The 71,861-nt window shown below is 40.3% G+C and overlaps 9 protein-coding genes across 9 annotated transcripts; 5 read left to right on the forward strand and 4 right to left on the reverse strand.

Moving 5' to 3' along the window:
- Positions 1 to 1,124: 1,124 nt before the first annotated feature.
- LOC141299583 (olfactory receptor 5K16-like) lies at positions 1,125 to 2,123 on the forward strand. The gene has a single exon (XM_073829951.1). The coding sequence runs from the start codon at positions 1,125 to 1,127 to the stop codon at positions 2,121 to 2,123; it is 999 nt and encodes a 332-aa protein (XP_073686052.1).
- A 14,925-nt stretch (positions 2,124 to 17,048) lies between these two features.
- LOC141299499 (olfactory receptor 1073-like) lies at positions 17,049 to 18,047 on the forward strand. Its single transcript, XM_073829854.1, has one exon. The coding sequence runs from the start codon at positions 17,049 to 17,051 to the stop codon at positions 18,045 to 18,047; it is 999 nt and encodes a 332-aa protein (XP_073685955.1).
- A 2,830-nt stretch (positions 18,048 to 20,877) lies between these two features.
- On the forward strand, positions 20,878 to 21,852 carry LOC141298933 (olfactory receptor 51E2-like). Its single transcript, XM_073829230.1, has one exon. The coding sequence runs from the start codon at positions 20,878 to 20,880 to the stop codon at positions 21,850 to 21,852; it is 975 nt and encodes a 324-aa protein (XP_073685331.1).
- A 2,631-nt stretch (positions 21,853 to 24,483) lies between these two features.
- On the forward strand, positions 24,484 to 25,368 carry LOC141298935 (olfactory receptor 52E8-like). The gene has a single exon (XM_073829231.1). The coding sequence runs from the start codon at positions 24,484 to 24,486 to the stop codon at positions 25,366 to 25,368; it is 885 nt and encodes a 294-aa protein (XP_073685332.1).
- Positions 25,369 to 25,637: 269 nt separating this feature from the next.
- LOC141299397 (olfactory receptor 1C1-like) lies at positions 25,638 to 26,621 on the forward strand. The gene has a single exon (XM_073829757.1). It carries the CDS (start codon positions 25,638 to 25,640, stop codon positions 26,619 to 26,621), a length of 984 nt encoding a protein of 327 aa, XP_073685858.1.
- An 8,432-nt stretch (positions 26,622 to 35,053) lies between these two features.
- Positions 35,054 to 36,056, reverse strand: coa4 (cytochrome c oxidase assembly factor 4 homolog). Its single transcript, XM_073829758.1, has 2 exons — positions 35,975 to 36,056; positions 35,054 to 35,792 (listed from the first exon to the last, which is right to left on the reverse strand). The coding sequence occupies exon 2, from the start codon at positions 35,789 to 35,791 to the stop codon at positions 35,537 to 35,539; it is 255 nt and encodes an 84-aa protein (XP_073685859.1). The 5' UTR covers position 35,792; positions 35,975 to 36,056; the 3' UTR covers positions 35,054 to 35,536.
- A 12,063-nt stretch (positions 36,057 to 48,119) lies between these two features.
- LOC141299880 (olfactory receptor 10A4-like) lies at positions 48,120 to 49,082 on the reverse strand. Its single transcript, XM_073830242.1, has one exon. It carries the CDS (start codon positions 49,080 to 49,082, stop codon positions 48,120 to 48,122), a length of 963 nt encoding a protein of 320 aa, XP_073686343.1.
- A 5,251-nt stretch (positions 49,083 to 54,333) lies between these two features.
- LOC141298936 (olfactory receptor 10A4-like) lies at positions 54,334 to 55,299 on the reverse strand. Its single transcript, XM_073829232.1, has one exon. It carries the CDS (start codon positions 55,297 to 55,299, stop codon positions 54,334 to 54,336), a length of 966 nt encoding a protein of 321 aa, XP_073685333.1.
- Positions 55,300 to 63,653: 8,354 nt separating this feature from the next.
- Positions 63,654 to 64,619, reverse strand: LOC141298746 (olfactory receptor 10A4-like). The gene has a single exon (XM_073829052.1). It carries the CDS (start codon positions 64,617 to 64,619, stop codon positions 63,654 to 63,656), a length of 966 nt encoding a protein of 321 aa, XP_073685153.1.
- Between the last annotated feature and the right edge of the window lie 7,242 nt (positions 64,620 to 71,861).

Here is a 71,861-nt window from a genome sequence, read left to right on the forward strand (position 1 = left end):
TTTCAATGCCCTCGCTCAGGGAAGGAGGTTCTCACCCAAGGTTCTCGCCTCATCCATCGTCCCTTTGGTGCAGTGAAGTTGGGGGTGTTTTAATTCCATAGAACATCTGTGGAGGAAGATGAAGGTTCGAGTTGCCAAAAGGTCAGCCTTGAAACCTTAATGACTTTGGACTTTGGAGAGGATTTGCAAAGAGGAGTGGGACAATGTTCCTCCTGAGATGTGTGGAAACCTGGTGGCCAACAACAAGAAACGTCTGACCTTTGTGATTGCCAATAAGGTTTTGCCACCAAGTACAAAGTCATGTTTTGCGAAGGGCTCAGATACTTGCAAATAATCACACCAACTGTTGTCACCCTCTCAACAAGCGGCTTGGTGATGCCTTTTAGCCTTGTGTAGGTCTACAATTCCTGACATCCTTGGACAGATCTTTGGTCTTGGCCATGGTGGAGAGTATGGAATCTGATTGATTGTTGGCTTCTTTAAGAGAGTGCTCCTAATCTCAGTTCGTGACCTGAATAAAAGATACCCGGGAGCCAGAAATCTTGCTGATTGATAGGGGATACATACATATTTCACTCATTAAAATGCCAGTAAATTTATAACTTTTTTAAATGTTATTTTCAGATTTTTTTTGTTGTTATTCTGTCTCTCACTCTTCCAAAAAAAAAAAAAAAAACCTTCCATCAGAATTATAGACTGACCATTTCTTTGTCAGTGGGCAAACGTACAAAATCAGCAAGGGATCAAATAATTTTTCCCCCCTCATTGTAGTTACTTCTGTTGTAGTTACTTTTTCTTCAAATCTTTAGGGAGAAGGGGTGATCTATGAACTTAAGCCCCATGTGCAAGAGAATGATCTACTATATATTTGTCTGATAGCTAGCTAAAATAATGAGAAGGTAGCAACTTTGGAGAAGGTAGAGTATAAACCATTTGTTTCCTCTGTGCTGTTTTTCTGTGTAGTGACTACTTTATGTTCAGTATGTTTATATGTAAGAATTTTCTTTAATGCAATGTGATTGGAAATGAAATGATTACTTAAACATTCTTTGTTGAACAGATTTCAATAACAGCCTTTTTTAAATCATAGGTGGCACAAAAATTCAGACAACAGGACAGGCATCATGAGCTCCATGCAGTCAAACTCCTCTGCAAATGTGACCTTTGTTCGTCCTGCTACATTTTTCCTTAATGGCTTTTCCAATGTCCCACATGTGAAATACTACTATGTGTTTTTGTCTTTAGTGTATGTTGTGACTGTTTTAGGGAATTCATTTATCATGTTTATCATATATTTGGCCCACAGACTTCACACAGCCAAATACATTGGTGTTTTTCATCTGGCACTTTCTGACCTGTGTGGAAGTTCGGTTTTGATTCCAAATATAATTGACACATTTTTGTTTGGGCACCATGACATTTCATATGAAGTGTGCTTTGTAAGTATGTTTTTTATATATCATTTCATGAATCTGCAATCTTTGACTCTACTTGTCTTGGCTTATGACAGACTGGTTGCTATTTGTTTTCCTTTACAGTATCATGCCATTGTAACCAAACCAGCCATGTTTCTGATCATAGGGGTGATGTGGATTGTGTCTGCGACATATTTTTCTGTACATGTGGGTTTGCTGAAAAGACTCTCTATTTGTAGTTCTAATGTGGTTAATAGTTATTTTTGTGATTATGGTCCTGTTGCTAGACTAGCTTGTAATGATAACTCACTAAATTTACTGATGGGAAAAATTTGCTTTGCTTTCCTGATTTGCTTGCCTCCAGTACTGATCATCATCTCATATTTCTGTATTGCTCTGGCTCTGCTTAAAATTGTCCATGGTGTTGATCGGATCAAAGCCATAAAAACCTGCACCTCACATTTCATGTTGGTGGCAGTTTTTTATCTCCCACTTTTAAGCAATAATTTTGCAGCTGCTACAACACCGATCCATCCAAATGCCCGGATAATTAACAATTCTTTGACTCAGATAATGCCACCTATGCTGAATCCCATCATATACACTCTGAAGACAGAGGAGGTGATGCAATCCATCAAAGAACTGTACAAACGCAACAAGGTAAATACAACAAGAGAAAGACATATGAAATTCTGTGTAAGAAACTAATAATGATTCAATCTTGTATAAAGTTGCCAGTGCAAAAATCTTTTATTTTACCTTTTTCTTTGCATGTAAAAAGGTTTCAAAACACTCCTATAACTTTGTCTGTTATATGTTCAATGTTGTTTTTTAGTATACTTATAATGATTTATTCCCACCGTTCTGTCATATGACACATCAGCAGGTGTCCCTTTTTTTCTTAAGAGAGATTCCAGACCATGCAATGCAGGCATGTGCTGCAGTGAACTTATTCCTTAAATTACATTAAAAAACAAAATTGTTTAACTTTGAATCACTAATGATGTATATTCTGTTCAATCCATGTTTAAAACCCAAAACAAAACAAAAGCTTGACAAAATATTGTTTAACAATATTACTATTGATTTTTTTTATCTTGTTTATACAATTGTCTTTAGACGGAAAAAAGGTGGATCCTTATTTTATTGTCTAATGTTCCTCTTCTCTGGTTCTTAGATGCTGGCTTTGAAATATCTTAAAGTATTTAAAATATCCCTATAAATAATACCATGATAACTATATTTTTGTATAAACACCACAGGTAGCATTACTTAAAACATCATTGTAAAGAAATAAAGCGTGAGAAGGATTATTTAAGTTCTTACATGATTGGAAGAAGATCTCTCATGCAATATTTATGATTTTAAAAATGGAACGCTTAAAATAACTATTTGTCAGTGACCACAGATACCTTGCTAATCAGTTTTGTTATACAGGGATATAACAAATGTAAAAATTAAGTAAATGTTTACTGCTTCTATTAGAGGAGAGAAATACTTGCTGTGTGAAATATGCTGAAAATATACAATGTACTGAAAACGTCTCAGTTTACGTATGTAACCCTAGTTCCCTGAAGGGAACGAGATGCTGCGTCGAAACGCTATGGGAACGCCCTCAGCGTGAGCACGCTCTAAATCATGTGTGCAGTCAGCCCAATGGAATCACGAGACGGCACCGGCGTGATGACGTCACCGACCAGGAAGCTCAAAAGCACGTGCGGAGAGAACAGCGTCAGCTTCTGGAAGTAGCAAGTGCTGCAGGGATGCCGGAAGTATGGCCCTCGAGACGCAGCGTCTCGTTCGCTTAAGGGAACTAGGGTTACATACGTAACCTGAGACGTTCCCTTCCATGTAACTCGAGCTGTGTCGAAACGCTATGGGAACGAGAATGCCCACGCCGCCATACTGAAGAAATGTCCCTGCCCAAAATTAGGGCGAGAGAACGAAGGGGCCGGGAGTGGCTCTGAGATCTAGGCCGTAGAACCTAGCAAAGGTTAGGGGCGTGGACCAACCCGCAGTGTTACATATCTCCTCCAGGGAGAGTCCCGAGAAGAAAGCTTTCGAGGCAGATACTCCACGGGTAGAGTGAGCCTTGACTCCCAAAGGTGAGGGGATATCAGAGTACTCATAGGTAACCGAGATGGCATCCACAATCCACCGGCTTATGGAAGGCTTAGCAGCAGGGCGGCTTCTCCTCGGGGGGCCGTAACAGACCAGAAGTTGGTCAGCCTTCCTCCACAGGGCAGTTCTGTGGACGTATGTGTCCAGTACTCGCACTGAACACATACAATTAAGCTTCTGATGGCCGGGCTCCCGAAAGGGAGGAGGATGAAAAGCCTGCAGTACAACAGGCCGGGGTGCGACCTTGGGGAACTTAGGAAGGTATCCCGCCTTGGGATACAGAAACACTTTGGCCATTCCAGGCGCAAAGTCGATAAAGGAAGGAGCCACTGAGAGGGCCTGAAGGTCCCCAACCCTCTATAGAGACATAATGGCCAAGAGAAAAGCAGTCTTAATAGTGAGAAGGTGATCAGAGATCTCTTCTAAGGGTTCAAAGGGAGGCTTACACAAAGCCTCTAGCACCACAGCCAAGTTCCACGTGGGGACACGAGAGCGTACTGGAGGCCTCAACCTCAGCGCACCGCGGAGGAAACCTATATATCGATTTACCGATATTTTTACCGATATTTAAGCATTTTACCGTAATCCGTTATCGGTTTTGTAATATCGGGTTCACCGATAAACGCCGCCATCTTGTGGGCGTTTTGAGAATTACACACATGATCGCCATTGCAGCACGGCGTCTGAGGGGAAACAACAACTGTGTGCACAGGTAAAGTATACTTACTTGCTTTGCTATATTTAGTAAACTTTATTTAACATAACAGCTATTAATGCACAAATTAGATGTGTTACATAAATGACTGATATGTAGCTTATGCAGCTTGGCTCTAAGAAATAAAGACGAACTCACAGAGTCACACAAGATAATCCGTCAAATCCTGTCACAATAAAGACGTAATTTTGCCTGAATTAAATAATATACAGCCATGAATTACATCTAAGCCCTAACCCGGCCCTGGCCCGAGACTCACAGGCTGTAGCCCTGCCCTTGTCGGACAGCTTATCAAAATGTTTGGACAGAGTCCGACCCGAAGCCCGTCTTTTTTCCGCCAAACAGCTTATACTGTTACAGCCATTAAAGGGGCTATATGCAACTTTTCCCCAAAAATAAACGTAACAATAGCCTTTTTATTTGACCATTTATGACTCGAACATCTCCTGATGAGCATACTGACACCTTGTCAGCTCACAGTGAGTGCACCTATGAGCCTGTATCCTATTTTCTGTCGGGTCGGATTTTTTGCGCGCTGTTTGCGGATGTGATGTCAAGCGCGTTCATGTTAAACGTTCATGTAAACCCTTCATCAGCGTGTAGGCCAATGGCGAAATGGGTTTATTTATTTAATGTATTAATTTCTTGTGTAGTTTGTCAGCTACACATTTGACGTTTTGATAAGAGAACACTTGACATTTTGTGACACGTTATCTTCATTTTATGTTACAATTTATAAAACACTCACACTATTCTAAACAAACACTATTACTATATAACTCCGACGCACTACTGTGCATTTTGTTGTGTCATATATATTGCAAACAAACTTAGTTTCTCAAACAATATATGTATTTGACTGTTCTTACCTCTGTTAACATAATGTTGACTTCTTTGCAGCGGATGACTTGTGAAGTGTGCGCGCGCTGCGAGAGCGAGCAGAAAGGAAGAGCAGTTCCGTTTTTTTGGCCACAGGTGTCAGTCGCGAGTTTAAATTTCAGAAAATTGCATATAGCCCCTTTAAAATAGACCAGATTTGTACTTGATAGAAAGTTTGTTTTTTCGTTTCGTTTTTTTATCAGAATAATTTAGAGAAATGTTTGGAGTGTTATTTTGTTTGTTTTTTAAATATAAGTTTTAGTCCACAGTGAGTTTACTCAATTTAACCTATATATCAAATCAACACTTGACTAGTCTACAATACAATCCACAGATATAAAACAAACATCAATATATCACAATGTTAGATTTATAGTTTATTATCACCATCTCAGAACAAAGGCATTTCGAACAAAAATAGAGAGCAGGGCAGCTCTGCTGCGCAAAAACGGAACATGCAAAGACGCAGTGGTAAAGTAAACGAATAATGAACAAATATATAAAGAATAAATAATAATATAGAAAACTTCAAAAACACAACTTTACCATGTGGCTGGAAATCTCTATGCGGCACAGAGTATGTGAGCGGAGTGGAGCGGCAACAATTTCCCTTCTGTGCATTTAATAATCGCTCCGCTCCCGCTCCACTCCTCGCTCACTGATATCAGAAACACCGCTCCGTGTCAAAAAAATTCAGTATGTTTGAAATGTAATAGTCCTGTTCATAAAATATAATAAAATAAAATAACAGGAGAGTTTCAAACACTAGTGTGCAATCTTTGTTCCTACCACATGCCAAGCTAATAATTGTCAGCATTAAAAGAGTATAATTGCTGCTTTTTGCAGTGCAACGTTTGTAATGAAAATAACAATAGGCCTACGTTTTCGTCAGTTATTTTACCTACGGATCGCTGCATTTCTTACAGATTCTGCTCATTCAAAATTGGATACCATTACATTTGTTTTAATGCATTATTGACAGAGCGATTGCGTGTGAATAAGTGTTGTACCTGTTTAAATAATGCTTTCACCTGGAAATATTCAGTATCTATAAGGAACAAACTAATTCCTTGTGAACTATAATTTACCGCTCATCCATTGCCGTCATCATAGGCTTTACATTCTTTCTGATTTGAGTGATCCATCTCTATGAAGCTAGCTAAACATGTTTAACATATGAATTCCTGCTTAATATGCAGTTATATTACGGAGCGTTGGCATGAATTGTACTCTTGGAGCGAGTGAAAACCACGCCGCTCCGACTTTTAAAAAATCCGCTCCTCCCTCCATTCAAAATCACACTGCTCCACTCCGCGCTCCCCTCACATACTCTACTATGCGCGAGTTAGGCATCACTGGCGCTTCCGGACCGCACACATTAGATCTCATTAAACTTTTTTTAAAGATTTTTCTAAAGCAGGCCCGAAGCCCGATATGAGTGCAAGCTATGACGTGAAAATTGGCCCGAAGCCCGGCCCTAGGGGCACAAAAAAGTCGGACTCTGACGGGCTCGGGCTCAAATGCGCACAGGGCTCTAGCCATGAATAAGCACATGTTGTAAATAAAAGCGCTGAATTTAATTCTCTTTCTGTTGTCTATGCTCATTATTAGTCTCGTGAAGTTGGAGTCATGAATGCTAAGATAAACCGCCATGTCCTGTTCCAATAAAGACGTAACTTGCCTGAATTAAATACAGCCACTAATGAGCGTCTATATGCTCATCATTCGTCTTGTGAAGTTGCTTTCATTTTGCCGTTCACTCACCGGGTTGATGATGCCCATGAAATGCTCCAGCACAGCCACCGCATATAACTTTTAACAAGATTCACTAAAACACCCCAAATTATATTAACATTTACTATATAACCATCATTCCGCTAATAAACATCTTCTAAATAAATATAACTAAGAAATTTAATGCGCTTTGTCAGCACGCATTTCATAATCTAATCATAATCTTTTTTTCAAAAACGTAATTGTGATATATCAGAAATGCAATAAAAACGATGTTTTATTTGTTATATTTCAATATTTCATAATATTACTCAGTAAATTAACAATCCAGCAAATTATTATTCACTCTTTAGCCTATAAACAACTTTATAAACCTAATAAAACTGTAGTTTAAAATGAGGTTACTTTTCTGCAAAGTTGATATGACTCCTGTGCTTGAAGACAGACATTCTATATTTATTTTCCTTATTGGTAGTGTGTTAGTGTTGCTGCTCATGCTTTTCATAAAATAATTTTATTGTTGTAATATGAATATTAAATTTAACTTGAAAGACTGCTAACATTCATAAGTATGGACTTACTTCACTCACTTGAAGATTTTATTTTTGAACAAAAACACTTTAGTAACAGTGCACTTCTTGTATTTTTTGCACTTTCAGACCCCTCTATTTATTGGTGTATAAATAAGAGTTTTGAATTGTATGCAAGGAGGGAGTGATTGTTATAAATAAAATGGTTTGTTCAGTTCAGTGGTGTTGTAATCACTGTGTCAAAAACAGAAGTATAATAGTAAATAAATATCGGTTATGGATATCGGTTATCGGGCACATAAACATGCAAATAATTTGTATCGGTAATAAAAAAATCAATATCGGTCGATCACTACTGAGGAGCCACCAAGAGGGGCGTGGTAAGCAGAAATGGCCGCCACGTAAACCTTCAAGGTGGAGTGGGTCAACCCAGCGGAGTGACGGGCCTGTAAGAACTCCATTACTGTACCAACTGGGCCAAACTGGTGGTCTCTGCACCATGAAGTGAAGAGTCTCCACTTTAGGGCATACAGTTTCCTCGTGGAGGGAGCTCTGGACTGGAGGATGGTCTCAACAACCTCGGTTGAGTGACCGGAAGCTACGAGTTGTGCCCCCTTAGGGGCCACACCCATAGTTTCCACAGCTCCGGGCAGGGGTGAACAATGTCGCCTCCTGCCTGTGAGAGGAGATCCGTCCTGACAGGAATCTCCCAGGAGGAGCCGTCTAGGAGAGAAATCAGGTCCGAGAACCATACTCGACCCGGCCAGTACGGGGCGACTAAAAGAATGAGGAAAAAGGATGACTCAGAGAGAACCAGAGGGGACATTGCACATTATCTTGAGTTGCGAAGAGGTCCACCTGAGTCTGGCCAAAGATTCTCCAGATCTGCTTCACCACCGCAGGGTGAAGCATCCATTCCCCGGGCCTCGGCCCCTGCCTCAACAGGATGTCTGCTCCCAAGTTGAGATGCCCAGGGATGTGAACTGCTCTCAGCGAGAGGAGTTTCGCTTGGGACCACACAAGTATCTGGTGCGCCTGCTTGTACAAGGGGCGCGAACAAGGTTTCCTCCACATGTCTAAGGCACAAAAGCATCGCCGCGTGACCTTGATCATGTGAAGCGGGTTTCCCCTCGTAGAGAACCCCTTGGTTTTTAGCCACCACTGAAGGGGTCTCATGTACAGCAGGCCAAAAGGAATTACGTTGGACACAGCTGCCATCAGACCCAGCAGTTTCTGGAACCGCTCTACAGTGAGTGACCGGCCTTCTCTTACTCTCGCGACCTCTGTGAGGATCGACTCGACACGAGCAGGAGACAAACGTGCCCGCATCGTGGAGGAATCCCACACCACACCGAGATAAGTGGTCCTCTGTAATGGAGAAAGCACACTTTTCTTGGCGTTTAGTCTTAATCCCAGAACTTTCATGTGTGACAGAACAACATCTCGATGTTGAACCACCATCTGATCGGACTGGGCTACAATCAGCCAAGGAAGACAGGAAGACCCTGTCCTTCTCTTTGATGCTGGACTGGGTGAACCACAGGTGCCTCTCCGCAGCCACCATTGCTGCCATAGACCTGCCGATGGAGTGGGTGGTCTCCTTGGTGGCGTGGAGACACAAATCAGCGGTTCTGTGAAGATCGGCGATGTCATCAGGCCGAGCCCCCTCGCCTTCGTCCAGCTCTCTGAGCAGGTCGGCTTGGTAAGCCTGCAACACACCCATAGTGTGGAGGCACGCACCAGCATGACCTGCTCCCGCATACCCCTTGCCCAACAGAGCCGACGAGGTCTTAAGCAGTCTGGAGGGCAAGGTCGGAGCCTTCAAAGACGATGCCACGTCAGGGGACAGATAGCTCGCAAGCGTCTGTTCCACCCAGCGCATCGCCTTATACGCATGCTCTGACAGCCTCGCCACGTAAGCGTAATGAGCGGCAGACGGGCTGTAGAGATGTGCAGAGTATGGTTTTCCCCATGACCTCGACACCTCGGTATGGAGGTCAGGGAAAACGGAAGACTCCGGCGTGGAGGTGGTGGCCGAGACCGCAGAAAGCGCTCATCCAACTTGCTTCTATGTGGTTCAGCATGTCTCTCGGCCAGCCAGTCCAGATTTAAAGTGGCAATGGCACGAGTAACCACCTCCAGCAGCTCCTCATACTGGGGAGAATGAGGGGGTGAATCCTCATCGACGCCCTCCACATCCACCTCCTCGGAGGAGGATAGAAGGAGCGCCGCGCCCGATTGCAATCACCGCTCCGCCTCGACGGAAGAGGAACCAGACCCGCGAGGAATGCTGGTGAAGGCTCCCTCCTCGAAGAGAGCCTTCCAGGAGCGGAGCAAACACAAAGGCATGCGCTCACAATGCGGGCAACCAGCCCCCTCAAGGGCTGAAGCCGCATGCTCCGCTCCCATACAGACAACACACAAGCTGTGTGTGTCCTCATTCGTGATAAAACGAGAGCAAGGAGGCACACACCGCTTGTAGTCTTGCTGTTTACCCTTCTTAGACATACTCATTGGACAGACAAACAATCACTCTCAAAAAGAAAGTTGTGCAAACAGGCACGAAAAACGGAGAGTGACATGCACACAGAGCGCTTGCTGAAGACAGAAAGCTGACGCTGTTCTCTCCGCACGTGCTTTTGAGCTTCCTGGTCGGTGACGTCATCACGCCGGTGACATCTCGTGATTCGATTGGGCTGATTGCACACATAATTCAGAGCGTGCTCAGGCTGAGGGTGTTCCCATAGCGTTTCGACGCAGCTCGAGTTACCTGGAAGGGAACAAGCCTAATGTCTGGTAATCTCAGATATTTATATAAAAACAGATGGCTTGAATGGAAGATAAATATTTATACATATTTATGGCATAATGTCTGATTACTGTACAACTAATTAGTATACTGTATGTACAGTCAAACCAAAAATTATTAAGACACCAGATATAATTTTTTATATATATTTTTAGTGGGTGCAGGACACTAGAGTTCAAATATGGGACCAATATTTTCATTTGACACTTTGACCTGACCATGTTTTGTTATATACCTTTCTCTTAAAGTTAACTGACATTGTCAAGATGAATTTGTTCTGAGTCAGAACTTCTGACACAGTTTAACTCTGAGTTCTTGTCATATTTGTGACCCTGGATAACAAAACCAGTCTTAAGTAGCATGGGTATATTTGTAGTAATAGCCAAAAATACATTGTATGGGTCAAAATTTTTTTATTTTATGCCAAAAATTATTAGGATATTAAGTATCATGTATCATTAAGTATCATCAAGTATCATTAAGATCATGTTCCATTAAAATATTTTGTAAATTTCATACTGTAAATATTTGAAAACGTCTCAGGTTACGTATGTAACCCTAGTTCCCTGAGAATAGGGAACGAGACACTGCGTCCTCTAGAGGGCGCTTTTGGGGAACGCTGCAGCGTGCCTCGAGTCTGAAGAATGCATAGAAAAACTACATGAAATGGCCGGCGCCAGCGTATGACGTCACCGCGGCGCGTCAGTCGCTGCCGTTGCGTCACTACCGGGCGACCATAACATAAAGAGGCGCCCGTGCAACACAATACATCTTCAAAGTCTGAAGCTTTATCGTCCGAAGCATGGCGAAGAAGCCTAGAGGACGCAGTGTCTCGTTCCCTATTCTCAGGGAACTAGGGTTACATACGTAACCTGAGACGTTCCCTTCCGAAGGGAACTCTCACTGCGTCCTCTAGAGGGCGCTTTTGGGGAACGGTATACCAACACTGCCATGCTGAGGGGAGTGCATGCTAAGCCAGCGAGCACTAAGCAACAATTCTGAGAGGAATTGCCCCTACTAGGACGTGGTGACGGCTGTCAAAACGTTACCCCTCCCGGCCAGAGGCCTGACCTGTTACCCACTTACCAGACTGGGTAGAACCCAGGGCACAGCTCAGGCTTGGAATTATAGTAATTCCTTCTGAGGGAAACGGCTAAGCTTCGATGGAAACTTAGACTTGTCAGAACCAGAAACTACCGCAACATAGGGCCTAGTTCCCTCAGGAACTGGCTCCCATATGAGGGCAGAAACCTGTCCTGGGTCCGTTCAAAGGGCCACTAGTAGTGGCGCGCCCTAATAGTGGATGGTCAGCAGACATCAGCTAAGATATCAAAGGAGTCGAACCCAGGGAACCGGGGTTGTGAGCCGACTCCAATAGATGGGAACAAGGCAAAACGTGTGACCCATACCAAAAAGGGATTTAAAAGAGGAACCCAAACTTGGTGGGAACCTACCAACACGTGGATTTTATAGAAGTGCCCCAGGTGTGTGTGCACTTACCACACTTGTGGTTTTAACTGGAAGACGCCCAGGCATAGCGTGGGATGCTTACCGACATGATCGGATTTAAGGAGAGTGTTTTCCCAGAGGGTTTCACTATCAGCTCCATGCCGTCTGAAGAGACGGAAAGGGGATAACCCTGAAGGTGAGGGGATTGCCACACTAACCCTCCCCTGGACAGAAGCTCGCAAGCTATCTGTCAACAGAGAAGAACATGGAGCTGAGACCATCCTGCAATAGTGGACGACAGTGGAGGACAAAAATCCTGACCCTGATCCACAGGGAGAATCGCTTCTCCAGAAGGGGGCACTGCTGTCTTTTTAGGGAACCCTTAATGAAAAGGGGAAGCGTGCACAGCCCGGTCCACGCGACCTGTATGAAGGTCTGGCAATCTCACGAAGGTGGGTTGGCGCTCATAGAAGACCCTTCCCAGAAGGGGAGCTGCACAACCGAACAGGAGCGAATGCTCTCACTGTTACCCTTCATAGAGGGGAGCATACATCCAGAATAAAGGCTGGAGAGTAGAAACCTGAAGCATGAAGGTCAAGCTCCTACCCTGGGAAACAGGGAGGAGAACTTGGCCACCAAGGAGTGGTGCTCTTATAAGTGAACCCTGGAAAGGGGGCACGCCAACATCCTTGTAGCAGGTCCATAACTCTCAAAGGTCTGTCCCTGGTAGATTCCTACCCTCAGGAGGGAGGAAGCATTCAGTCCTGGGAAGTTGCTCTGAAGGAAACCCTGAATTAGGGGAGCTCAGGTCCGTTCCAGCAATCCTGCGCACAGGGAGGAACGTGAGCTCTTAACCTTAACAAACCCATTCCTCAGAAGGGGGAGCACTCAGTCCTGGGAAGTTGCTCTGAAGGAAACCCTGGATTAGGGGAGCTCAGGTCCGTTCCAGCAATCCTGCGCACAGGGAGGAACGTGAGCTCTTAACCTTAACAAACCCATTCCTCAGAAAGGGGAGCACTGTTTGCCTTGAAAGTTTCTGGGAAGCTCCGAAATGAATAAGGGCAGCTTCCTAGTTCAGACACTTCGTAAACCTTTCCTCAGAAAGGGAAGTGGAACTAGGCCTGGGGAGCGAGAATCGATCCTAAAGTGACGGCTTTCTAAGGTGTTAAACACCGAAGGATGCTCAAACCCTCTGTAGGGGAGACATTCGACAGCCTGGGTGTAGATCCTACATCAAGTGCTGCTTCAGCCCTCAGGCTTAGAATGAGGCGACTTGAAGAGAGTCTCAAAGTAGCGCTCAGATAAAAACCCCTTTCCTCAGAAAGGGGAGCGCACACCGAGAATCAAGACCCCAGCTGGAAAGCGTGTCACCAGGTGGTGCTCAAATAAAAAGCCTTTTCCGCAGAAAAGGGAGCAACCAAACCTGCTCCGAGTCCGCAGCGAGCACTCCGGACTGCTGGTACTCCTATGTAAGTGAACACCTGTCTCAACAGGTGTAGACACTCAGTTTCCATAGAAACCGTATTTAGGAGAGGACACGAAGCGGATCCTCGCACGCAGGCCGTCTGCAACAGAGTTAAACATACTAGTGCAATCTTAAATATAAATATCTTAAGATGCTTACCTAGGGAGAAAGGAAAAATTTCCTTTTGCTCGTTTAACCACTGAAGGGAGAAGCCCGATTGTGCTGGAACGAGTGTTGTGTAGACGGACACCACCATACAACCGGAAGGGAGGGGTGCTCCGTTGAGATGTTTCCACATTCCTTTTCTGAGGGAAAAACACAACACGCAACCCAAACCCTGCAGGCAACACGCCTATCCAGCCATAAGGGGGGCGTAACTAGGGAGTTATGCTCCTGTCTCAACAGGACATAAGTCTACACTAGGCCTGCAAAGGACAGCATAAACATACCAAGGGCAAACCTAAGAAAAACTTAGGGAGCTTACCTTGAAGAGGACAGAGGTCCTATGTGTAATATATGCTGTAAGGGTTGATTTACCGCACAGCCTGTGGAGTGGAGAGGGCAAACACTGCCGTAACCTTAATCCATAGGATCAGAGGGGGCGTCTGCCGTAGACTCGTCGTATTTCTTCTGTGAATAGAGAAAAACATACACAGGTCTGAGACAGTATGAAGTTCCTTCACGTAAAAAATGGATCATACTCACCCATTTAAAAGCATCCTGTTTCATAGAAAGAGGCGGGGTTTTTTTTTTTTTTTTCAGAGACCGCCTGATTCCAGACCGTCCGAAAATTAGGGTTCTATACAGGTAGAACCCCCAAAGGACATCATGGGTCCGGGGAGTGCAGGAAGCTTAAATGGAGACAGGGGAATTAATATGGCGACCCGACTGGACCGAGGGAAGGAGAGGTATTACTCTGACCCCTGCGAGAATTTTGTCTCGCTTGGATGACTTCCCTGAAATCCTGTCTGTCACCTCTCGATCCGCGTCGCCTCCTAGACCTGCTCGCAGGCGGGGGAGGAGCGCGGGATGCAACACTAGCCTTCTGCACCTACCTCCGTTCCTCAGAAGGAGGCGGAGCAGGACCCCTGTGGTGTTCGGGCTAATACCTGGACCTTCGAGGGATAAAGGATTTTTCAGCAGATCGGCTGGGTAGGCTTGGAGCACTGCCATGGTGTGCAGTGCACCCACCGCCTGACCTGCTGCTGCATACGCTCTGCCGTTCAGCAGGGCCGGAGAAGGCAGAGAGGGAGTCTTGAGAGAGAAAGCCCGCCCTGTGGAGAGATAGCATCTCTTCCACAAGGGGCGTCCTCTCATAGCCGTGGTCGCGCAAACCCTCGATACTAGCATAGTTCGCAATGGACGAACTATGAATGCGCGCCGCGTACGGCTTTTTCCAGACCCTCTCGATTTCAGTATGAAGATCGGGAAGGAATGGGAGACTCACCAGAGCTGGATGGTTATGGCCTGAAAAGATATCGCTCGTCAAGGCGACCCCGCGGCGCTATCTTTCTAGCCCGCTTCCACAGCAGGACAAGCCTGGCCGTGGTGCGGTCCATAACCTCTGGCAGCTCTTCGTATGCAGGGCAGGAAGGTAGAGAGGATTCAGCCTCAGCGTCTTCATCCATCTCTAGCATTTCCTGCTCTTCTTGGGTGGAACCCAAAAGAGCACTTGCTCCTGGATCTGATGACGTCAGCGATAACGCACCATCATCAGCTAGGAGCCTGTCGTCGTCTCCGGCTGGCGAGAGAGAGAGACCCCTCTCAAAATCGTCAGCCAGTTCCACTTGCGAGCCCCACGAGCTCAGTTTCCTCCGTGCCTCGGCAACGGCAGGACCCGAACCGCGAGGGGCAAGTGGACGCTCATCTTTCCTCAGAAAGAGAGACAGACGAGACCGGAGCTTCTTCATAGAGAAGCGCTCATAATGTATACACAATGCCCCCTCAAGGACATCGCGTGTGTGCTCTTAGCCCAAACAGAATATCGCAAAGATCATGTGTGTCATCAGGTGTCAAATAACGCGGACACGGATGAACACACCGTTTAAACGACTTGCTAGTGCTTGCCATGATAGTAGTTCAAAGAAAGGATTCTTACCGTTTCTTCCCATGCACATCCAAACCGGGAAAGCTGAAGACAGCGAAGATGTATTGTGTTGCACGGGCGCCTCTTTATGTTATGGTCGCCCGGTAGTGACGCAACGGCAGCGACTGACGCGCCGCGGTGACGTCATACGCTGGCGCCGGCCATTTCATGTAGTTTTTCTATGCATTCTTCAGACTCGAGGCACGCTGCAGCGTTCCCCAAAAGCGCCCTCTAGAGGACGCAGTGAGAGTTCCCTTCGGAAGGGAACCTAATTTTTGATTGGAAATATGCATTGCTAAGAACTTCATTTGGACAACTTTAAAGGCAATTTTCTTAATATTTAGTTTTTTTTGCACCCTCAGATTCCAGGTTTTCAAATAGTTGTATCTCGGCCAAATATTGCCCTAACAAACCATACATCAACAGAAAGCTTATTTATTCAGATTTCAGATTATGTATAAATCTCAATTTCAACATTTTCGACAAAATTGACACTTATGACTGGTTTTGTGGTCCAGGGTGCCATTTTATTACCATTTTTTTAAACTGTAGCAAATAAACTTTGATAATGTGAGAAATGTTGAATGTGTCTGAATAAATTTTGGTTTGACTGTAAATCCCCTATATAATCCCCTGGTCCTTGGCTGGTCTTAAAATTAGGAAAATAAAACCTCAGCTGAACAACAACACATAACAAAATGCACTGTGTCATTATTTATTCAACAAAAATAAAGGCAAAATGGAAACGCCATATGTGACAAAGTTACCCCCTTACTGTTAACATTCGAATTAAGAGGGTAAATAACAGTCAAGCACTGCTAATCAAATACCTTTGATTAACTGATCTTCAGCAAGTTTGAGCGCCTCTATAAAAGCATAAGCTTTGGCAGTTTGCTGGTCTGGAGCCTTCAGGTGTGTGTTAACCCAATGCCAAGGAGGTAAGACATCAGCAATCATCTTAGAGAAGCATTTGTTGCTGGCATCAATCTGAGAAGAGTAATACAGCCATTTCCAAACAATTAAAAATTTATTTACAAGTGCAAGACATTAAAAACAGACACATCTCTTTCCAGGAGTGGACGTCCCAGAAAATTTACTTTGTCACACATCGCCTTTCCCTCTTGGCTGTATTTTTCTTAAATACTGTAAATAATGACACTGTAATGATGTTTATCTGAGGATTTATTTTGCAAATTTTAAGACTTGCCAGGACCAGATATTTTTTAATTATGTCCCAAAACAGAAAACCATGAAATTTAATAGGGTGGAATTTCATAGTTTTCTGTTTTGGGGCAGGTCTTAAAATTTGCAAAATAAATCCTCAGATTTTCCTAATTTTTACATGACTGTATATCTGACAATAACATTTTAGTTGTTCTGTAATCATTATTCGTCTCTAATATCATGGGTCAAAACATTACATCAACTTAAGCTTTAAGCTTTTTTTTTTCAGTTAGGTTGTAAAGACTTTTCCTGCCCTTTTTTCCTGAAGTCTGTAGGGAGAAGGGTTGATCCACAAACTAAAGTCCCAAGATGAAGAGAAAGATCTAGTATAAATATATCTGATATCTGATATATCTGAAAATTATTGTGTTGCAGTATTGTAGAAGGTAGAGTACGAACCACGTGTTTCCTCTGTTTTCTATCTAATGATTTTAATGTAGTGACTCAATGCTTGTATTATTTTAATTAGAATATGTCAAAGAGCATCTGAGAATTTGTACTCATGAATTTGCTGTCACTAGAAATGAAATCATTATTTGAATATTCTTTGTTATTGAGTGTGTTTCTATAATAGTTCTTCACCACAGGTGGCACAAAACGCCAGACAACAGGACAGGCATCATGAGCTCCATGCAGTCAAACTCCTCTGCAAATGTAACCTTTGTTCGTCCTGCTACATTTTTCATTAATGGCTTTTATAATATTCCACTTGCAAAATACTACTATGTTTTCTTGTCTTTGGTGTATGTTGTGACTGTTTTAGGGAATTCATTTATCATGTGTGTCATTTATTTGGCCCGCAGACTTCACACAGCCAAATACATTGCTGTTTTCCATCTGGCACTTTCCGATCTGTGTGGAAGCTCAGCTTTGATACCAAAAACCATGGACACATTTTTATTTGACCACCAGGTTGTTTCATATGAAGCTTGTTTGGCAAATATGTTTTTTGTATATCATTTTATGAATCTGCAGTCTTTGACATTAGTTGTCTTGGCTTATGACAGACTGGTCGCTATTTGTTTTCCTCTACAGTATCATGCCTTCGTAACCAAACTGGCCATGTTTCTGATCATTGGGGTGATGTGGATTTTTTCTGTAACTTATTTATCTGTACTTGTAGGTTTTGTGAATACACTCTCTTTTTGTAGATCTGTTGTGATTAATAGTTACTTTTGTGATCAAGGACTTATCTATAGACTGGCTTGTAATGAAAATTCTTTAAATGTACTGATGGGAAAAATTAGCTTTGGTCTCCTCATGTGCACACCACTCATACTGATCATCATCTCGTATTTCTGTATTGCTCTGGCTCTGCTTAAGATTGCTCATGGTGGTGACCGGATCAAAGCTATAAAAACTTGCACCTCACATCTCATGTTAGTGGCAATTTTGTATCTCCCAGTTTTAAGTAATAATATTGCCGCCGCCACAACACTTATCCATCCAAACACCCGGTTAATTAACAATTCTTTAACACAGACAATACCACCTATGCTGAATCCCATCATATACACTCTAAAGACAGAGGAGGTCATGCAATCCATAAAAGAACTGTACAAACGCAGTAGGGTGTGTGCTACTATAGAATTAAATAGAAAATGCAGTGGGAGAATTTAAAATGATTTAAAAGTATTTAGTTCTTATCAATATTGCTGTTTGTTAACTTTCATTATTTGCTTGAATGAAACTGTTTCTGTTATATTGTCTCTTTAGAACATTTAACAGATATTTAAAAGATATTTCGCTGTCTTATAAAAGAAACTCTGACTTGTCACGATTAAAATTGAACAGTTTCTGTTGTTCTAATGTTTACTGTTTATTTATGACTATGCAGTGACGCTGATTCCCACTATTATGTGCTATTTGAAATACTGATGTGTTGAGTGTTGATCAAAATTTATTAAACATTAAACTTTTGTTTATGTAAAAAAAATAATAATAATGCAGTCAAAATGACAACAAATTGAACAACCCTAGTACACAAGTGCTCAATATGCTATACAAAAAAAAAAAAGTTTAATCCACACAATAAACAATGGTATATTTTACATAAAAAATGCATGTGTAAAGAAACCAAATTCATCTATCAACATGAATAAAACGGTACTATTTTAATGTCTGTTGTATAACACTGCTCTCTCTTGTTTCATATGAAAAAAAAAACTCCCCATTCATTCTCTTCTCTGTAGTATGTCTCCTAATCTAGCTTTCTAATAAACTTGACTTTGTATACTGCAAATAGGGCTACTGTGTGCTGTGATGAAAAGCTTAAGATTGTAAGTCGCTTTGGATAAAAGCACTGCTAATGCCTGGGTCACACTAGACTATTTTCAAACCTAACTGATTTTAAAACCATAAATGACAGACTTAAGGAGAGTTTCAACCGATTTTTAACATTATAGTCCTCCAAATGCACACACTAGATGATTCAGCCAGACCATGAGACCACACACCTGACGATTTCACTGAGGCAATTCCACAGACACAAGATTCAAAGCAACGATCAAACGTGACTTCAGAATAACAAAAAAAGTGACCATGGACCACAAAACCAATCATAAGTAGCATGGGTATATTTGTAGCAATAGCCAACAATACATTGTATGAGTCAAAATTATTGATTTTTCTTTATTGCCAAAAATCATTAGGATATTAAGTAAAGATGAATATATTTTGTAAATTTCCTACCGTAAATATATCAAAACTAGTAATATGCATTGCTAAGAACTTCATTTGGACAACTTTAAAGGCGATTTTCTCAATATTTGATTTTTTTTGCACCCACAAATTCCAGATTCTCAAATATTGTCCTATCCTAACAAACCACACATCAATGGAAAGCTTATTGATTCAGCTTTGATGTATAGTGATGTATCTGTGATGTATAAATCTCAATAAAAAAAAAATGGACATATGGAGGACGATCAATGTTGTCAACTAGCTCTTCTGGCATGCACAACATTATAAAGGTGCTCATACTGTTGCTAATGTTGTACAAGATTTTGTCAATACTCCATTTCTATGACACATTTCTGGCTGCCATGTTTCAGCTAAATAGTTATGCAACGTAGTTTGAGGTTTGCTTGCTCTCATTGGTTGTCGTCAAACGTGTTTAATATTTAGCATTTGGGATCGGCGGGCAGTAAAATAATCGTAATGAAATTTTTTTTTTGGACAAAAAATCAGTTGTGACCAAGCGTGCCGTAGGTGTCCTGAAAAGTGAAGCCAAAAGTTTTCGTTCGCCCCCCGGTGGCTGGCTGCAGTATAGGTCATAAACCCCGCCCTCTCCATGTAATCTAATGGGACGTGAGCCAAACTAAATAATCGAATTACACGGCAAATAATTTTTTTCCAAAGGTGATTTCCATCGTGTGAGGTAGTTTTTATAATGCTGATTCATGCTCAGGTGTTCGTTTTTCTAATAAGTTTGCTTTTAAGTAGTTATTTGATGCTATAAAAACGGGGTGTGGTGTCATGATTGTGATCGTGCGATTGGGTCTGCGGGAGTTTGGGCGGGACTTTGACACCGCGGCTCCGCCTCACGACTCTACTGCGCATGCTCTGGCTCCAAACGAACCTCTACTGCGCATGCTCTGGCTCCAAATGACGTAACTTCCCCCAAGATGGTAGCGGCCATATTGAGCTGTTTTGGCTTCACTTTTCTATAGTGGAAAGAAGCGGAAACGCGTTGTCCATCTTTTTTACAGTCTATGGTTGTGACAAGCCTAAAACCAGTCCATGCTCTATGATTGTCGGGCCCAAAATCTACAAGTTTGTGCCCAGCCTAGTAAATGCATATAAGTGTAAACGTAACTGGTGCCATCTTGTGTTTCAGTTTTTCCTTTGTAGTGAAAATGACCACAGAAGACTTCAGTGTTATGTTAGTGTAGTATTGTCACACTATCTAAACTTTGAAAATGCAATGCTTTGTGGACAGCGTTATATTTAATTATATTAAATGGAAGAATACTCATAGGTCAACTTCATAGGCCTATAATTTTAGGGTATAGTGATTTCAAAAGTCATCTCTCTTCATACTTTAATTTAATCATTATCATTAGTCTAGTCTATCATAAGTTTGTATAGTATTCTTGTTTAGCAGTAAATGTATGTCACATGTCCATTTTTCCTCAAGTCTGTAGGGAGAAGGGATGATCTGTGGACTAAAGTCTAAAGCACAAGAGAACGATCTACTATAAATATGTCTGATGGCTGGTAAATTATTGAGATGGTGGCAGCTTTGGAGAAGGTAGAGTATAAACCATGTGCTTCCTCTGTTTCTTGATGCTGATTTTTACTGCAAATTACTGTTATGATTAGTGCAATATGACTATATTAACGAACATCCAATCATTTTTGTTAATTAATGCGCTGTGACTGGAAATGAATAATTAATTTAATAGGAATATTCTCTGTTATTAAGTGTATTTCTAAAATCACAGGTGTCATGCAGTCCAACTCCTCTGCAAATGTGACCTTTGTTCGTCCTGCAACTTTTTTCATCAATGGCTTTTTTAATATCCCACATGCAAAATACTACTATGTGTTCTTGTCTTTAGTCTATGTTGTAACTGTTTTAGGGAATTCATTTATCATGTGTGTCATTTACTTGGCCCGCAAGCTTCACACAGCCAAATACATTGCTGTTTTTCATCTGGCACTTTCTGATCTGTGTGGAAGCACATCTTTGATTCCAAAACTCATAGACATATTTTTATTCGAGCACCAAGACATTTCATATGAAGCATGTTTGGCAAATATGTTTTTTGTGTTTCACTTCATGAATCTGCAGTCTTTGACACTGCTTGTCTTGGCTTATGACAGACTGGTTGCTATTTGTTTTCCTCTACGCTATCATGTCATTGTAACCAAACCAGCCATGTTTCTGATCATCGGTGTGATGTGGATTTTTTCAGCCACTTTCATTGCTTCAATGGTGATTTTGATCACAAGACTCTCTATTTGTAGATCTAACGTAGTCAATAGTTATTTTTGTGATCACGGCCCTATTTTTAAGCTAGCATGTAATGATAATACCATAAATCTTATCATGGCAAATATTTGCTTTGGTCTCCTCATATGTATGCCACTGATATTGATAATCATCTCATATTTCTGTATTGCTTTAGTTTTGCTTAAGATTGCTCATGGTGCTGACCGGATCAAAGCTATGAAAACCTGCACCTCACATTTCATGTTGGTGGCAGTGTTTTATGTGCCACTTTTAGGTATTAATATTGCAGCTTTAGCAACATTTATTCATCCAAACGCCCGGATAATAAACAATTCTCTGACACAGACAATACCACCTATGCTGAATCCCATAATATACACTCTAAAGACAGAGGAGGTCATGCAATCCATAAAAGAACTGTACAAACGCAACAAGGTAAACACTAGACTAGACAGAAGTAATGGTTAAATGCAAAGGGTTATTTAAATAAAATAAGATTGATTTTGTTGCTCTACTTATCTGTACTTATTTATTGTCTATGAATATCTGATTGGTTAGATTGCCAGTTGGGGGCATTCAACAAATATTTAATTTAACAGAATTGACTGACCTATGTGTTGCAGAAAATAATCTTGAAAAAATAAATGACTATTTATTAGGTCACGGAATTTAGAATGTGTTTTATAAGCAAAACTGAACTAATAAATTGACTTCATGTTCTTTTGTTGGAAATGATTGCAATGTTAGTTTGTAGTGCAACAAAGCTTTCCACGTGAAAGCTGATGTGATTATAAGTGCATAAGGATAGATCACACAAAAATAAAAATTATCTTCATATCCTCATATTGTGCCAAAGCCGTTTGGCTTACTTTTTTTTATCTGTGAAATAAAACACAAAAAGTCACACATGCTGTAACGTCAGCCTCACAATTAATTTTTAATAAATGAAAATTAATAAACGTGAACGGTGTTCAATGGGAAAAAGGGCATTCGTACAGTGTATTCATACAATGTTTATGATATAAACATTATAAACTGTGTATATTAAAAAAAGGTAAATATGCATATTACTAATGTAGATAAAAGTTAAAAGATAGACTAAAGTAAAGAGAAAACCTTTTTCATGTAAGCCTACAATGAAATACACTCACTAATCACTTTTGCAGAAAATATGAAATAGAAAAAGAACACTGAGAATGAAAACCATTCTGTGATTGTAGTGTGCCCTCTAGTGGGAAGACCAAGTGAAGTGTTGTTCTGGATTATGGATTGAGTTTGCTTTGATTTACTGTGGACTATTTTATGTTTTGCCAATTGGCTAATGTGGCAACCATTTTAGGCAATACATATTTTTGAATATGTATTCTCAATGGCTGTACAGGTAGAAAGACACTGAATGGTGTAGTTACAGTCATCAGTTAAGTCATCATTTACTCATAAACTTGACATTTCAAACCCATAGAAACATCAAAAGCACTGTAACTATGCCTGTCAAGATCTAAAAAGAATAGAAAACCATTAGAATCTGGGCTGTTTGGCTTTTCATAACATATTGTTTTAGACTGGAAAACAGAAACATCCAAAATGCACAACTAGATGTTTATTTTATTACACTTTGAATATTTCTGTCTATAGATTTCAGTTAAAATACACATTTTTATAAACCTTTTCTCAAAATGAGTTCTATTTTACCTCATGTACTGAGTGAAATCTTACATCCTCCAAACTTTACAGTTTAATTCATATCTAAATGATAGTTTCATAAACATTACCAGTTAGAAGCTTTTGAACAGATCTTTTGTTTTTTAAAGAAGTCTTTTCTGCTCACCAAGCCTGCATTTATTTGATCTAAAGTACAATAAAAACAGTACAATTTTGAAATATTTTTACTATTTAAATAACTGTTTTATATTTGAGTATATTTTACTTAATTTATTCCTGTGATTTCAAAGCTGAATTTTTAATTCAGTTACTCCATCATTCCTCCAGTCACATGATCCTTCAGAAATCATACAGAAATATTTTGATTTGCTGCTCAAAAAGCATTTATAATTATAATGTTGAAAACAGCTGTGTAGAATTTTTTCAGGTTTCTTTGATGAATAGAAAGTTCAGAAGAACAGCATTTATCTAAAAATAGAAATTATAAATGTCTTTATCATGACTTTTGATCAATTTAAAGCATCTTTGCTAAATAATAGTATTATTTTCTATAATTTTTTTTCCCATTTCTGAAGGATCATGTGACACTGGAACTGGAGTAATGTTGCTGAAAACTTAGCTTTGATCACAGGAATAAATTACATTTTTAAATATGTTCAAATAGAAAAGAGTTATTTTAAATAGTAAAAATATTTCAAAATTTTACTGTACTTTGGATCAAATAAATGCAGGCTTGGTGACTTCTTTAAAAAACACTACAAATCTTACTGTTCAAAAACTAGACTGGTAGTGTATAATTTGTCTAATTTTACACTAGATTTTATTAATGAAAATAATAATGAAAATTCTTTTTTTTACAGTAAAATTGTAAAAACTGTAAAAATCTTTAATTGGAAATTGGAAATCTTTAACTGGAAATTCAAATGAATGCACATTTAACAAAACAGTCACTCACTTCCATAATAAAAATAACGTTCCAGAAAACTTACAAATGATGTTTGCGATTCTTAATGTAATCAATCAACTGGTGAAATATGATGATGCTAGTTCTATGTATTAGTTACATTATTTAATCTAATTACCGGAGATGTTTAAATTTAGCCCGAGATGTGGACCAAGAATTAATGGCAGTACAACCAGGACAAATACAGATACACTAACTATCTTTGACGTTATTGTCAGCGCCGTGATTTGATTGGCTAGATGTCAGCTCTATAGTGGTGTGCCATTGGTGGGGACTCTCATTCAGTGATTGGCTGAAGGGATTGACATCTCTTCATTCAGTATATAATGCATTAGGGGAAGCCCGCAGGCTGGTTAAACCTCCTTAAGACCTTACTGTGAGTATATCACAATAATTTTTCATTAACATTATTATAATATCAAATTTCGACCTTACTGCATTCTGCTTTTCTACCCAGACAGGATGAAAAAAAGATGATTCAAGAGGTTATTGGAAGCAGGAATATTTCCTTCCTGTCCGCTGGATTCTCTGGTATACCTCACATGAGATACTATTATATATTCTTGTTTACTGCCTACTTGATTTCTTTCATAGGAAACTCCTGCTTCATGTTTGTTATCGTTACGGACCGAAATCTTCACACTCCTAAATCTATCGCTGTCTTTAATTTATCACTGACAGACTTTTGTCAGAGTATCACTGTGATCCCTCAGCAACTGGATGCATTTTTGTTTGGGAATCAGCTGATCCCGTATGGATTGTGCTTGTTCAATATGCCTTCCAGTGTGTTATTTGTTTCAGTGCATTCACTAACTCTCACTCTTCTGTCTTTTGACAGATTAGTAGCCATTTGTTTACCACTGAGGTATCATATGATTGTGACTCACAGATCAATGTTTGTTATAATCGGTGCTTCATGGATGCTAGCACTGATGCAAACAATCATCAGCAGACTTTCTTTTTGTAGAACTAGTGTCATAATCATTCATGTCTGTGATCGGGGGTCAAATTTCCCAAGCTGTGTCAGCATGAGTGTTCTGTTTCAGGGGATCATGTTTTCGGTTTTTTGTATTATCTTTTCATATACATGCATAGCTGTGGCATTGTTCAGAATCACAACCCCACAGGACCGTCAAAGAGCCACAAAGACATGTTCTGCTCATTTAATATTAGTGGCCGTATTTTATGTGCCCATCTGCCTAACATGTGCCTTTCAGGTCCTTTTAAGCACCAACACTATAATAATTATTCTTACTCTGACATGTGTGCTTCCTTCGATGCTTAACCCTATAATCTACACTTTCATGACAAAGGAGTTTATGGCTCCTGTGAAAAGGACGAATTATGTTTTCATCTAGAATATGATTTTTGTATGGAATTCTTTTATACTTGAAGTATAAATTGTAAGTGCAGCATCTTTAATCTTGTGCCAGTCTTATGTGAAGTAAACGTAAAATCCTTACCATATTCCTTTGTATTGTAATGTTTAGACATACTGTACTGTATTTATTCAGAATAATAGGAAGGCTGAGAGTTATGCAGTGAATCATAGTGCCAAGAAATACTGACAAATCAGTTCTTTATCACAGGTAACGCAACAATCCAGACAACGGACAGCTTGACTTCAATGCATTCAAACTCCTCTGAAAATAAGACCTTTGTTCGTCCTGCAACATTCTTCATCAATGGCTTTTCTAATTTCCCACATGCAAAATACTACTATGTGTTTTTGTGCTTTGTATATGCTGTGACCGTCTTGGGGAATTCATTTATCATGTGTACCATTTATTTGTCCCGCAGACTTCACACAGCCAAACACATTGCGGTCTTTAATCTGGCCTTTTGTGATCTGTGTGGAAGCTCAGCTTTGATTCCGAAACTCATAGATATGTTTTTATTTGGACACCAGCTCATTTCATATGAAGCATGTTTGGCAAATATGTTTTTTGTGTTTCATTTCATGAACATACAGTCTTTGACACTACTTGTCCTGGCTTATGACAGACTAGTTGCTATTTGTTTTCCTTTACGGTATCATGCAATTATTACCAAAACATCCATGTCACACCTTATAGGCAGTATGTGGATTTTTTCCATGGCTTTATTTGCTGTGCTTGTGGGATTAGTCAACAGACTGTCTTTTTGTAGATCCACTGTGGTCCAGAGTTATTTCTGCGATCATGGCCCAATCATCAGCCTTTCTTGTAATAGCAATTCCTTAAATTACCTCATGGCATATATTTTATTTGGTCTCCTGATTTGCCTGCCGGTGATAGTGATAACCCTCTCATATTGTTGCATTGCTGCAGCATTGCTTAAGATTGCTCATGGCGCTGATCGCATCAAAGCCATGAAAACCTGCACCTCACATCTTGCGTTAGTGGCAATTTTCTATCTCCCAATTTTAGGTGTAAATGTTAAATCCATCTCAACATCTATTGATCCAAACTCACGGATAATTAGCACTTCCCTGACTCAGGCAATACCACCTATGCTGAATCCCATCATATACACTCTGAAGACAAAGGAAGTCATGCAATCCATAAAAGAACTGTACAAACGACACAAGGTGGACACTGTTATAGAGAAAAAAGTGAAACAGAGTAGATAAGGCACTTGTCATTTTAGAAATTGTCCTTAACATTTTTGTTTTGTTTCATGTTGCGTATGAATATCAGACAATCTACGTATATAATCTGATTATAATTGATCATGGAACAAGATGGCTGGCTAGATATTATATAATAATTGAATAAATTCTTCATATGCAATTAGAATTTAACATCACGGTGCTCAAATAAAAATATTTGCACAGATTTTGTGTGGCTCTTCTGTTGTAGTTTCCAAAATGTATTTTAAATTAAAAAAATGTAAATTTTTAGGGCTGTTTCAAAAATGTGTATGCTAAAGAATAATATATTAAAGTGTAAAAATGATTTAACATACAGTTAATAAGTAAGTTGAAAACATCTAGCCGTTCAAACCACAGGTGGCATTTAGAGAAGCGAGGTCAAATTTTCTAGAGATAGTCTAGTGGTAGCTAGTTTATGGGGAACACCAGAGTTCAACAGAAACAGGCAAAATATGAGTAAACAAGTGTTGTTGTAGCCTTCAAACGGTTACAGTGGGGTTTTTTTGGGTTTTTTTAAAGGTACTAAAGTACTTAATCACAAAGACAGAACTAGACATAGACAAAAACGTTATGTATATAATGTATAAAAAACAGGAGTGGTGTTTGTGTAGTGCTCATTACAGATGTAGGCCTATTTGGAAAGGATGCTAGCACCCTGCTGAAAACAACAACAAAAACAATAGAAACCATCACAGAATTTGTAATGGTTTTACTGGTTATGCTGGGAACTGTACTGGTTTTAATGGTCCTATTGGTCTTTACTGATAATTGGTCGACTTCTATTGGTGGCTTGTTAAAACCACTAAATCTTAATGGAATATGTCACAAAACACGGGAAATCTTTTTAATGGTTAAAAGTTGATGGTTTGTAATGTTCGTAATAGTATTTTGTAGTGGAAACAATTAAAACCTCTGTGATGGTTTCAGCAGTATGTGGTTATATAACATTGCTCTCAACATGAATTATATTAGACAGTAGTTCCCCAGTTATTATTTTTCAAAAGAAATGCTGTGAGCTACTGTAAAACTATTGTTCACAAGCTAGTTGTAGCCTATGCCAGTGTTTTTCAACCTTTTTTGAGCCAAGGTACATTTTTAATTGAAAAAAATCACAAGGCACACCAACAATCGAAACTGTAAAAAAATTAAACTCTGTAGCCTATATTAAACAATATACAGCCATTCTTATCGAAGTGTCTTGAACAGGAATCAAATAAACATAACCTGGGCCTGTTTGGATGAACACAGAGCTGATATCCTGGCAGGAATTGAAGACACACACAAAGCTCTTCCTCAACAGCTCTCTCTCGAATTTTCTTATACAAACATAACGAATGCACTTCAAAACGAAGTTTTCATATATAAATTCAGGAATCACGAATATGACAAAATAATATTATTTTATACATATATTAATTGTTTAGCTATAATAGTTGTATCAAATGAATAAGGAAGTTATAGTGCCTTGAATTTATTAAGTAACATTTAATTTCGTTCGTTTCGCTCTCTGGAAATGTAAAGAAAAAATATCGTTTTTACTTGGAATTCGTTTTTAATCCCTGGTTTTAAACAAGCATATACATGAGATAATTTATATATTATTGCTTGAATAAACGTTTACAAATAGTGCTAGACATTTTATAATTAAAGTAATTAAACAGACCTACACTGTAAAAAAATTGCTGTAGTTCTGCAGCTGGTTGCCAGTAACTTACTGTAGATTTTTGATTTATGTTATTTACTGGCAACAGTTTGTTCAAAGTTAAATGAACATTAACCCCTTAAGCTCTGGCCACGCCCTAGGACCCACCGGTGGGTCCGCAGGGGGGTCATCGTATTATTTTTAAAAAATCTATTAATTGTTAAGCACAAAACTAGACATATATGGTATTTTTTGAAAGCTTAGAACCTCTGCTTTCTTGCGAATCCCATGATATTTGCATTAATTTTACATAAAAAAAAAAAATACAGTCTAAATTTGTTATTGCGCAACCTCCCCCCCCCCTCGAGAAAATCAGACAAATAATGATGTTTCATATTTATGGCACACAAACTCACTAAAAATAGACAAGTCATATATCAAATGAAAGCTCTTACTCTCAGGAATACAAATATGTGCTTCACTTCACAGATTTTTCACATTACAGTAAAATATCAAAGAATAATTTCAAAAGAATCACGAAAACTGAAATGACTCCTGTGAACAAGCAAACTTTTGCATCATATTTCTGCACTGATAACTACATCTGTGTTCACATACTAGCCTAAAATCCTATATCAACTTTTAGCTTAGGTTGTTTTCTTCAAAATGAGACCATTTCTGTCAGTTTATTCCGAAGTATATGGGTAGGGCGCCCTTTGGTGTGTCTACTGCTTTCAGAAATTGAAAAAAAATTACTAATGCAAAAGCACAATCGGAGATTCTTATGCCTCCTTTCAGTCAAAGCTAAATAACTTTTGCTTGGAAGATGTTATCAACAAAATTCTTTTTTCTCGTGTTTCCTGCCACCTTGTGGAATCAAAAGAAACTTTCTGCTGGGAAATAGACCAAACAGGTCCTAAATTACAGACTTGTAAATATCAACTAAAATCTCTTCAGCTCTGGCCACTCCCTTGGACCCACCGACGGGTCCACGGGGGGGGGGGTCATCGTATTATTTTTTTTAAATCTATGAACTGTGAAGCACAAAACTAGACATATATGGTATTTTTTGAAAGCTTAGAACCTCTGCTTTCTTGCGAATCCCATGATATTTGCATTAATTTTACATAAAAAAAAAAATACAGTCTAAATTCGTTATTGCGCAACCTCCCCCCCCCCTCGAGAAAATCAGACAAATAATGATGTTTCATATTTATGGCACACAAACTCACTAAAAATAGACAAGTCATATATCAAATGAAAGCTCTTACTCTCAGGAATATAAATATGTGCTTCACTTCACAGATTTTTCACATTACAGTAAAATATCGAAGAATAATTTCAAAAGAAACACAAAAACTGAAATGACTCCTGTGAACAAGCAAACTTTTGCATCATATTTCTGCACTGATAACTACATCTGTGTTCACATACTAGCCTAAAATCCTATATCAGCTTTTAGCTTAGGTTGTTTTCTTTAAAATGAGACCATTTCTGTCAGTTTATTCCGAAGTATATGGGTAGGGCGCCCTTTGGTGTGTCTACTGCTTTCAGAAATCAAAAATGAATAATGTAAAAGCACAATTGGAGATTCCTATGCCTCCTTTCAGTCAAAGCTAAATAACTTTTGCTTGGAAGATGTTATCAACAAAATTCTTTTTTCCTGTGTTTACTGCCACCTAGTGGAATCAAAAGAATCCTCCTAAAGGAACATAGACCTAACTGGTCCTTATTTACAGACTTCTAAATAACAACTAAATTAAAACAATAATAATTTTTCTTACTTTTTCTTTGTGTTTATGACAATATTGTAAAAATATGAAATCCAAAATATGCAATATTTTACCCATGTTTTAAAACACTGAATATTTCCTGTCAAATGAGACCATTTTTATCAATTTATTCCAAAGTATGTGGTTAGGGCGCTCTTTTAAGTTCAGGTGTGTCTACTGCATTCAGAAAAAAAAAAAAGAGAATTAAAGGAGACTCCAATGCCTCATTTCAGTCAAAGCTAAATAACTTTTGCTTGGAAGATGTTATCAACAAAATTCTTTTTTCCCGTGTTTACTGCCACCTAGTGGAATAAAATGAGACCTCTTGAAGGAACATAGACCAAACTTTTCCTAATTTACAGATATATACATAAAAAAAATATTAAAAAAAATATATAAAAATCTGACTTTTTGACTGTGTTTATGACAATATTACAAACATATACAATACAAAATATGCAAAAATTTACTCATGTTTTAAAATTCAGAAAGTTTCCTGTCAAATGAGACCATTTTTATCAATTTATTCCAAAGTATGTGGTTAGGGCGCTCTCTTAAATTCTGGTGTGCCTAACTCTGAAAAAAATCCAAAATATGCTGCAGAGCTTAAGGGGTTAAACATTAACAAGTCTTTGTCTTTACAGAATAAAACTATAAAATAACAACCTACTGCAAAGCATTCTGGGAACCAGAAACCTTCATGAACCTTTTTCTGTTTTTTTCCTTCAGATTTTGGTTCCCAGAATGCTTTGCATGAGGCTGTTATTTTAGTTTTATTCTGTAAAGATAAAGACTTGTTAATGTTTAATGTTCAATTAACTTTGAACAAACTGTTGCCAGTAAATAACATAAATTAAAATCTACAGTAAGTTACTGGCAACCAGCTGCCAGTAATACTGTAATTTCTACAGATTTTGTTTACAGTGTAGGCATTTGAAAAGACATAGTGAAATGTGTCTAATAATTCCAAAAAGAAAGAGAAGCATTGGACATAATCAAAATATTCGAGACATTTATTAGGAAAACCGTTTTCTTAACAATTAAGATGCTGCATGTGTTTATCCAGTCTAATCGAAGTGTGCGTCTGTCCCCTGACTTTCCCAACAAAAATCCCACCCCCTCTCAGAAAATACATAAAGCTGACATTACTGAGCTATATGCGTTTAAAAGTAGCCTATTCAAATGGTACAATGGCATTGCTCAGTTCAACGTGTTGGAAATTGGGCATTTTGTCCCTCGTCAGCATTTATTCAACAGTTAATAACGCTCAACATTCAAAAGGTAAATATTATTCAGCTAATAAAGTGTAGGTCTATGTATTTCGTAGAAAATTGTGTCTAGTAGGCTATATAAATTACCAAGGTTTAATTGGCATCTTTATTTCAAACGACCCGACCGACCGCGACCCGAATATCATTAAAAATATTTTTGGATGACTCGTAACCGCAGGCACCCGCTAATTTTGGATCAACCCGCGTTTCACTCTTCTATATACAATACTTCCATCTGCAGGTACGCAACGGTCTATCTCCTCACGCATGCGCAGAAAGCACCTTCTAGTTTGTAGTCGGGTGTCGTCAGTTCGGTGTGTTCGAGCTCAGTTTAATTGCCCAGACGCCCGCAGACGCAGATTTTGTATCGTATTCTCACTAGCCACAATGCCACTGTCACTGCTGTCACATCCAGGCATCACTAATTCTCGTCTCGAAATACAAGGCAATTACCTATCTGCTGCCACCTACTGATATGGAAGAGTATGACATGATTACTCTGCCGGTGTCACTAGACAGCGCAGACACTCGACAATGGCATATTATTCGCAGACAATAACTTATTAGTTTTCAAAAAATGTTTTAGACCAATTAGGTGAAATTGAATAATTTCCCACGGCACACCTGACGATCTCTCACGGCACACTAGTGTACCTCGGCACAGTGGTTGAAAAACACTGGCCTATGCTATAGCGTATTTTCCCGAACATCATAGAGTGGAATTAATTGTTTACAGAATTTACAAATGTCCTAAATCAAGAAAAATTCAAAGAGTAGATGGTAACGGTTTAGTTCATCCCAGAATGAATATTCTAGCACTTTACTCACCGTCACAATACAAACTTTATGTTGCGCATGGCGATGAGCTGCTTTTTTATTCCAAAAAAGGTATTAGCAATGCGGGCACAGGAGGTAAAAAAAAAAAAAAAAACATACTTTAAGACCTTTTTTATACTAGTATATTAATATTTCACATTCACGCTAGATTCGGTGTGGCAAAACACTTAAATGTTAAACAATAAATTATTTGACCTTCACAATGATTTAAACTTCGATCTGACTGTGTGAGGACTTCTGTACGCTGTCTACCTTTTGTGCCATCTAGTGGCCATCAGACTAAATTCAAATTACTGTCCTTCACACAATGTCACGCACTAAGTTTTCAAATGTTCAGTTAAACCCCATGTGCCAAACTCAAAACCTGCCCACCACCTAATTTCACTAAGCTTAATTCTTAAAAATAAAGGTGGTTTAAAAGGTTCGTCACAGCGATGCCATAAGAGCCATTTTGGTTTCACAAAGAACCATTCACTCAAAGGCTCTTAAGGAACAATCTCTTTCTTACCTTTTTATAACCCGAAGAACCCTCTTTTGCCACAAAGAACCTTTTGTGAAACAGAAAGGTTCTTCAGATGTTAAAGATTCTTCTATGGCATCGTGAAGCACCTTTATTTCTTTATTTTTAAGAATGTTCTAGCACTTTTTTCTTTTATGTTTGTTAACATTAATCCAATTAATTGTAATTTTTATCATTTTGTTTAAATTAACACACATCAGTGTTCATTAACATTGCTCATTAACATAAAAATGAGCATGCTTGTGTTGGATGTAGTTTTAGAAAGGAATAGTAAAGCTTAAACTCAAAAGTAATGATGTCATTAAGAACCTGGCCTTTTTGTTTGTTAAAACACAGAAATAAAGAAGCAAGAAAACCTAAGGATTCTTAAGAAAACATTTTTTTGGAAAATGAAGAAACAACAGGAATGTTTCATTAATATAATTATGGATACATTTCATTTTCGTTTTTTCTACAATCACAATATCATATGGTTACTTAAAAAATCAGACTTAAAATAGTTTACCCAGTGTATGAAGACATGTCTGAAAGTCCGAGACAAGTGAAAAACTTTGGTAGGCATTTTCTTGTCATTTTTACAAATAAATATGTATATTAACAAAGACTAGAATACCCAAGACATGTCACTCGTATAGTTTTGAATGGTTGAAAAATGCAACGTTCATTATGGCCGCGAAGCCCCGCTTTCTTAGTGAAAGAGACAATCGTTGATTAGTAAAGTCAGCGCGTCACTGTCATAATTAGTTTCTCCTCCATTTTAAAATTTATCCTCAGTTTGCTGCTCTTGAACAGGATGAACGTGATTGGCTGCCGCCCGGCCACTGTATTTGCATAGAGCGATCCTGATTGGCTGAAGCTTCCGTCGCTTCACTCGCGTTGCTTGCGGCAGAAGTTGAAAAATTCTCAACTTCTGCCGCGAGCAACGCCAGTGAAGCGCCGCCGACGGATCCACAATTCCTTTCGGCAACGCTTGACGTCACCCATTCAAAGTCAATGGGAAGCGTTGACGCCTACGCCCCGTGTGAACACACGTAGTCCCGGTTGCTATAGAAACAATCTGCGCACTGGCTCATCTGTCCGGAAAATAAGCGTCTTTTTAACGCTATTGGAGCACAAGGAACCATATTTATGAGGCAGTTCTTGTTGGATTTCTTTGGAAATTTAAAATATGAAATTTAATCGTAAGCTTGGTGAACAGTATTGGAGAATTTAATGTTTCCCCATTCAAACAGATAGGAGCTGCACTTGCCTGCCCGAGAGGCGTTTCAAAGATGGCCGCCGAGTGACTTGCCTTAAAAGAACCGTATGTAAGAAATTTATGTCAGTTAATCATAAAATGGCCCTGACATGTCACTAGACAATAAGAAATCATGTTCATTTCAAATACTTATATCACTGACAACAGTGGCCCGGCCAGGATATTGTCATTTAAAAGTGAAAGTTGCAGCCCTCAACTGATGTTATTGTTGTCATTTTGTGTTTTGGTCTGAGGCTCCACCCTCCAGCTATCTACCAATCACGAAGTCAGTAGAGTTTTGTGATCCAGGTTGCCAGGGGGGTGTTCCATAAACCAAGTTTACCAAATAAGTCAGGCTTATTTCAGTTAGTCTGACTTATTGTCACTTGATTTGGCTCAAAATAAGTCAGACTAACTGAAATAAGCCTGACTTATTTGGTAAACTTGGTTTATGGAACACCCCCTATCTCTGTTACAGCTGCAGCTATACGAACGTGTCGGATAAAACATGTATAACGTTACGAAACCTAAAGACCTCGTTATGAATCCGAAATACGTCGTGACAAAGTCCGAAATAAAACAAGGATTTGTATAGGAGATGCCTTTGAAAGATGGAGACGGCTGAAAACGGAGAAGTATTTGAAGACAGACGCCATCCTTGCTGATTTTCTCCTGAACAGGTAAGATTCATCTATGTTTGGCTAACTTTGCTTCCGTACACAGTGGATTTTCCACGGGCGCCCGTGCTAAATGCGTTCATAAAAAGCTTTATATCACACCACGAGCAGGGTATGAAAACAATCTTTGTTCGGACTAGGGTTGCCACCCGTCCCTTAAAATACGGAATCGTCCCGTATTTGAGAATGAAATTGCGCGTCCCGTTTTGAATCAATACGGGACGGGTTTTGTCCCGTATTTTTTATAATTTTTTTTTTAAAGCATGCGAATAATCACTGCGGTAAAGCCAGCCGCGGTTCAGAAAAACACGGTCAAGCCAGCCGCGATTGATTTTAAGTGTGCGCGCATATTACAGTGATTACGGTAGTTTCAGGAACAACACAGAGAGAACGCGCTTGCAGAGCGCTTTTCATCTAGACGCCCAGGACTGAGAGATAATACTACAAAATGCTCGTGAATTTTTACTTATTTATTTGCATTTCTGCTTTAATATCCGTTTTATTTATTGGTGTACTTGACGGTTATTTTCTGAGAAATGGGACATTATTAGACTTTAGAGTCTAATAAGTAGAAAAAAACAATGATCAGTTCTTATTCAAGACGGCCCATATTATATGCAAAACTCATATGAAACCTTTTTACTGCAGCATTTTTGAGATATGGGACATTATTACATTTTAGAGCGGGAGGGGATACACCGTTCTTCAGTATTTTGAAAGTGATTGCAGTACCAGTTTTGGCCACAATCCTACATACGGTTCCTTTAAAGGGACTTTGATATTAACGATATATTAAAATGTACTGCATAAGTACACCTTTCATAAGTCATGAAACATGTATTCTTGCATTTTTTAAAGACAGTCTTGACACTACACATTCTTTAGGAATGTAAGATGGATGTTTGTTTTATTGTAAATCTGTCCCAGAGGCCTGTTCATCAGGCAGATTGTGTGGCAGAAGTCCTTTGCTTGAGGAGCTGCTCTTTGCGAGTGTTCTGGTAGGTGCTCATGCACTCCTTGAACTTCTGAACCTCAGTCTGACACTTCCTCCAGTCCTGATGCTCAGCCATACAGTCCTGTAAAGCGTAGTGCAGCTGAGCACAGCCTGTCCTGGAAATCATCCCGTCCACTGGATCATCCTCGTCCTCACTCCTGCTCCGGTTGTGAGGGGATGGAGAAGGAGTCGATGCCATCCTTATAATTTAAATTATGATTTAATATGTGTTACAATAAGTAACAACGACAGTATTCATAAATAGTAACGTTACAAGTAAAATCGATAAAGAACAACCGCTCGTATATCAGTATTCAGTTGTCTTTCACGCTCGAGTCTCAGTAGCAAAACTCTTAAAGGTGTGATATTTAAATAAACTTGCCTTTGCAGTTTAAGATTTCAAAAGCTTCAGGAAGGTTTCATAACTTGTCTAGTCGGGAACATTTCTTACCATGAACAGGAAGTGTGTTACATTTTTAAGGGTCCGGGTCCATTTCATTGACAAAAGTCAAATGAAAGTAGACGTAATTACATTTGTCATCCACTAGATGGTATTGTTGTATCAGACCATTGAAATCGGCTGAAGTACTAAAGCCACGGCACTTGTTATGAATTCAGTCGAGGTAATTTTCTACATATTTCATATTTATGATTTATTGTTGACTGTTGTCTTAAGCAGCATGTATTAGGTTAATTTTCTAAACAAATACTGCTCAGTCAGCGACCAGTTTCAACTTTGCTGGAGTGCCTTAGATAATGATAAATATCGTTCCAGCTTAGCGCTTTGCAGACCAAATGGCTATCAGAGATAGATAGAGGGAAAAAGAAGTGCAGTTATTAAAAAGAAAGACTTAGTTTTGTGTGTGTGTGTGTGTGGTAATAAAACATAAAACAAGGTTAATGGGAAATTGACTGGTATGAAGGAAGGATGTTTGAACAGAAATTTTTCATAGGGGTAGCCAGATGGTGCCACTTAAAATCTTGGGGTGGCACACCAAAACTATAAACCATAATTTCAGAATTTTATTCTACAGTTGTAGTAAAGACTTTAGGAAACTCCTACTGATATACTTTGGTTTATTGTGTTATGTTTAATGTTACTAATGATATAATGTGCATGGACTAATAACAGTACAGTTAACATTTTGAGTTGCACAACAATTCAGTTTTATTTTGCAAATATATATATATATATATATATATATATATATATATATATATATAAGCACTTGTCCGACACATAATTCCCCGTCTTCTTTTACTGAAGAATATTTTTGACGTGCTTACTTACCGGTAGTCTTATTCGTCTTCGTTCTTAACTCCTTTTGAAATTGTTGAGCGACGGGCACGCGCTGAGCTGTTGCTGTCTGTGCGCGCAACAGCGGCATGGAGGGAGGGAGGGGCGAGCGGGGGAGAGGGCTGGCTACTGTGTGTCTAGAGCGGCTTGCCTGCCTGGCTGTGCATTAGAGATGAAATGCATAACCGATTCTACTAACATTTATAATGACCAGTGGGGTGGCCATGACTATTCCACAAAGAGAGATGGCCTGTGGGAAGAAACTGCTGCTGTGTCTAGATATGCAAGTGCCTAGTGTTTTGAGTCGCTGACCAGATGGCAAAAGTTCAGAAAGGTTGTGGTCATAACTCAAATTTATTTTCAGGCTTCTCCAGACTCAGAGATGTTTGATTAGGTTGAAGTCTGGGGTCTAGAAGGGCCACTCAAGGACATTGCCAGAGTTGTCCCCAACTCTTATCGTGTCTTGGCTGTGTGCTTAGACTAATTTTTCTGTTGGAAGTTGAACATTCAGCCTAGTCTGAGAATCTGAGTGGGATCAGGTTTTCATGAAGGATATCTCTGTGTTTTCTGTGTTCGTCTTTCCATCCATGACCAGTCTCTGCCGCTTTCTTTTACATTAAATTAATATGAGATGCCTGAAGGTAATGCTTCATTAACAAACAGCGTTGTTTCGGTAAAACACGTCACATTTATTCATTTAGTTATTTTATCTTCATAACCCACTTTTTAAATGCTTATGGAAACTTATGCATAATCAGCTTAATACATAGTCAGGACTTTAATTCATTTTAATCAAAGCTGTATAAGGGATTTGCATCCAGAGGCTACTGGATTCACTGAACGTCTAAATTCAAGGTGTTTTGAGTTGACAATCTGCCATTGTTCATACAAACCGTTAACAGAAGAACCATTGTTTGAAACTTGAAATGTAAAGTTTAGAAAAAAACAGAGCCACTTCCTTATGGATACCTACTGTATAAAGAAATTACAATCCTAAGGGAAAAACTCACACTCATAAACAAACCAATGACTCCCCAAACAAGCTAATTAAGATATCACTGACAAAGTGACCAATTTGTCTGTCTTATTAAAGCAGTTCTGAAACACAAACAAGGTAGGTCTAGACCGTGTGAAGCTTCTGCTCTAATTAACCCCAGGCTGCTCTCATCTCATTAGGGCCAGTGGTAAAGGCCTTAAAGCAGACACGATGTTAACACAACAGTTTTCATCCGATATCACTGATCTCTCTAAACTAAAAAAAAATTACATGATACTCTTTGGACTTAAATGAAAAGAAAATGAGAGAAAGAGCCCTAAACCGTGAAAGTCCCCATGAAATCAAAATTGAAGTTTTTTGGCTTTCAGTATAAATATGTTAGACTAAACGTTATCTATAAGCTAGTAAGCTTCAAAAGAATGACAAAATTAGCATTTACAAGATATAAACAGTCAAAACTTACAGTTTCTAACTTCCCCCAATATGGATCAACCATTTTAATGACATCATCCTGCACTTCAGCTTCTCATCCAGAGCCTTTAGAAACAGAGTTGCGACACGCTTTGATCTCACCGCCGCGCAGTCACGTGGTTTATAGAGCTCTCAATAGTTCCAAACAGCTCCGCGCTGTCAATGTGTTTGAATGGGTTTAAGTAGGATAGACAGCAGTTTTACTATATTTGAAGCAATTTCGAGTAATTATTAACACATAATGTGCATTGATTGTGTAGTGATGATAACTACTCTGAATATGCTTTACAAACGCATTTTATTCTGGGGAGTGATAAAGAGACATAATTAATATGTTCCTATGCTCTTTGGCAGTCAAATGTGACCAAACACCTTAGCTGTAACTTTTATTCAATTAAATAATTGTAATATATAGTTCAGTTCTATTTAGTTAATATTTTGAGGAGTTTTTTTGTACTAAATAATATGTGCAATATTGATCCTGACCATTTAAAAGATAACATTTTCTATTATAGTATTTATTACAGTTAGTGTAATATTTAAGGTTAAATACATTTGAATGTGTATTTGGACATGATCAAACACACATTTTTTTATATGTTTCGATTTAACAATTTAATGTTAAATAAAAAAAGTAATTTACTCGTTATTTTATGATATTCAAATATACAAGTGAATATTATAAAAGACAAGCAAATATGGCATTTAACTAGCCTGACGAGCCAGACCCACATAAATGTAGGGTCTGGGCACTCTCCATAGACAGGGCTCAATCGGAGGGGTGGGATAAACTGTTGTCTTTCAAACTCCCTCTCCACGCAATAGGATAGCGCTACAACCAATCAGAGCATCGAAGAAGGTGATGTAGTCAGAGTCCCATGGGTTTTTCCCACCAGCGGAGCTAGCTGGTAGATCAAACTTTTGCCGTATCCGGTTGGCAAAACTCCAAATACATCCTTCTTTAGTAAGAACGACCTCAGTGCAGTTTTTTGTTCTTTTCTCAGAGGAAAGCTTAACTTCAAGTCTTTCAGAGTGGCAGCCAAAGCCGATTTGAAAGAAAGTTGTTTGCTAGCAGCAGCCATCGCTCTATCTCTCACGGAACCAGAGAATGCCTGAAGCCCGGAACTTATGGTCGCACGTCAGTCGTCATCATGTTAAACCCGCCCACCGACTCGTGATTGGCCCGGTCGATTTTGGATTTTTAGAAATCTCAAGTGAACGGAGAGTAACTAGACTGCCCTTGGAAGCAAATGTAATTTGCTGCCGCTAGGGGCACGTCTAGATTCTAGGCTAGCATTTAACATAATAGAAAAGATGAAAATAGTGTTTAAAAAAAAACACAGGGCAACCAATTGCGTTCCGCATACATTTTTATCATATTTCTTGAACGCAGTCTTTACTGAAACTCATTCAACCTCCTACAGGGAGAGAAAGATTGCAGAAAGACTAAAAACGTAAAAATATGACAACTAGTATCTGGTTATGGTCGCTATTACGGTGTTTCTCACGTTATCTGACTGCAATTACAGTATTACTGTTTATTATCTAACAATAAACATTAACTATAACACGCTTCATAAAATACCACTACTGGCCAGTTTTCCGACAGGTCAATTGATGCGTTAAAATTTAAAAAAATTCAGAAATTTCTTCAGTTTTCCAGCGACTGTGCTTGAGAAGTGCTGAAATGAATGGGCTTCAATGCTGGAACTATTGGTTGTTTGGAACTATTGGCCGCTCCATGTCACACTTTACTTCCGCTTTCCTCAGTTCCTATGGAAGCCTATGGGAGTGTCGCAACTCTGTTTCTCAATGGCTCTGTTCTCATCAAGCTTTCTGTCCAATCAAATGGTGTCTAGAATCCAAAGTAGGGATGCACCGATACGAATCGGCCGATCATGCTTGCGCGTTTTGTCAGTAAAGCCGGTTCTGTAATCAGCGGTAAATGCCATCAGGTGCGTGATTTCACGTTGAGCCATATATACTACACACAGCCGTTGTTCACTGACGAGCTGCGCACTTTCACACTGATAATGAACATTGATTTGCGCAGCTCGTCAGTGAACAACGGCTGTGTGTAGTATATACGGCTCAACGTGAAATCACGCACCTGATGGCATTTACCGCTGATTACAGAACCGGCTTTACTGACAAAACGTGCAAGTGATCGGCCGATACGTATCGGTGCATCCCTAATCCAAAGCGTCCCGCCCCTCTACACTATAAATAGACATTTAAGCTGCAGCTAAAATTGGTCACTTGTTCACAGAATTTGTATTTTCTGTAAGATGAATAGCGCATAGTGCACTATTTAGGGGCGAAAAAGAAGTCTGGTTTCACGCTGTGTCAAGCTAACTACCGCAGCACACACATAGTCTTCTCCGGTCCAGAGACATGATAGCATGGAGTGAATCATATGCGCAAACTAGCACAGACCATAAAACGCATTGGATCTATTTGAAATCTACACAAAATGCTATATTTTTTTGCAATATGGATGAGATTGTGGTTGTCATACACTGTCAAATGTGGTTTTACTGAGCTCAACAGCTCTAGCCTAGGCTGATAAACAAAATGCTATTAGCTATTAAAAAAAGGGGGGCGAAATTGCTTGATATGGTCCGCTCTTTCTTCCTTTTTCAGTTGAATACGTCAATAAATAGAATAATACAGCGTGTTTCAAAGCACTTCAGTGGATCTTTAAAAAGAGGATTTGTTTAGTTTGTAGGATCTGGAATTGAAGAGGTCAACTGAGGTCGACTCACATTTAAAATGTATTTGTTTATTTATTTGTACTGTATTAGTATTATGGGTGATATGAAGGGAATTTACAGGATATTGCACTAAACAGAGGGAGATCTTGGGAGGCATTTAACTGTTCGAAAGATATAGATGGCCTGTGGGAAGAAACAGTTCAGAATCAGTGATGATTTTACCAGCCCTCTTTTTCACTCTAGTAAAGTACAGGTCCTGGAGGATGGGCAGGAGAGCACAGAATTAGCCCAGAATTCTGGGCCCTGTGCACTGACTCTGCTAAGGGGCCCCCTCAAAATCCCGTTCAGTGGGGTGGGGGGGGGGGTATTGTGGGTGTTTGCAATCTTAATATCACATTCCCCGGGGCCAGGGGGGTCAAGGGGGTCTGAGGTTTGATGCCCCTGGTCCAGATTGTCCATTCTTCTGACATCTGATTTGGTAGCTGAACCAAGCCATGCAGTTATTGAATCATGCTAATGTATTAAAAAGAAAAAAGAAATATTACATTGCTTTATTCAGTACTTCAATAATGGCAGTAAGTCTTGTTGAATATCATGTGACAAGCTTTGCACACCTGGATTTACAGATTGTCTGTCATACCTCTCTGCAGATTCTTTGTCAGGTTGGATTGTGTTTGTCAGTGGACAGCCATTTTCAGGTCTCTCCTGAGATGTTTGATTTGGTTCAGGTCTGGGGTCCAGCTCAAGAATGTTCACAAAGTCTATAGTGTCCTGGCTGTGTGCTTAGAGTCATTGTCCTATTGGAAGTTAAACATTCTGCCTAGTTTGAGATCTTGAGCACTCTAGACCAGGTTCATTTGACAACTTGACAAACTTGTCAAAATGAGCATTTTAAAGAAGTCAGTTAATTTTTCCAGTTAAAATATTTAACGTAGTTGATGCAGGGGTGTAGCTAGGGTTGGCCACCCCACTCACAACTGCTGCTTCTGTCTCTTTATTTCTTTACAAGAAGTCTGTTTAGTTGCAAAACGCCAGACATCAAACAAGAGGCTTTTCAGATGAGCACTTCGACTTTACTTCAGTGGCAGTAAAACCGAATTTTTCTGTTTTGTCAGCCGTTATACTGTGCTTGTAGCATGCACACGGTGCGCACTGTAGCCTGTATCATTTCATATTAAAGCGCAAATTAAGCTATGAGCATGTGTGTGTCACAGCACAGAGGGAGACAGAGACGGAGGTGAGAGTATAAGATAAAAAGGTAAGTTTATTAACAGGTAGAGAGGATGTGTATATCTTATCTGAAATGTCCACTGAGTACGGAGGTGATATCTCGATCTGGAACCAGGAGAACATAGAGTCCAAACGGGGAGAAAGCCGGGGTGTGATCGGTAGATCAGACAACGAGGAGTGAATCTGTCCGGGTATATATAGGTGAGCTGATTGGATTCAGGTGAGTGATTAGTAGTCAGGTGATAGTGAACGTGTGTGTGTGTCTTCAGGGGGCGTGGCTGGTGCATCTTGTAGGGGTAGAACTCTGACATTACCCCCTCCTCCAGGGGCGGCTCCCGACGCCCCTCTCCGACGTCGAGGACGACCACGACCGCGAGGGGCAGGACGTCCTGGGTGGCTCTGGTGGAAGTCCGTTAGAAGTTGAGGATCCAGAATATCGTCTCTAGCCACCCATGATCTTTCTTCCGGTCCGTACCCCTCCCAGTCAATGAGATATTCCAGACGGCTGCCCCGACGTCGGGAATCCAGGATCTCCCTCACGGTGTAGATAGAGGGTTGATCCAGGATCTCTGGAGGAGGGGTCTCAGCTTCAGCTCCAGGATCATCTGTGGCAGAGGGAAAGTAGGGTTTGAGTAGTGATACATGAAAAGTGGGATGAATTCGGTACCTGGGTGGGAGCTGAAGCTGATATGTCACTTCGTTGATCTGCCTCAGGACCTCGAATGGACCAATGTAGCGGGGACTCAGCTTTTTGCAGGGTAGTCTTAGCCTGATGTCTCTCGTAGATAACCACACCTTATCTCCAGGTTGGTATAGTGGGGTGGGTCTTCTACGAGCATCGGCGAACTCCTTATGGCGTCGGATGGCCCGTTGAAGGTGTTGGTGAGCTGAGTCCCACACTCTCTCGCTCTCTCGGAACCAGTAGTCTACAGCTGGAACATTAGTGGGTTCCTCCGTCCAGGGAAACAGCGGGGGCTGAAAACCGAGTATGCACTGGAAGGGAGTAAGTCCGGTGGTCTCCTGACGCAGCGAGTTCTGTGCATACTCGGCCCACGGGAGGAACCTGCTCCAGCTGTGTTGGTCCGCGGAGCAGTATGACCGGAGGTAACGTCCAAGCTCTTGGATCTTCCTCTCAGTCTGGCCGTTGGTCTGCGGGTGATATCCTGATGAGAGATTGACAGAAATACCAAGTGCTTTGAAGAATGACTTCCATACATGTGAGATGAATTGTGGACCCCGGTCCGACACAATCTCCTCGGGGAGACCAAAATGACGGAATACGTACTGGAAGAGTAACTCGGCAGTGTTCATAGCCGTAGGTAGGCCTGCCAGGGGGATAAATTTGCAGGCCTTGGAGAAACGGTCAACAACAACCAGCACGCAAGTGTTACCTTCTGACTCTGGGAGGTCCGTCACGAAGTCTACCCCGAGATGGGACCAGGGTCTCTGCGGGATGGGTAGTGGCATCAGCTTTCCTGTGGGTAGATGACGAGGGATATTAGAGGTGGCACAGACTGAGCAGCTTTGGACGTACCTGATGGTGTCCCGGGTCATACTGGACCACCAGTACCGAGCTTGGATGAGCGAGAGGGTCCGTCTGCTACCTGGGTGTCCAGAGCCCGGAGACTGGTGAACTGTGTCCAGAAGGTGTTGACGCTGGGAGCTGGGTACGAAGATTTTACCTTCTGGACATTCCGGCGGAGCAGGCTCTTGGAGAGTGGCTTCGTTGATCCCGGTGTCGATGTCCCACTGGATGGGGCTAACGATGAGTTCTGAGGGAATGATGTTTTCAGGCTCGACCACGGCGTCGTGGGAGAATTGTCGGGAGAGAGCGTCAGCAGGTATGTTCTTGGATCCTGGTCGGTAGGTAATCTTGTACTGGAAACGTGTGAAGAATAATGCCCATCTGGCTTGGCGGGGGTTAAGTCGTTTAGCTTCTCGGAGGTATTGAAGGTTTTTATGATCCGTGATGATGGTAAACGGGTAGTTAGCCCCTTCCAGCCAATGACGCCACTCTTCCAAGGCGAGTTTGATGGCGAGTAACTCGCGGTTGCCTACATCATAATTTTGCTCCGCCGGAGACAGTTTCTTAGAATAGTAGGCACAGGGATGGAGGAGAGTGGACTCACCAGCTGCTTGAGACAGCACTGCTCCGACGCCGGTGGTAGAGGCGTCTACCTCGACTACAAATGGGAGATCCGGGTTGGGATGGTGCAGGAGAGGAGCAGTGCTGAAAATCTTCTTAAGTCGTTGGAATGCTTCGTGGGCAGAGGAGGTCCAGACCAGATGTTTAGGTCGACCACGTAGGAGGGAGGTCAGAGGGGCAGTGATGAGACTGTAGTCCTTTATGAATCGGCGGTAGAAGTTTGAAAACCCCAGGAAGCGTTGAAGTTCCTTGACTGTACTGGGTTTGGGCCACTGTAGGATGGATTGAACCTTATCCAGGTTCATTTGCACACCCTCGGGGCTGATGTTATAACCCAGGAACTGAATCTTAGTCTGGTGGAACTCACACTTCTCCAGCTTGAGGAATAGCTTATGTTGGCGCAAGACTTGAAGGACCTGACGGACGTGCTGGCGATGTTCGGCCTGGTTCCGGGAATAAATCAAAATATCGTCAATATAGACAACCACGAATTTGTGGAGAAATTCCCGGAACACCTCGTTCATAAACGTTTGGAAGACAGAGGGACTGATGGACAAACCATAGGGCATAACCGAGTATTCGTAGTGGCCAGCAGGTGTAATGAATGCTGTTTTCCACTCGTCTCCCGCACGAATACGAACGAGGTTGTAAGCACTCCGCAGGTCCAGCTTGGAGAAGATGTGAGCCCCACGGAGTTCCTCGAGGGTGGCAGGAACGAGTGGCAGTGGATAAGGTTGTTGGGTGATGTTGGCATTGAGTTGGCGGTAATCAATGCAGGGACGGAGACCTCCATCCTTCTTACCCACGAAGAAGAAACTTGAAGCAGCTGGTGAGGTGGATGGTCGAATGAATCCTTGCTTCAGAGCTTCCTGGATGTACTCCTCCATCGCCTGGCGCTCCGGGTTGGACAAGGGGTAGATGCGTCCTTTAGGTAGTTGAGCCCCAGGTAGCAGATCGATGGAACAGTCCCATGGCCGATGAGGAGGAAGTTGGGTGGCAGCTTGCTTACTGAAGACGTCCTCGTAATCCTCGTACTCCGCTGGGATCTCCACCTGGGTGTCAGTCTCAGGACTTTCAATCTTGGTTGATGCAATGGTCACAGGATCAGAAACTGGTGAGGGTAAACGTGTAAAGCAGTTCTTCAGACAGTGCTTACTCCATCCGATGATGTCACAAGGATCCCAGCGGAGTTCCGGATGATGACGGTGGAGCCAAGGACGTCCCAGGATGATGTCAACGGTGGAATCCTCCAGTACCAGAAACTTGATTTGCTCATGGTGGAATAGGCCAATTTGCAGAGTGATGTATGGAGATGAATATCGGATCCGCCCACGTCCGAGTGGTTTTCCTTGGATGGTTTTAACAGATAGTTCCGGGTTATGGCGGTGACGTGACAATTGTAACAGATCTATGCATTCTTGGGATATGAAGTTTCCCGAGGAGCCTGAATCAAGGAGAGCAGAAACACAAAGATCTTCTTTAGCAGTACGCAGCGTCACAGGTATTAGGGTGAGATGAGCAGTTTCAATGTCTGACTGAATGGTACTCACCACCGGACGTGGGGGTTTGACAGGACAGGTACGTAGAATATGGCCGGGTTGTCCACAGTATAGGCAGAGTTTTTCCCTGAGGCGGCGTTGGCGTTCGGACCACGTGAGACGAGTAGAATCAAGTTGCATAGGTTCTGGTACTGGGGAGCAAGCTGCCACCGTAGCGGACTGAGGAGCGGTTTCAGTGGGCTGGCAGGCGGCTAGGCGCTGAGATACCTTCGTAGCTCGTAGTAAAAAGGTCTCCAACCCGATGTTGTCATCATAGATGGCCATAGCGGCGCGAATATCTGGGTGGAGACCATGACGATAGGCACCCAGCAGTGAAGTTTCGTTCCAGCCACTAGCCGCCGCCAGCGTCCGGAAATGGAGTGTATATTCGTGGATGGATGAGGAACCTTGTTGCAGTCGGAAGAGCTGATCAGAAGTGGTGAGTACATCTGTGTTGGAACTGAAAACTTCAGCAAAGTGACAGGTAAATTGTTCAAATGACTGAATTAACGTCGTGTTGGCTTGCCATATTGACTTCGCCCATTGTAGAGCTTTTCCAGTGAGGAGAGAAATGAGAAAAGCTACCTTCGATTCATCATTGAGAAATTGTTGTGGTTGCATCTTGATATATAGTTGGACTTGTAGTAGGAAACCGCTACACTCAGCCGCTTCACCGGAGTATGTGTTTGGTAAAGCCATGGGACTTCCTGAGGCAGATGGCGGCGCGGGAGATGGTTGTAGCGCCGCTTTGAAGGCTTTGATGAGTTCGGTGAGTTGATCTGGTGCAGGTGTTTCCTCGTTGTCCATTTTGTTTGTAGGTCTGATCTTCTGTCACAGCACAGAGGGAGACAGAGACGGAGGTGAGAGTATAAGATAAAAAGGTAAGTTTATTAACAGGTAGAGAGGATGTGTATATCTTATCTGAAATGTCCACTGAGTACGGAGGTGATATCTCGATCTGGAACCAGGAGAACATAGAGTCCAAACGGGGAGAAAGCCGGGGTGTGATCGGTAGATCAGACAACGAGGAGTGAATCTGTCCGGGTATATATAGGTGAGCTGATTGGATTCAGGTGAGTGATTAGTAGTCAGGTGATAGTGAACGTGTGTGTGTGTCTTCAGGGGGCGTGGCTGGTGCATCTTGTAGGGGTAGAACTCTGACAGTGTGTCAGATTCGTGTCAAGTTCAGGAGTGGGAGCTCTTAGAGTAATAGCAGCCAAATAACCTAATAGCCCAGCTACTGTAATGTCTATTAATCAAAGAACAAAGGAAAAAAAGAGGAAATCAATTACTTTTGTAGCTTTAAGGATTCACCTATATTTAATTTAATATTTAGTGTTTATTCAATTTCTGCAAATCTCCTGCTTGTTGAAGGGCACAGGTAAATAATGGGTTGATATGAAGATTGTTTTAAGTTCACTTGAATTAGAAGTTGTCTATAAGTTTAAAGTCTAATAAATGTTCAAATTGATAGCACTCAATTACACTGTAATGTTGAATGGCTATAGTAAATGGTTAAATGTTAGGGAAAAAGAGACATCAGTAATATTGGTATCAGTGATACTCACCTTCAGTCATAAAACATATTTAACAAATATTAAAAATATACTGTCTTAATAATGTTTCTACAATCATTTGAAGATTGAATGTGAAATTATTGCAATATAAAATGAATGATAAGTGGGATTAATTTCATGTACTAAGTTAATTGTCTAAAATTCTGGTCAGTCAGCCAGCAGTTTTCAGAGTATAGCTTAACCTGGCAATTTGGAGACCAAGCAGCTTTTGATTTTCATCAGAGACATTGGATACAGGGGAAAGAAAGTTTTAAACAGTGCAGTTATTTGAAAGAAACACTTTATTCATGTGTGTGGTAATAAAAATAGAATAAGACTGCAGGGGTTTTGACAAACATAGAGATGTACAACATTTTAAAGGGTGTATGAAAGAAAAGAGCAAACAAAGATGGCTGAAAAAAGTATAGAGGTGTTGCACAGTATAGATAAACATGGAGATGTGTTCTTTGTGACTAAATACTGCAAGGTAAACAAAGTTAACTGCAAACCAAAAGTGAAATGACCACAAAATATTACAGGAAGCAACACAGAAAGCCTCCAAATAACAATGTTGTACATTAATGTGAATTTTTTGGATGAACAGACAGTCTCTTCATTAACAATGAATGAATCCTGCTTTGAATCTCTTTAGTTTTCAGTGAGTAGAGGATGGGATTCACGCAGGGTGTGAGAAGGGATGCCAAAGACAAGCTCACTGTTCTTACATTTGAGTTGATAATAAATCCAAAAAATCCAAGATTGAAAATAATAAAAATTGGAATGAAGAATAAAGCCACTATTATGAGGTGTTCTGTGCACGTGGCCAGCGCCTTATAACGGCTCTGATTATTTTTCATTCTAAATACAGCAGTCAGTATACCCATATAGGTCAACAGAATAAAAATTAAAGGGAAAACTATAAAGAGTAGAGTTAAAGCAGTGGCAAAATTCCACTGGGATGTTGTATCACCACAAGCAAGTCTTAAAACAGGAGTATAATCACAAAAATAGCTGTTGACCTTAAGAGAGCCACAAAATGAGAGAGATGGGATGGATGAAGTGCCATACAGTAATACAGTAAAACCAAAAAACCAAGCTGCAGCGATTATATAAACCATTTTGGTGTTTGTGTTTATAGACTCATGTCTTAAAGGGAAACAGATCGCAATGAACCTGTCATAAGAGAGAATACATAAGCAAAGTGGTTCAAGTGATAAAAAAGTATAATAAGTGTACATTTGCACAAGGCACAGATTGAATGGCACAAAATTGTCTAGAACAATGTAAGTCTTTATCATGCCAGGCACAAGAGAGGTGCTGAGAACAATATCAACCACAGCCAGATTACCAACGGCCATGAACTTTGGGACATGCAGACGGTGGTCATAGAAAATAACCCCAATCAGAAAGATATTGCACATGATTGTGATCACATAAAGCGCAGTGAGAAACATGACATAGATATTACTGTAAGGCACTGAACTCAATGCAACAATGTAAAATCCTGCAGGCTGAATGATGGAGTTGTTGGCGTTTTGCATGTCCGTCCTTTTTTACAACCTTGCTTTCAGTGGTCGAGAAATCAGATACCTGTGAGAAACAGTCACAAATAGTCTGTGCTTTAAATGTCACCTTCATAACATTTAAATGACATAGGCCTTCACATTCAACCAGAAATATCACAATGAAAATCATTGACATGTTACAATGATTGTCTTAATCGTATACATACATGCAACAGTGATGTTGTAGTTTGTGGATAATGCAGATGCTGTTGTCTTCCCTGCAGTTTCTGCCTCCACTTCACAGTCCAGGATCACTGTGAATCCTAAATGAGAACTTGAGAACATTTTTGGCAATATATTGGCCTTTTTTTCCTCCAGAGGTGTCATTAAACAGGAAATAATCTCAGTATCTAAATAGTCTTTAGAGAATAGACATTCATTAGCACTTACTTAATTAATGTGAGATTAATGATGGTGTAACTAGCTGTCACTAATTAATCTGTTTATTTTTGTGTTCATTTTTATAACTACAATGAAAACTCCCAGAGGCATAATGCAATGCAAAGGTGACATTCTCAGCAGATTCTTTCTCAGGTTGGATGGTGACTGTTGGACAGTCATTTTCAGGTCTCTCCAGAGATGTTTGATCAGGTTCAGGTCTGGGGTCAAGCTGGAGTCATTCCCGAAGCCACTCTTAAAGTGTCTTGGCTGTGTGCTTATAGGGACATTGTCCTATTAGAAGTTAAACATTCGGCCTAGTTTGAGATCCTGAGCACTAGACCATATTTTCATTAGGAATATCTCTGTATTTTGCTGTGTTCATCTTTTTCCTCCATGACCAGTCCCTGCCTCTGAAGAGGACAAAAATGTCCATCACCACACTTTATAGTTAGGATGGCATTGCATATTTAACAGTATACATATTTAACTTTAAAAATCTATAAAATATAGACCTTTTTCCTGAACACGGAAGTAAGTCCGGCTCTTAACTGAAAGAATGCTTTGCATTTCCGGTCTGCATTGTTTCTAGTCAAATTAGGGTATATTCCGAGCTAATAAACTAATGTTAAACCTATTCAAATGTTTTTAAAAAGCACATGGCTCCATAGCGCCATCACTTGGCAATGTCGCAATGACCGTCATTTGTCAGTGCCTCACTTTAATGAGTGTGTAGATGACACGAAGCAGCGGACTTTAGCTACATTAAAAACAGATGGACGCTATTTGAATGGGTTCCTATGGAAACCGGAACAGAAAAGCATTCAATCTGAGGTTAGAATTCGTAATGGCGGCGCTCATCGTTTACTCAGGAAAAAGGTCTATATGCCTACATAAACCATGCTTATACTTTTAGAATTTTATAAAAAAAGTTTATTTACAGATTAATTCAAGTAAAATGACATTTTTATTATTATTATTATTTTTTTATTTCTGACGGTTTTCGTAGCACAAATTGATGTATTTGATGAAACTGTCCAAAATCGCTTTGAGATCTGGGACGCAAAGGCAACTTTTTCCACCTTTGACCACAAGATGTCATTAGTGTGCAACGTGTTGAAAAGCTTCGAGTAATGAACCTTTTTACAATACAGTTGAGGGGAAAGCCTCAGTGCTTCGAAAAGCTTCATTTTCCCATCACTACAAAATATAATAACAGCATGGTAAGACTACATTAAGGAGAATATCAGTAATGAACAACAATGTCAAATTAATAAACAGCCAAATGAAAATAGAATAAAACTATACAAACCATAACGCATTAGAAGTGCTTTTAATGAACTAAGTCCATGTTGTAAGTCTTTAGACCCTCTTAAAAGACCCAATACTATCACAGGAACGGAGATATTCATTATATTACTGTTAAGCTCACTATCAATATTAAAATATGCCAAACCATGTGTCATGTATCACAGCTATATTTATGACCTTTGCAGCAAAAAAAAAAAAAAAAAAACGCGTGAAAATCAGTTCGGTATTCCGTGAGGTATGATTAATTAAATGCGTTGACAGCTCATTACACCTGCCAAACAGATTACACTGAGTGGAGCGGGTGACCGGTCCAAGATGGCGGCCCCACGTCTCGTCAGCGCCAGTAGGGAGTATCGGTCGATGCAGCGTCTACTCTCTATATATGTCTATGACGTTAGACACATGGCGCTTCTCAACCTTACTTTTGAGGATGCCCCACAGGTGCTTTATAGGGTTCAAGTCTGGAGACATACTTGGCCACCCCATCACCTTCACATTCAGCTTCTCCAGCAAGGCAGTTGTCATTTTGGTGATGTGTTTGGGTCGTTATCATGTTGAAAAACTGCCGTTCGGCCTAGTTTCTGGAGGGAAGGCATCGTGTTCTGCTTCAGAATGTACAGTACATAATGGAATCCATGTTTCCCTCAATGAACTGCAGCTCCCCAGTACCAGCAGCGCTCATGCAGCCCCAGACCATGATGCTACCACCACCATGTTTGACTTTAGACAAGACACAATTTTCTTGGTACTCCTCACCAGGGCATCGCCACACTTGCTGGACACCATCTGAGCCAAATAAGTTTATCTTATAGTCTCATCAGACCACAGGACATGGTTCCAGTAATTTATGCTCTTGGACAGGTTGTCTTCAGCAAACTGTTTGCGGGCTTTCTTGTGAGCCAGCTTTAGATGAGGCTTCCTTTTGGGATGACGCCCATGCAAACCAGCTTGTTGTAGTGTCCTTGCGTATGGTCTGAGCTCTGACAAGCTGAACTTCTGCTTCTGCAACCTTCAAAGCAATGCTGGTAGCACTCATGTGTCTGTTTTTTGAAGTCAGATTTTGCACCTGACTCACAGACAAGTACTCAACTTCATTGATTAACCCTCGCAAGGCCTGTTCTTGGAAAACCTCTGTATGACCCTGACCAATGTAGTGTAACTCGGTTTCAGGGTGTTACTGAACCTCTAATAGCCTTGGCCATCTTTGTGGAGAGCAACAATTCTAATTCTCAAATCCTCAGAGTTCTTTGCCATGAGATGCCATGTTGAACATCCAGTGGCCAGTATGAGATAATTGTACTTAAAGCACTTGATTTTAACTGCTCTAATGCAAGATACAAAACTTTGTATGGTCCTGTCAAGCAGACAAATCATAAACACTTTTGTTGCCAGCTATTTTGTCAATAATGGCTGTATGTTGAGTTATTTTTAGAGGACAGTAAATCTATACTTCTACAAGCTGCACATTGACTACTCTAAAATATATCCAAGTTTCATTTCTATAGTATTGTCCCTTGAGAAGATATCCTAAAATGGTTGCTGAAATGTGAGGGGTGTACTTATTTTTGTGAGATACTCTATAACAATATATATTTTTAACTTTAAAATTTTATAAAATACAAGACAATCCTGCATACTTCAGGAGATGACATGAATGTGATGGACGAAGACTGAGAAAAAAAGAGAGACTGCATGACAGCACTTCCATGAAGTTTGAATACAAGTTTCCGAGTAGTTTAAATTAAATTATTATGAGACGTCTGAAGGCACTGTTTCATTTGAGAATCATAATGGTTCATGAACAAAGGTACAGTAATTCCAGGTGTTTTGATCTAACAAAGCTTTTCCAGATGAGCTAATGTTTCCAGTCTGCCATTGGTCAGACAAACCTTTACCAGAATGACCATTGTTTGGACATAAACTTTTAAAGTTTAGAGCAAAACACAGCCATTTTTTATGGATGCCTTCTGTATACAAACTGTATTAAAAAATTACAAAACACACACTCACAAACTAATGACTCCCCGAACAACCTAAATCTCTCTAAATAAAGACAACATTCACAAAGTGACTAATTTGTCTGTCCCATTAAGGCAGTGCTGAAACAAACAAATCAGGTCTAGTCTGTGTGAATGACTTTTTCTCTAATTAACCCCAGGCTGCTCTCATCTCATGAGGGTCAGGGTTAATGACCTTAGTAGCGAGACAATGTAAACATGACAATGAACTGAATGAGTTAATTGATCTCCCCAAAGTCAAAAATGTATCATAATAATAAATAATAAAAAGGGAGAGGCAAAGCCTCATCATTAGTGAGAAGATTTATTTAGTTTGTAGAATCGGGAATTTAAGAGGTCAGCTGAGGTCACCCTAAATTTGGTGTTCATTAGTTTATTAATACATTGCAAGTATTCATACACTTAACTCAGTAGTTAGCTGAAGCATCTTTACAACTTTAAGTCTTTTTTTTTTTTTTTTTTTTTTTTGATGTAACAAGCTTTGCACATCAGGATTTGGCAATTATCTTCCTTCTCCTCACTTGTTCACATCTCATGCTCTGCATTTTTTAAAGTTTCACCAGAAATATTTGATTGGGTTCAAGCCCAGGCTGTGGCTGGGTCAGTCATGGACATTAACAATGATCAATTTCATTAAATGGAGATGAGCTTATCACCTATAATGGTTATTGAAATATTAAGAGATGGCTGCTGCGATGTATGATGAAATTAAAATCAGATGTGAATATAAATTAAACCAGATGTATCGAGTGCATAATTGTCTGCCACCGAGATTCTGCTTTTATAGAAGCTAAGTAGACAGCAAACTAACAACAGCCTTCAATAACTGTGAAAATCACAAATAAATTCTGGAGTTTGGATCTGCTTTCATATTACCCACTGATGCACTGTGCAAGTACTGTCCAGCTAGTTAATACAATAATGATAAATACAGTTAATGAAGGTGCCAATAGCTTAAGGTTTCATAACTTGTCTAGCCGGGAACATTTCATAGCAAGGGCAGTACATGTACTACATTTTTAAGGATACAAATCCATTCATCAACATAAGAAAAATGGCAAGTGTACTTGCAACTGTCACCCACTAGATTGCAGTGTTATAAAAGACAATTGCAGTGGGCTGAAGTGGTTCAATTTTCCTAGGCCACTGTGCTTTCATAGTGAATTTAGACTTTTTAGATTGGCATAAAAGACATTGTGGTTACAAAGAAAGAAATTCTAAATAATGCACTAGTTTCACAATATTGTTTGTCTCCAACCATTCTTAAATAATTTATGAACTAATGCATGTATTCACATGCATACATGATTATTTCATTTTCATAGTTGCTGTATAATTAAACTGTGCAAATTAAAGAGTGCTAGTTTTTACAAAATTACTGCGGAGCAAAAAAGAATTATATATTTAATTGAAAAACAGGAATATGAGCACAGTGTAATACCATCACAGAAGCATTACAGAAAGCCTCCAAGATAATATTATAAATATCTCAGCACTTTACACTTAAGTTATATGGTACATTAATGTGAAGTTTTTAGAGACTGAACAGACCATCTCTGGGTTAACGAAGAATAAATCCTTCTTCGAATCTCTTTAGTTTTCAATGAGTAGAGGATGGGATTCACACAGGGTGTGATGAGGGACGACAAAGACAAGCTCACCAGACCTACATTTGGATTCCAAATAATTCCAAAAAATGTTAAACAGAAGATGGTTACAATAGGTATGAAGAATAGGGCCACTATTATGAGGTGTTCTGTGCACGTGGCCAGTGCCTTATAACGGCTCTGATTATTTTTCATTCTGAATACAGCAGTCAGTATACCCATATAGGTCAAGAAAATCAAAATCAAAGGTACAACAGTAAAAAGTATAGTTAAAGTAGTGCCATAGTTCCACTGGGGCGTCGTATCGCTACAAGCAAGTACTAAAACAGGAGCATAGTCGCAAAAATAGCTGTGGACCTCAAGAGAACCACAAAAGGACAGAGTTGGTATGGATGCAACAGCATAAAAAACTGTAGCAAAACAAAAGGACCAAACTGCACTGATTATGTAAGCCATTCTAGTGTTTGTGTTTATAGACTCCTGTCTTAAAGGAAAACAGATTGCAATGAACCTGTCATAAGAGAGAACACATAAGGAAAATGGTTCGAGGGATACAAATGTATAGTAAGTGTACATTTGCACAAGGCATAGTTTAAATGGCACAAAATTGTCTAGAACAATGTAACCCTTTATCATGCCAGGCACAAGAGAGGTGCTGAGAACAATATCAACCACAGCCAGATTACCAACGGCCATGAACTTTGGGACATGCAGACGGTGGTCATAGTAAATAATGGTGATCAGAAAGACATTGCACATGATTGTGATCACATAAAGCACCGTGAGGAACATGACATAGATATTACTGTAAGACATTGACCTCAAGCCAACAATGTAAAATCCTGCAGGCTGAATGATGGAGTTGCTGGTGTTTTGCATGGCTGTCCTTTTTTTACGACCTAGCTTTCTTGCAGCGTGCTTCGTTTTCAGTGGGTGAGAAACAAGATACCTGTGAGAAAAAGTCACAGACAGTCTGTACTTCATACATCACATTCAAAACATTTGAGTACATAAGCCTTTATGACATTCAACCAGAAATATCACAATGAAAATTTACATGCAACATATTACAATGCTATTCCAATTAAATCATACATGAAAAAAGGTATTGTAGAGGTTTGTGGATAACAAACCACCGTTTTTGCCTCTGCTTCACAGTCCAGGATCACTGTGAATCCTGAATGTGAACTTGAGAAGATTTTTAGCCAATATATTAGGCAGTTTTTCCTCCAGAGGTGTCATTAAACAAGAAAGAACCCCCATTATCTATTTCTGATGTCTTGAGAGAAAACATTAATTAGTGCTTTTTTTCTTAATTATTGATGCTGTAACTAATTGCCTTAAGTGTCACCAATTAGACTGTTTATTTTTGTGTTCATTTTTGTAACAACAATAAAAAACTCACAGAGGGATAACTCAAAGTAGGAAAATCATTAAATTTTTTTTATCATTTTATAATATGAAACAAAATAAATTATATATATATATATATATATATATATACACACACACACACACACACACACACACACACACATGTAAATGAACAAACATTTTAACATATAGGACAAATCCTGTATTTTTTGTGAGATGCCAGATGCACAATAGAGGAGAGAAAAGAGAATTAACACAAATAACACAACTGCACTTCAATCAAGTGTGAACACAAGTTACAAGGTGTTAAATTGAGACCAATCCTAAAACTCTTTCTTTTTAGCGATATTAAGCTGTTGCTGTTATTTTGGAGTATTTTACAGGGGTTTGTTATAGCACTCACATGTACATGTGCAAAAATACACTGTATATACACTTTACAACTTTACAGATTGAGCAGTATAATGTTCAGCTTTGTGTTCACCTGAGGATGTCATGATCTGGGCTGTGGGGCTTCCCTCAGCCACCTGAGGTCGTTGTTCCCTTCCCTGCACTGCACTTCCCTGATCATCTGCACCTGGTCCTGTTGTCATTGACCGCTATCTGTGTTCCTGACGCGGCGGTGACCGCTATCGCTGTGCCCGATGCGGCGGCGTCCGCTCTCTCTGTTCCCGAAGCGGCAGTGACCGCTATCTCTGTACCCGAAGCGGCGGCGACCGCTATCTCCGTTCCTGCCGCAGCAGTGACCACTCACTCTGTGCCCGATGCGGCGGCGTCCGCTCTCTCTGTTCCTCTGGCGGCGAGGCCAGCTCACGTCCCTCTGGCGGTGAGGCCAGCTCACGTCCCTCTGGCGGCGAGGCCAGCTCACGTTCCTCTGGCGGCGGTGTCCGCTCACGTTCCTCTGGCGGCGGTGTCCGCTCACGTTCCTCTGGCGGCGAGGCCAGCTCACGTTCCTCTGGCGGCGGTGTCCGCTCACGTTCCTCTGGCGGCGGTGTCCGCTCACGTTCCTCTGGCGGCGGTGTCCGCTCACGTTCCTCTGGCGGCGGTGTCCGCTCACGTCCCTCTGGCAGCGAGGCCAGCTCACGTTCCTCTGGCGGCGGTGTCCGCTCACGTTCCTCTGGCGGCGGTGTCCGCTCACGTTCCTCTGGCGGCGAGGCCAGCTCACGTTCCTCTGGCGGCGGTGTCCGCTCACGTCCCTCTGGCGGCGAGGCCAGCTCACGTTCCTCTGGCGGCGGTGTCCGCTCACGTTCCTCTGGCGGTGAGGCCAGCTCACGTTCCTCTGGCGGCGGTGTCCGCTCACGTTCCTTTGGCGGCGAGGCCAGCTCACGTTCCTCTGGCGGCGGTGTCCGCTCACGTTCCTCCGCTGCACGGGCCTGGCCCGCCATCCCCCCCCCTGATTCACCTTCCACCGTTCCTCCTCCCTCCAGATTTTTTGTTTTGGGAACGTCTGGAAGCCGTTCCCTGGGGGGGGGGGTAATGTCATGATCTGGGCTGTGGGGCTTCCCTCAGCCACCTGAGGTCGTTGTTCCCTTCCCTGCACTGCACTTCCCTGATCATCTGCACCTGGTCCTGTTGTCATTGACACTCATTACACTCACACCTGTTCACGAATACCGGACTATAAAGCTGCACATCTCCCACTCCTCATTCTGGCTGCATTGTCTTCTATGTTTGTCTCTGTGTCCCCAGATCAAGTCTTGTTGTGCCGTGTTGGCCTTTGGTTTGTGTTTTGTTTGGTTTGTGTTTGTTTATCGTTTTATAATTAAAAATATTCCTTCCCTGCCTTTGGACCCAGATCTCCTCCATCACAAACGTGACAGAGGAAAGTAACGTATGTACAGTAGGTTTGGAACAAACAGAGGGTGAGTAAATGATGACAGAATTTTAATTTTTGGGTAAACTATTCTTTTAATTAACTTTAATCACACATAATCAGGACTTCATCCATTCATTTCAATCAAAGTTGTAAAGGTGATTTGGGCTGACCAGAGGCGTGATTCACCAAATGTCTCAATTCAATTTTGAGTTGACATCTTTTCCAGGTGAGCTAATGTTTCCAATCTTCCACCGTTCAGACAAAACATTAACAATTAACCAACTGTAAACATGCTGTATAAAGAAATTAAAATCCTAAGAAAGAAACACACACTTAAGACAGCCTAATTACTGCCCAAGCAACCTAATTCCCTATAAATAAAGACAATATTGACAAAGTGACTAATTTTCTAATAGTATTCATAGCCTTAACTCAGTACTTAGCTGAAGAATCTTTACAGTCATGTCTTTTTGTGTATGATACAACAAGCTTTGCACACCAGGATTTGGCAATTATCTGCCATTCTTCTCCTTGCCTGTTCACGTCTCAAGATCTGTCACCTTGGGCAGACACACATTTTTCATTTTTTTTTCAGAAATATTTAATTTAGTTCAAGCCCAGGCTGTGGCTAGGACACTCATGGACATTAATAATGATCATTTTCATAAGATGGCGATGAGCTTATCACCTATAATGGTTATTAAAATATTAAGAGATGTCTGCAGCGATGTACGATGAGATTAAAATTAGATCTGAATTTTAATAAGATCAGATGTATCAAGTGCATCATGTGCCACCTGGATTTTGCTTTTAAAGAAACTCAAAACAAAGCAAACTGACAACAGCATTTAATATCTGTGAAAACCTTCACATATATTTGCCTGAACGCAGGTTAAAAAAATCAGCTGTTTGTGTAAGGCTCAATATTTGAAATGGCATGAATACTATATACTACTACTGTCAGGATTATGAACTGTTCTGTAGTGTTTTCCAAGTGTTTTTCCCTCCTCTGGTTCCTATGTTTTGGTTTCTTCCTTGTCTCCCCCTGTTGGTTAGTTCGCTTTGGTTCCCCCTGTTTCCCATATTTGGACTTCCCCCTTGTTATCCCTGATTGGTTTCACCTGTCTTGTTAAGTTGCCACTCCCCTTTGCTTGTGTATATATAGTCCTTGTCCCCCATTTCCCCCTTGTCCAGTCTTAAAGTTACATTATGTTGTTGTTCTCCTGGTTTTCTTTTTGTTGTTTAAAAAAAGTTAAGTATTTGTGTATACCCCTGGCTGTGGCGAGTTTACCTCTGGCTCCTCACCCCCAGCAACCATGACAGAAGACCGGACCAAGATATCTGAGGATGAAACAGGCTGAGACAGAACTGGTGAGACTGCGGCAGGGCAGTCGGGAGTTGGAGTGTTATGTGGAGGATTTCATCGAGATCTCCCATCAGGTAGACTGGCCCGACGCCTCTCTCGGCGCTGTGTTTGTTATGGGGCTGGACAATGAGACTATACGCTGCGATCTTCCCACAAGCAACTTCCCCTTGATAGAGCTGATCAATCTCATTCTCTATTTAAATGGTTCAGATTTGGAAATTGAAGAAGTTAAAAGTGTTTGTAAGTCTCATCTTCCAGCCCCATCTGAGACACGCCCTATCGTGCCAGTCTACCCTAAGCCGGGAATCCCCACGTGCCGTGCCAATGGCTCAAACCGCCAACCCAGTCCCAAATCCCCTGACATCATCCAGTGTAACATCGCTGTCCTCAGCCCGCTGGCTCAGTACTGCAGGTCTTAGAGTCCCGGCAAAGATGACCGCCCTTCCAGAGACTGCTCAGAAGATGGCCACCTTTCCAGAGTCTGCTCACAAGATGGCCGCCCTTCCAGAGTCAGCTCACAAGATGGCTGCCCTTTTAGAATCAGCTCACAAGATGGCCGCCACACCTGAGTCCCCGGACAAGATGGCCGCCACACCTGAGTCCCCGGCCAAGATGGCCATCGCACCTGAGTCTCCGCTGATCTCGCTCAGCTCTCCAGAGTCTCCGCTGGTCTCGCCCAGCTCTCCAGAGCCCGCTCACCCAAGACGCCCTCCAGAGCCCGCTCGCCCAGAGCTCCTTCCAGAGCCCACTCCTCCAGAGCTCCCTTCAGAGCTCCCTCCAGAGCCCGCTCCTCCAGAACTCCTCGACCTGCCATGGCCCCCTGAACTGTCTGCTCTGCCATGGCCTCGGGAACTGTCTGTCCGGCCATGGCCTCCTGAACTCCCAGATCCGCCATGGTCCCTGAGCTCCCTGACCCGCCTGGAAGCAGCCTTTGCCTCCTGTGTCCCTACCTACCAGCCTCCAGGGCGCCCACCCACCCTCCCCTTTAGATGTTTAACACCGCATGACGCGCCTTTTTTGATGGGGGCATAGTGTCAGGATTATGAACTGTTCTTTTTTGTTTTCCTAGTGTTTTTCCCTCCTGTGGTTCCTATGTTTTGGTTTCTTCCTTGTATTCCCCATATATATGGTCCTTGTCCCCCATTTTCCCCTTGCCCGGTCCTAAAGTTACATTGTGTTGTTATTCTCCTGGTTTTCTTTTTGTTGTTTAAATAAGGTTAAGTATTTGTTTATACCCCTGGCTCAGCGAGTTTACCTCTGGCTCCTCACCCCAGCAACTGGGACAACTACAGCATGTACTGCTTACTATTTAAAAAGAATAAGCGTAAAATTAAGACTTTTTAGATTTTCATAAAATACATTGCGAATATAAAGAAATAAGTTCTAAATAGTCCACTATTACTGTCACGTATCTGGTCTATCCTGTCATCATGAACTCTTGCACCACACTTCATGGACTTCATTCCCCACAAGCCACTGCACTAATCACTGCATTCACCTGCTCTCACTTTACTGATTACCGCTCACAGCTGCACCTCATCACACTGACTGCATTTAAGCTTCTCACACACACAACCACTCTGCGAAGTCTTATTGTTCCGTATGGTCTGTATTTCCGAGCGTTTCTTTCCGTGTTTGTTTTCCCTGTTTGATTCCTGGACTACTCCCCGTGTTTTGATTCTCGCTGCCAGCCCCGACCTTTCTGCCTGTTTTTTGACCACGATTTCTGCTTGACCCTTTGTGTTTGTTTGTTTGAATAAATGCTGCAAATGGATCCGAACGTCTCTGACCCTCATTGTGACAATTACCACTATATTGTTTGCCTCCAACTATTCTTAAATAATTTAGGAACTAATGTATTCACATGATCATTTCATTTTCATTTTTTTAGTTCATACAAAGATGTTGAATCCCAATTAAAGAAAATGTGCTGTTATTCTTAATTTGTGTTCTTTGTAATTAAATGGTGCAAGTGAAAGAGTCCAAGTTTTTACAAGATACAGTGCCTTGCAAATTTTCATTCATTTTTTCATGTTTTATGATGCTGCCGTATCTTAAACTGCATTAAATGTATTTTTTCCACCTCATCAATCTACACTCCATAATGACAAAGCAAAAACAGAGTTGTCACAACTTTGTAAATGTATTAAAAATAAAACACTGAAATAAGTACATTGCATATTCACCTTGGATGGGGGCAGACACACATTTTCAGGTTTCTCCAGAAATATTTGATTTGGATTTGGCTGAACCACTCAATGACCTTCACAGAGTTGTCTAAGCCACTCTTGCTGTGTACTTAGGGTCATTGTCCTTTTGGAAGGTGAACCTTCTGTCCAGTCTGAGGTTTTGAATGCTCTGGACTAGGTTTTCATTAAAGGGGTAATTGGATGCAAAGTTCACTTTTACATGTTGTTTGAACATAAATGTGTGTTGGAAGTGTGGGTACATCTACCCTATAATGACAAATGTCCACCTAGTGGTTTTTAATTAATCTGTAAAAATTATTTCCCCTTTTTGAAAATCAGCCATTCTCAGATTCTTGTCTGTGTGATGTCACAACGACAGAGGCTGCTCCCATGATAGATTGCTTGACACTGGCGTCTTATCTGAGACCCGCACTCACCATTGTTTTGATGCCAGAGCAGGGATGTAGACAAAAATGGCTCCTAAGTGATTGAGGTGTTCTGCTGTTGGATGTAATAATGAACATAGTGGTCATCATTTACCCCCGACATCTGAGCCTGGATTACGACATCTGACATCTAGATTACATTTGTTTGTGAAGGGAATGCGCCCCACGAGCTGCATAAATGTGTCTATGTTCACATGAATCATTTGTGATCTGTGCAATCGCTTTTACTAACAACATGCTAGTTAGCAAGATTTGTGGCTAAATGTGGTTAAAGTTAAAAGAGCATGGCTTGCCAGTCCACAGAGAGAAGAGAGGGGTGGGGTGAGCAGAGCCCATTTGCATTTAAAGGAACATGCAACAGAATGGGGTGATTTCTGTAGAGCTGATTTAGACAGGGTAACAAGGTGTTGTTTTACATTACCATTGATAAACTTTAAGCAAACCCTGTTATATACATTTTATTAAGAATCATAAGACTTCTGGATAATGGGCATCCTATGGCCCCTTTAAGGCTATCTCTATACTTTTCTGTGTTAAGCTTTCCTTCTCCTCTGAAGAGTCTCTAAGTCCCTGCCACTGAAAAACAGCTCCACAGCATGAGGCTGCTAGACACCATACTTTACTATTGGGATGCTACTGTGCGAGTGATGAGCAGTGACTTGTTTCCTTCAAACATGATGCTTGGAAATGATGTTCATCAGACCAGAGAATCTTGTTTCTTACAATCTGAGGGTCCTTTAGGTGCTTTGTTGCAAATTCCAAATGGGTCTTCATGTGTCTTCACTGAGGAGATGTTTGAGTTTGGTCACACTGCTATAAAGTCTAGATCGATTGAGTCATTTTTGTCCTGTAGATCTTGCCTGTCTCCACGTTTGATCATGGAGCTCAACTAGAGTTACCATCAGGTTCTTGGTCACCACTCTAACCAAAGCCCTTCTCCATCACTTGTCCAGTTTGGCCACAAGGCCAGCTTTAGAAAGAGTCCTGATTGTTTCAAACTTCTTCCATTAAGTGTAACAAAGACTAAATGCTTCTGTGAACCTTTTATTTTTTCTGAACTTTTTCCCAGATGTGTGGCTTGGCGCAATTCTGTTTCTGAGCTCCAAGGGCAGTTTTCATTTGACTCAGGGCTTGGTTTTTGCTCTGATATAAACTTTTAGCTGTTAGACCTTTTATTAGGACATGTGTGCCTTTCCAAATCACACCTATTCAACTGAATTTGCCACAGGGTGTAGTAACTTTACAAGCAATATGAATGCCCCTGAGCTAAATCTGTCAACTGTCTCAGATAGGGTTATTGTCACAGGACAGGCCAGAAGCAAGAGTTAAATGGTCAAACAGGTAAGTTTATTGAACAGTTGGTATGATGGATTGAGAATGGCAGATATCAGGTGAGTTTTAAAAAATGTCAGCAGTTCTTGAGTACTTAGCTAAATTGTCTGATGCAGGTTTCTGTTGCAGGTTTGCAAGCATTCATCATTGGTGGAGAACTGGATCTCAGGAGCTGTGGAGGAGCTGAAGGTAAGCATATAGCGGTTAGTAGCAGGTGAGTTGTCCAACAAAGTGAACAGTAGACAAAACGATGAGAGACTGATATTGACATGTATAAGTAGGAGTCCTGATTAGTGGCTGCATCTGGTGAGTGTTGTGGCTTATGACTGTGGTGACTGTGACAGCAAGGAATCCCTGACAGGTATGAATACTTATGCAATGGAATACATTTTTTTAAATTTGTAATAAATTTGCAAAGATGTTAAAAACTTGTTTTTTATATGGATTTGATATTAGATTGATGGAGATAAAAATCATTTAAAACAGTTTAACATAAGGCAGCAACATAACAAAACGTGAAAAAAAAATGGTATAAATATTTTCTTAAGGCACTGTAAATACAGAGCAAATCTAGAACTATATATTTTATTAAAAAAAAACAATAAAATGAGCACAGTGTAATACCGTCACAGAAGCATTACAGAAAGCCTCCAAGATAACATGATTAATAATCTCAACACTTCATACTTGAGGCACAGTTATGTGGTACATTAATGTGATGTTTTTAGAGGATGAACAGACCATCTCCGGGTTAACAAAGAATAAATCCTGCTTCGAATCTCTTTAGTTTTTAGTGAGTAGACAATGGGATTCACACAGGGTGTGATGAGTGTTGACAAAGACAAGCTCACCATACCTACATTTGTGTCCCAAATAACTTCAAAAAATATAAAACAGAAGATAATAGCGATAGGAATGAAGAATAGGGCCACTATTATGAGGTGTTCTGTGCACGTGGCCAGTGTCTTATAATGGCTCTGATTATTTTTCATTCTGAATACAGCGCTTAGTATACCCATGTAGGTCAGGAAAATAAAAATCGAAGGTCCAGCAGTGAAAAGTATAGTTAAAGTAGTGATAAAATTCCACTGAGATGTGATATCGCTGCAAGCAAGTACTAAAGTAAGAGCGCAATCGCAAAAATAGCTGTGGACCTCAAGAGAGCCACAAAAGGACAAGGTTGGTATGGATGCAACAGCATAGAAAACTAAAACAAAACAAAATAACCAAGCTGCACCGATTATATAAGCCATTCTGGTGTTTGTATTTATAGACTCCTGTCTCAAAGGAAAACAGATTGCAATGAACCTGTCATAAGAGAGAATGCATAAGCAAAATGGTTCGAGGGATAAAAATGTATAGTAAGTGTACATTTGCGCAAGGCATAGTTTGAATGGCACAAAATTATCAAGAACAATGTAAGTCTTTATCATGCCAGGCACAAGAGAGGTGCTAAGAACAATATCAACCACAGCCAGATTACCAACGGCCATGAACTTTGGGACATGAAGACGGTGGTCATAGATAATAATGGCGATCAGAAAGACATTGCACATGATTGTGATCACATAAAGCACAGTGAGAAACATGACATAGATATTAATGTAAGACATTGTACTCAAGCCAACAATGTATAACCCTGCAGGCTGAATGATGGAGTTGCTGGCGTTCTGCATGACCGTCCTTTTTTTACGACCTAGCTTCCTTGCAGAGTGCTTTGCTTTCAGTGGGCGAGAAACAAGATACCTGTGAGAAACAATCACAAACAGCCTGTGCTTTACAAATCACCTAACATTTGAGGACATAAGCCTTATGACATTCAAGCAGATATATCACAATGAAAATATACATTTAACACATTAACATGATAATGAATACATACATGAAAAGTATTGTAGAGGTTTGTGGATAACAAACCTTAGTTTTTGCCTCTGCTTCACAGTCCAGGAGCACTGTGAAACCTGAATGTGAACTTAAAAACATTTTTGGGCAATATATTAGCCAATGTTTCCTCCTGAGGTGTCATTAAAGATGATGATATCTAGTATCTAATGTCTTGAGAGACAACACATTCATTAGCGCTTTTTACTTCATTAATGTGATGTTATTTAAGGGGTAACTAATTAGCATTATGATCTCCATAACACTCAAAGTAGAAAAGTCATATAACAAAATAAAATTAAAGGGTAATGCTTTAAAAATCATTCATTTTATATATATATATATATATATAAATGAACAAACAAATCCTGTATGATTTAGGAGATGCCAGATGTGCAAGTGATAGACGAGAGAAAAAGAATATGAACTGAACACTGAACTGACTTAAACTGTATAATGACACTATTAGAGCTGCTTTACAGCTGAATATAAATTTGTTACTACTGCTTTGAAACGATCTCTATTGCATGAAGCGTTATAGAAATAATAAGGTGATGACATGACTTGGTGGTGTGCTAGGGTGGCCCTTATTGGGGGTAATTTTTTTTTATTGAAAACATTTTATTGAAAATCATTTGTTTTCAGTTCGTCATTTATGATATGCTCAAAGCATGTATCTTTTTATCAACATGTACTTCAAGATATGATATTGATATTAGCAAAGTTTTTGTTCACTGATAAAATTTTGACTTCTAATATCAGATGAGGGGCAGTCGTAATGGTTGGAGAGTCTGACTTATGACCCGAAAGTCGTAAGTTTTCAAGCTGGAGCAAGTGGCTGCCCACTGTTCCAGGTGTGTGTTTACGGTGTAGTGGAGCACGAGGCACAAACTTACTTGGGGTTAGTTGTAACACACATGGTTTAAATATTTACACACATGCTAGCATAACCAAATTTATGGTATTTACTAGTTGACATTGTTATAAACCCTGCCAGTGTCCCTCTGTCCGCTCACCACTGGAGGTTGCCCGCTCTTTACATTGACTTTCACACATCACCCCGGACTACACTTCCCATCTTCCATTGCATGGCTTGCACTTTCACCTGCCACCAATCATGAACTGTTTATATACTAGGTCACCACAGTCATTCAGTGCCGAGTATTGAGTTTGCATCGCAGCCATACAAAGCGTTTCCCTTGTTTTTCTAGTCTTGTGTTTCCTTGTTTCTGATTTCCTGTCTGGTTTCCAGATCTCCCGCCTGTCTACTTGAATTACCCGTTTGCCTAGCCCCCTGGATTACATTTGCTACTGTTATCAACCCTCGCCTGTTTGGATTACTCTTGTGTTTTGCCTTTATTATATCTGTTCGCCATTGATCGACCACCTGCCTGTTTACGACCATGTCTGTGCTTAACGTTAATAAATGCTTGCGAATGGATCAGACAGTCTCACGCTCTCGTCTCTCTGTGACAGATATAGCAACACTATACAAAGAAAAAAGTGTGTCAAAATTCAAAAGTCTTTTGAAGATTGCGCTGAAAATTTATTTTACCATAGTTTTGGCTGAAGTGAATTTTTCATCTCATTTTATAGCCACGGAACGTTGGCTAAACGTCTGACGCATATGGTACACTGAACTGGAAACAATTCAGGAACGTCAAAGTCGTCATCTGATTAGTTGAAATTGATAGGATTTCCGGGAGACGTGAGTGTCGCGTTTATTTTCGGTCTCTGTGTTTTGCTAAGAGGTACTTATGCAGACGGCATTGTCGTTATACACTTTTGTAATGTTCGTGAACAAATTACTGACTTACTGCTTGTTCTCCCTCTTTTTCTTTAACTTTCAATGCTGGTTATTTTAAATGGCTGACTTGTTGCACGCCAGTCTGTTGTTGTGGGGACTTTTCCACGCTCCGAAACATGACGCTGAATGAAACAAACTGTGATTGGTTGTTTGACATGTCGGTCAAACGGCCTTATGGGCGGGCCTTGGCCATGAATTCCATGAATTCCACACCTTCAGCCGTCAGTCTGAAGGTCTGGCTACACGAGACTATCATGATCTAGATCAGAATCACAATTTTTCATTAGCAGCATTGTAATTTGAATTTTTTTTCACAATTTTATTTTTTGGTGTTTTATGCCTTTATTTCGATAGGGCAGTAAGTGGACAGGAAGTGAAGTGGGGGAGAGAGAGAGGGGGAGGGAATTTGGAAAAGGTCTGTGAGCTGGCACATGAACTCAGGACACTTAAAGTGCAACGGCACTACATGTCAACCCGCTGCCCACAAGTCTACACTATAAAAAAAAAAAAAAAAAAACTATTTGTTGAGTCAACTTAAAATAATTTGTTACCCTGCTGCCTTAAAATTTTAAGTTCAGTTAACTCAAATAAGTTTATTTAAATTTAAATGTTAAGTTGTAGTGACAACCTAGATATTTGCAACCCAGTCTCATAAAAATACGTACCTCTGGGTACTTTTTAGCAGCACCGTATTATTATTGTGTTTTATTACATTGCTTCAGGTACATATTGCGGCGGTTTAGAGTTCAAATATCCGGGAACTGTTGCTAAAAGTTAATGCTCTGTCGTGTTGGAAATATGCCCTACACCAAACCCAACCCTAAACCGATAGTGTTAACAAATGCAAAACCGATATAAAAACACATTTGTTGAGGTCGGGATTCGAACCGGAGCTCTTCACTTCACAAGTAAATCTCCATACTGCGTGAGCTACCGAACAAAGTTACCATCTATAAAAACCTATATATGAAGCACATGTCATTCTAACATTCAAAATCATCAGTTTTCAAATCTCCCAGCATATTAAAATTGTTTTTTGTGTTAATATAATATTCTTCAAGTAATTGTGCGAAAATTATTCTTTATCACACTCTGTAAATCATATGTCGTGTGAAAAGGAATAAAAGGCATCAGTTTTACTGCCTCTAGTTTTTATTTCTTTTGGAAATTGCATTGAAATGTACTTATTGGTAATTATTTCATGTCTCACAAAAAAGTGCCCCCAGGTACGTTTTTGTCACTTAGTAAAAACTAACATTTCAAGTTGACTAAACTCTTTTTTGAGTTGACTGAACTTAAAATTTACTCAACAACTTGTTTTTTGGTTTGGTTTTTTTTTTTTTTACAGTGTATTGGCACCAACGTAATTTAATATTTTAAGACAAACAACACTCTCATTTTCAACCTAATTCCTAGCTTACTAATGGTTTTGTATAATTATTAACTACATGTTGTTATGGTCATTAAGACAGAATTTTAGCTTGGTTGAACACAGAGCAAACATAGCCCAATCTAAACCAAAATTGGTTTGTTTCAATTTTTCATAAAGGGAAGTTGACTAAGGGGTGAGAGCAGATTATTTCAAAAAGTCCAAAAAATATGGGCCACCCTAGTTTTGAGTTGTCAGCTTTGCCAGAAGAGCTAATGTTTCCAATCTGCCACTGGTCACACATACCATTACAGGGATAGTTCACCCAAAAATTTAAATTTGATGTTTATCTGCTTACTCCCAGGGCATCCAAGATGTAGGTGACTTAGTTTCTTCAGCAGAACACAAACGAAGATTTTTAACGAAAACCGGTGCAGTCTGCCAGCCAAATAATGACCAGACCTTTAAAAGTAAAAAAAACAAAAAAACATCCACAGACAAATCCAAATTACACCCTGCGGCTCGTGACGATACATTGATCTCTTAAGACATGAAACGACGTTTTTGTGAGAAACTGAACAGTATTTATATCATTTCTTACCTTTGATACACAGCCAGGTCGAACTGTCATGAGCACGAGCTTTTCATCCGGCTCGTTACACGTGTACGCGTTCTGGCATAGTATTCGCAAACGCCATAAGGGGAAAAGTCCCGGATGAGTTTGTGCAAGCAAACGTAATCTTTTAGCTTTAAATCGGTTTGAACAATCAGGATAAGCGCAAGCAATTGCCATTTTGAATAGCCACTATACCCTCATTCTCTGTGCACTGTGTAAACAATGAGTGTCTTATACATGTGACAGATCGCTTTGTAAGAAGGGATTAATACATAATAATTTAGCTCAAAGGGAATCGAATATGATTCAGGGAATTTGAACAGAATCGCTGTTTTACGGCTGTTTGAGTCGACCCGCGATTCATTCAGCAGCCGTCTAACAGAAACTCTGCAATGGATATTACTATCCAGAATATAGTGAAAACACTATATATTAGCACAGTAGCAAAATCAGCAGTTTAAGACAGTAACTTGTAAGCACAAAACACAAGATACTTATATTTTCTAATAAAAATACGATTTATTGGATAAACCTAAAACATACAAACTAGTCTAACACATAAACACACGCATTCACACAGGTTGCAGAAAGAGAAAGTGAGGAAAGAATGAGTTTAAAGGAATGAAAATATGAAGTCCCAAGTTATAGCAATATGTGCAATTGCTTAGACCTGAACAACCATCAATCACTTAATTAACCCTCGTATTGAGTCTCTCAAAGAGGTTATTAAACTTGATCAAATGCACCAGTTCAGTTAGAACCTGGAAGTTGTACTTGCGTCAGCCTTTCCTGTGAAGAGGGAATTCCTTTGGTTGCGTCGCTTCAGAAAGGATTTTCCCGAGGTCGCTGATTGGTTGGTGGTCGGTCAATGTGACGTCTTCTTGGGCGTTGGCTGGATATGAGAGTTGTGCGTGCGCTGTTAAAGTTCAGGTCAACGAAGACGTTTAAGTCGGTCGCGGCTTGCACAAACTTAACTAGACACGAAACTCTCAACGGAAAGAAATAAAAGAATTAAAGTAAAAGACAGGGTGTGATGATCTCCTCATGTTTCCTTTAGAGGAGGAGGCTGGCATGCAGGCCAGGTGGCGTCGAGACGCGGCAGAGGGTTGAAAAGAGTAAGAAAAGTTGCAAGAGATAAGAGAGAGATTTTAGGGTGTCCTGGGTATTTAAACTCAGCTTTTGGACACATCCCCAAATGGTGTCTTGACCAATTAGAACAATGTCCGAAGTCCGGTGGACTGCTGGTTCCTCCTACCAACCATAAATCACAATGTTATCTTATCAGTCCCTTGGGTCCCAACTTTCCAGCTCTTGGCAAAGTTAAATTTGGACATGATTTTGATAACTTTACTAAAATACATTTTACAAAGAATTGACTTATAGAAACATTTCAAGAATCTTATTTCAAACTCAGGCATATCAAACACCAATATAAACCATCAAACTATTCAATAGTTATCAAAAAGGACATACACAATAAGTGATTCAAACATAATAGACAAATGTGTGGGTTACATATATGATAGAAAGTTAGACATAGAAATGAGGAGTTGCTCCTTAGTTCTTTAGCACATTTTAGGCGCATATGTACATCAATAGACAGTTTTCTGTGCCCTTCTGTGGACGTAAGGGTGTGTTCTGTGAGGGTCTGTTCTCTGGGCTGGGAGTCAAAAGGTTAGGGAAGGAATTTCCGTTGTGTCCTGTGTGTGGGGGAAAACCAACCACATCGCTAATGACTTTACTCATGTGATGTTCAAGATGTGCATCTCTTTGACAATTAATCTTGATTACTTGCTCCAAATTTGACAATCTCCTTCCCTGGAATTATGAACAAGTGTCTTTTGTGTTAATGTTGCGAGTTCTTAATTTAAGGCTTCTAGTAACTTGGTTGCTTCAAGCTGACTGGCGCCAGCTATCCAACGTCAGATTTACGACGGGGCCTCTTGTGGAATGTGAGTCTGTAGTGTTTTTACTTCTAATCGACTCTCTTAAATTGTCTGATTTGCGCTGAAATCCTACAGCTTCCTGTGTTTGCATATACTACGCCAGAGCGCGTACACATGCAACGTGCCTGATGCTAAACTCGTACTCTTGACAGTTGGACGTGGCTGTGTATCAAAGGTAAAATAAAAAGGTTAAAATACTTTTTATACTTTTTTTTTTTTTTTTTTTTTAATACTTTTTTTCACAAAATCCAATCGTTTTGTGTCTTAGGACATCAATGTATCATCACGAGCCGCAGGGTGTAATATTTTTTTTTACTTTTAAACGTCTGGTGCCCATCCACTGCCATTATTTGGCTGGCAGACTGTACCGGTTTTCGTTAAAAATCTTTGTTTGTGTTCTGCTGAAAAAACAAAGTCACCTACATCTTGGATGCCCTGGGGGTAAGCAGATAAACATCAAATTTTCATTTTTGGGTGAACTATCCCTTTAACAGTTAACCAACATCTACTGTATACATGCTGTATAAAGAAATTACAATCCTAAGGGAAAAACTTCTAAACAACCTAATGACTCCCAGAACAACCTAATTCTCTAATTAAAGACAACATTAACAAAGTGACTAATTTGTCTGTCTCATTAAGGCAGTGCTGAGACACAAACAAATTAGGTCTAGTCTGTGTGAAAGATTTCAGCTCTAATTAACCCCAGGCTGCTCTCATCTCACGAGGGTCAGACTTAATGACCTTAGAGGAGACACAACGTAAACACAACAGTGTTCATCCTCAGAGCAAGTTAGGTGATCTCTCCAAAGTCAAAAACACATCATACTTTTAGAACTAAATTTAGAGATAGAGCCCCCAGTCATTAACAAGAGGAGAATCTGGAATTGAAGAGGTCAGCTGAGGTCACCATAGATTTGGTATTTATTTGTTTATTAACAACGGTAATTTTCACCAGTTCAAGATGAGCTTATCTCCTTTAATGATTATTAAAATATTAAGAGATGGCTGCAGCGATGTATGGCAAGATTAAAATCAGATGTGAATCTTAATGAGATTTTGCATCAGATGTATCAAGTACATCATCGTCTGCCATCTGGATTTTGATTTGAAGTTCCAAGTAGACAGAAAACTGACAACAGCCTTTAATATCTGTAAAAACCTTCAAATATCTTGTTTGGAAGCTGCCTTATGATTGCTGATGAAATTAGTGTTTGTTCAAGTGGCATCCACATTTCCACATTATAAAAAGACAAGCATTTGCATTTCATAATAGACCGAAGTAATAATGTACAAAAA

Source organism: Garra rufa, chromosome 23 (genome assembly GCF_049309525.1).
Source record: "Garra rufa chromosome 23, GarRuf1.0, whole genome shotgun sequence".
NCBI classification, from domain to species: Eukaryota; Metazoa; Chordata; class Actinopteri; order Cypriniformes; family Cyprinidae; genus Garra; species Garra rufa.

Excerpts from the sequence above, each read along its gene's own strand:
- LOC141299397 (XM_073829757.1), top strand. The coding sequence starts at position 25,638 with ATGCATTCAAACTCCTCTGAAAATAAGACCTTTGTTCGTCCTGCAACA.
- LOC141298936 (XM_073829232.1), bottom strand. The coding sequence starts at position 55,299 with ATGCAAAACACCAGCAACTCCATCATTCAGCCTGCAGGATTTTACATT.
- LOC141298933 (XM_073829230.1), top strand. The coding sequence starts at position 20,878 with ATGCAGTCCAACTCCTCTGCAAATGTGACCTTTGTTCGTCCTGCAACT.
- LOC141298935 (XM_073829231.1), top strand. The coding sequence starts at position 24,484 with ATGATTCAAGAGGTTATTGGAAGCAGGAATATTTCCTTCCTGTCCGCT.
- LOC141299583 (XM_073829951.1), top strand. The coding sequence starts at position 1,125 with ATGAGCTCCATGCAGTCAAACTCCTCTGCAAATGTGACCTTTGTTCGT.
- LOC141298746 (XM_073829052.1), bottom strand. The coding sequence starts at position 64,619 with ATGCAGAACGCCAGCAACTCCATCATTCAGCCTGCAGGGTTATACATT.
- LOC141299499 (XM_073829854.1), top strand. The coding sequence starts at position 17,049 with ATGAGCTCCATGCAGTCAAACTCCTCTGCAAATGTAACCTTTGTTCGT.
- LOC141299880 (XM_073830242.1), bottom strand. The coding sequence starts at position 49,082 with ATGCAAAACGCCAACAACTCCATCATTCAGCCTGCAGGATTTTACATT.
- coa4 (XM_073829758.1), bottom strand. The coding sequence starts at position 35,791 with ATGGCATCGACTCCTTCTCCATCCCCTCACAACCGGAGCAGGAGTGAG.